A 55,543-nucleotide genomic window follows, 5' to 3' on the forward strand; every position below is an offset into this window, starting at 1 on the left:
TTTAATGGGAAATGGTTGGCATTCTTTCTTGGTAAAGGCATGGGGGGAGAGAGAGAGAGGAGAGAGAGGAGAGAGAGGAGAAAGAGAGAGAGAGACACACACACAGGCACAGAGATCAAGAGAGAGAGAGCAGCAGTAGCAAACAGCAGTGAGGAAGACAAGCACAGAGCAGAAATAAGTGATTCCTGGATAGTCGCCAGAGCCTGACCAGTATGGTTGTTCTGAATCCAGTGACTCTTGGAATTTGCCTTCAGCTTTTCTTCCGCTTCCTCTCATCTCAGCCTACTTTCATCAACAGCGTTCTTCCAATTTCTGCAGGTAACAGGCTCACTACAGCTCCCCTTTTCTTCTGTCTGTTGGGGCAGGGGGAGGAAGGAAGATTCCTTTGCCATTTGTCCCGCTTCTTCCTGGCTCTTTCCTCCTGTTCTTCTCCTGCTGGTAGGACTCTGGAAGGGCACAGGGTCCTCCTAGGAGTCCCTTCTCTTCCAGCTCCAAGCCAGAGACCCTTAGGAAAATAGGTTCTGCCTCCCCCACACTCTCTCCTATTGGGTTGTATGATTTTATTTTGGAATAAGATTTCAGGGAGCTGGGGAGAGACAGGGTGAGGGCTGAGGTTTCTATAAATATATCCCTGACCTCTTCAGAGTGTGTGAGCGTGTGTGTGTGTGTGTGTGTGTGTGTGTGTGTGTGTGTGTGTGTGTGTGTGTGTGTGTTGGAGTGTTGGAGTAAACACTCCTCTTTCCATGTTGGGACTTGAAGGGGATTAAAGTGATTTTCTGAGGTGCTAGGAATCTCCATGTCACTTCAGAACCAGCTCCCCTAGCCTATCTGCCCTTGAGCGATGCTTTCCTGGGCTGGAAAGAACCTCTCTTGTCCTCAGAGGTGGCAGATGGAAGTTCAGTAAGAAAGGAACTTTCAGGAGAGGTGGAAAAAAAGAAGTGTTCAGAATGACCACTAAGTCCGGGAGTTTGGGGTGTCTGCTGGGTATGGTCATGGGGGGAGGGGGCAGTGTAAGACAGAACTTTCAAAGTTTCCTAAGGGCACTAATCACTGTCCTTGTCCTATCTGACCTAGAGAGAGGAAGTATTGAGTTACTGACACACCCGGGGCCTGTGGAAAACTTTCTGTGGGAGGGCAGGTGTTTCCAAAAGTCTGGAGACAGGCAGCCCGTCAGTCGAAGCCCCCTTCAGCCCACCTTACCCCATTCTGGTTTGTGCCAATTAAAGCCAATTCTCAAGTGCCCTCCACTCTGGGCCTTTTGGCTCCAGTCTCTGAGGTGGTGGCATGCCCAACTCCAAGCCAGCTCTGAGCCAGCAGGTCTGAGTGTAGCCAGGCCCTTTCCATTCATAAAAACAGCTCCTGGCTCAGTTTAGGGCCCTGGGGAAAGGACCAGGGGAAGGGTGTAGAGTTATTTATAGAGAGGTGAGGAACTGAAAGAGGAGGGAACTGAGGGGGGGCTGGGAAAGATGAGAGGAAAAGATGCAACCCCCAAAGTAAAACAGAGCAGGAGGCTGCTTCAGAGAGCAAATAATCTTGGTTCGCCAAGTGAAGGGGATTTGGACATTAATTTGGTCAATCTTCTGGTGGTTCTTAACTTTTTGGTTCATAGATCTCTTTGAGAATTTGTAGTAGCTTTGGGACTAGAGAAAACTTGAACTTCTGGTCCCAGCCCTGCTCTGGCAGACTAGCATCTGGGAGACAGGCCAAAGCTACTTGCACCATAGACGCAAAGGAAGCCTCTGTCTAGACTGAGGCATCACAAAGGTCAAAGATGTGACATGTCAGATAAGGCCTGGTATACAGGAGAGGCACAAGTCTTTGGTGAGGGAATGAAGGAGTAAAATTTCTGCTCTAACTATATACTGGGGTTTGTTCTCATTGGTCCATTTGAGCAGAACTCGTTAATGTGTTAGTGTGATAAGAATCTTTGAGTTTTTTTATTTGTTTTGTTTTGGGGCCACAGTCGGTGACACTCAGGGGTTACCCTTGGCTATGCATTCAGAAATTGCTCCTGGCTTGGGGGACCATATGGGATGCCTGGGGATTGAACCGCAGTTCGTCCTAGATCAGCTTGTGAAAGACAAATGCCCTACCGCTTGCACCACTGCTCTGACCCCAAGAACCTTTGAGTTTCTTTGAACCTTTTGCCCTCTTGAGACCCTAGGCCCAGCTTAGAGGTGTGATTCTTAGGGAAGATATATGAGCAGATTGAATGACCCAGAACAGGAGCAGGGAAAATAAAAGGCAAATCAGATGGTTCCATGAAAAGAACTGGACAGAGGAGATATAGAGCTATGGTGGGATGGAGGGAGACATTAAGGATTATGAAGACTGACCATAGAAGCTGTTTCCTTCCATGTGCTTTAAAGGTTAGAGAAGGAATGGAATGAGTGTATCTTGAGGAAACACAGGGACTATTCTCAGAATAGCAGCTCTGAAAAATTTGAACATGGAGAACCTCTAAAAGGATTTAGGGATCTTCCCTGATTTCTCTCCTTCTGTTCACCTACATCTCAGCCAGGCCTCCCATTGACCCAACCTCACTGCAAACCAAAATGGGGACAACCAATGCTGCAGTGGGGTGTCCAGACTTTAGGTTATACAGCTATGAAATAATGAGTCCATACAACCATAAAGTGCTAAATCCAGATCTCCTGGTTGTTCTCCATCTGTGTGGCAATCGTATGGATAGAACAGCAGTTAGGACCATATGCCTTGCATGGCCTTGCCTCAGTTTTATACCAGGAACTACATGACTATTGAGCTTCTTGGTGTTCCAGCACCATAGGGTGTAAAATAAAAGCCACAATTTGTGAGATCACCCCACACACCGTATCTCCAGCCCCAAGCGGATAGGTTTAAAGAAGCAGGGTAGTGGCAAGACAGTCAGGAAAGGATGATCATGGCATAGGTTGCTTTTTGCTTTGTGGTCTGCTTGAGCCAAAAGCCAGAACTGCCTCTTTCTTTATTAACCCAATTTCATACATCAGGAGGGGGAAGGTTGAGTAATCCAGGTAGGCTTTTACAAATCAAAAAAGAGATTTTCAGGAAATAAGAAGAGGGAGAACACCTTTGTTTTGGGGGTAATAGCTGGGTGCCATCTTACAATTCCACCCTTTCTGTTTAAAACAAAACAAAAATTTTTTTAGAAAGGCTACACGTTACACAGTCTCTTTACAACAAAGAAACAAGATCACAAAATGAAGAAAGAAAAGTCTGTCCATCAAATGGTGCTAGAGAAAGTGGATAGTCATATGCAAAAGAACATTAGACTATGTTCTCACAGCAGGCTCAAAAGTTTAACTCAGAGCAAATAAAGACTTAGACATTAGACCCAACTCTAGGAAATCGACTGAAGGAAATAGGCATGGACTCTATTGCTGTCAGGAGTGTCCTCCCTGCTTTCATGCCATTGGCAAAGAAAATAAAAGCAGCCAACAAATGGGATGACATCAAATTAAAAGGCATCTGTACTGTGAAAGAAACTATAATTAAAGATTAAAAAAAAAGAAAGGCTACAAGTTTTGTTTTTCTGTTCTCTGCCAGAGGCTGAAACTCCAGATCAGACCTTATAAAAGTAGTTGTTATTTTGCATAGGCACATTAAAAATTGGCTGTAAACGTGTCCAAGGTCAGCTTGTGCATACATATTCTCAAAACAATTACCTTTTTCCATATCTGTGTCTTATGCACATAACAATTTTTTTCACAGACTTCTCTGAGCATAAACATTAATCATTTCTGCAGATACACTTAATTTGGAAATTCTTTTGTGTGTGTGTGTGTGTGTGTGTGTGTGTGTGTGTGTGGTTTTTGGGTCACACCCGGCAGTATTCAGGGGTTATTCCTGGCTCCAGGCTCAGAAATTGCTGCTGGCAGGCACTGGGGACCATATGGGATGCTGGGATTCTAACCGATCACCTCCTGCATGAAAGGCAAACGCCTAACCTCCATGCTATCTCTCTGGACCCTAATTTGGAAATTCTTAAACATTCTTACACTGAACACTGTAATATGAGTCTATAACATCCAAGTTTCTTTTCTATAAACTTCCCTAAACAAAATCACAAGAACATTTCTGCAGATATATATACAGTTTGAAAGTAAGTCTGCTAAAATATTTTTATAATGTAATAAATTATACTGTAATAAGAGTCTATAGTATTCAAGTTTCTTTTTATTGACTTCTGTGAACAAAGATATTAGAGCATTTTTGCACACATAATTTGAGAATAAGTGTTGTGTATGTAAACATTTCCATGGGATTATTATGTTACTGATCCTACCATGATTGGTGATTGTGCCCTACCCTAAGGTGTGACCTGGCATTCTGCTCCCACCCAGGGTGGTACCTGATTCGGATGTATAAAAGCAATGGTCTGTGGAAGGCAGGGCCTTTGGCTTCAGCCTTATCCATGGAATAAAGCTGATATCTTCAGAAGCCTGACAGCCTGTTAGCTTTATATCCACCACATTCACCTCAGAACTGCCAGCTGTACAGGGTGGCAGATGAGTGCTCTGAGCTGGAGGAGAAAGAACTCATCCTCCATCCCTCCATCAGTCAGTCCCATCAAGGGCTGACTTGTAACAGCCTTACCCTGGCTCTGTGCTCAAGGATTATTCCTGGCAGAGCTGGGAGGGATATAGGTGGTTCTGGGGATCAAACTCAGATTGGCTGCAGGAGAGGCAAGCATCCTGCTTGTTGCATTAAGCCCTTTGGATGAACTTGGATGGAGGTGGATGGTGATGGAGGCCTTTCTCCTCCAGCTCAGGACCATGTGTATCCACCTCCTGTTGAGCTGGCGGTTCTGAGGTGATCGCGGCGGGTAGAAAACTCACATGCAGGCAGGCTTCAGGAAATATCAGCTTTATTTGCCCTGGCCAACATGTGTGGCCTATAATAACCATTTACGCTGGATTCCTATTCAGTCCTGCATTGTACCTTTTCCCTCAGAGATCTCCTCCTGCTTCCTCCTCCATCCTGCATCCATGCAAATTCTCCCTTTTGCCCAAGGCCAAATCTTTTTGTTACCTACCAAAGACCCCTCCCAGAAATGGGAGGTCTTTCTTATAGGGAAGGTTACACAGAAATAAGGAGGGGTGGGGTTACACTGCCCATTGTACCATCTCTCTAGCCTTTCTTTGAATTCTTTTTCTTCTATTCTACCCTATCTTCTCCTCAGGATAACAACAACCCTAAGCGCTTAGCAAGAAGCTGAGAATTACTTTATACTAGTGAGTGCACAACTTGCCAGGGAGCAGGTACTCCTTTCTTTGGAAGGAATTTGCATTTTGGCATGGGTTAAAGAACAAAACTGAAGGATGCACTGATATAATAAACTTCAACCAGGGTATTGGGAGAGGAAGTGGAGAATCACAGACAGTAGATACAAGGCTGGGGCCATGAGAATGGCATTTCACAGACATGCTTTACGTGCTGGGAGTCAATCCACCTGTACCCAGATTCGTGACTCTCCTAAGAGACGATTACCCTGGGGAACCAGAAATACAAGGACAAATAGATGAGTGGATCCTAATCCAGATTTATAGAACAGGACCCCTTAAATATTTTCCACTATCAACCCTGATTCCCCTGAAAAATGCAACCAAGATGAGCAATACCGGAAACCTCAGATTCATGGTTTCGCTAATGTTGATTGAATATATGCCCTGGCAAATTCATAATTCTTTTACCCATGGCCAAATCCAGTTACATGCCTCCCTCTGGTAGGGATCTACAATTTCAGAAGCTGAGTTGTAGAGTAACACCAGGTGGAAGGCTGTGAATGCTGCCTGGTTGCTGGAACATTCTGCCAATTGCAGGGATAGGAAGACGTGCAGGAATTTTGAATCACATTTGGTGCCCAGCACCGTGTCCTGATAATCAGAAGCCAGATAGGTCAATGTTTGGCAACGTTTATTTGTATCTTATCTTGATCAACATTTTTAATAATTCATAACGTACTTCCCAGCCACCTTCCACATTTTCTCTTAATTCAATCAAAGAGAACTCTTAAGTGAAGAAAGCTCCCCAGATTTCTGCTTTACTCTATCATCTCTGAAGCCATCAGCTCCTCTCTAGCTCAGATACAGTAAAAGGCAGGTGTGAGAGAAGGCAGACACTCCTCCATACTCGGGGATTCAGTACGTTCACAAGTCTCAGTGTACCACCACTGATGCCATCCAAACCCAAATGTAACACCAGAATGAACTAACAACCTTCCAGCATCAGTGAGTCATCAGAAGAGCCAGAGTACTGTCTTGGTTTTGAACAAGAGTTCTCTATATACTCTATATTATTATTGAAGTTGGTTGTAGGTATGATGTCCCCCAACCATTCATTTTCACAGTTAGCCTGCGACCTGATCTTCACAGCATCCCACCATGAGTTGTCCTGGCTTAGAGCCCTGAAGTTTTGGGAAGGCCCCATGAGCGCAAGCCTCATGTTCCTCAGGGGTGAAATGATATGATCTTCAAATCCAAGGAGTGCTGTGAGAATTTGTTTACATGCAGCAAACATTTGGGTGGGGGGCAAATGGAGGTCAGTGTCCATGCCTAGGTCAGGGCATGTGTGAGGCCCTGGGTTTGATTCAGGGCACTCTAACACAAACATACAAATGAAAACTCACAGTGAGATGTTCACTCCCAAATCAGACAAATCTGGAAGCCTTCATTCCCAGCCTAGTGGAGGGATTGGGAAGCTAGACCTACATTATAGACCAAGCAAACCTTCTCCAAGCACAGTCTGGTTATGATACCTTTCCCCCTCTGCCTCATCCCACAGTAGTTTCACAATATTGCTGTTTGTGTTCACAATGTCGCCATTTGTGCCCTGATTCCTCTCCCCGGCCATCTCCCCACTACAACCCCCCTCTTGGAAACAAACATTCTGAGGCACCATCTAATTGTCAGGGTTGAATTCTAGGTGAGGACTTTCAGACCCTCAAGTCACAACTTGGGCAGAAGGGCCAAATAAGAAAGAGCAGAGGATGCCATCAGTCAGGGTTCAAATCCAGACCAGGGGGTCAGGCAAGCAATTTTCTTTTCCTGTACTCAGTGTACCCACTTCTACAAGTAGGCTTGAACTCAGAGAGCCATTGTGAGAACTAAGTGAGTTTGAAACATAGAGTGTGCCAGGAGGCAGGTGAAAATTGCTTTTCTCATCACTCCTTCTAGAACTTTCCAGTGGTCTTACATACATGGCTTTCCTAAGATCATTTGTCAGGAAGCAAAGAGCAATCCTAGCCTGAATTTCTGGTTCCTACTGCCCAATGAGGTAAAAGCAAAACAAAGTTGACCTCTGTCCCTTTTGTACCCCTTTGGCAACCACTGAAGAAGTGCCACTATGGCTGCTGGAGGTGTCAGCAGCCAAATGACTTAAAAATACTCCTGGCCCTCATCCATCTCCGGCCCCTGGAGCATTTAGCTCCATTCAAGCCTGCACGTAGGTCTCCTCAGCAACCAACAAAAGCACAAACCTGGGGCGTGTTTTGGGGAGCTGGCAACAGCTGAACGAGAGGCCTCCTGGCTGCTAAAGGCTTTGCACTGAGAACCAGCTGGGGTCCGAAAGCAGCGAGGAAGGGAGGGAAGAAGACAGCCATAACGTCACCGTCACCATTGCTCCCATCCATACCTCCATACCCTTTGCCAAGCCATCAGCCTGGCTTCTTGGACCTATTTCTGAGCGAAGCCCCAGGAAGCCCTGATGCTCTCCAGCTATACGCTGTGGTTCTTTTTTGGAACACATGACCCGGGTGGACCTAACATGATGACTTCACAGAGGCCTAGAAGGCATCAAAATGCTGCTCATCACCAGGGAAACCAACTGTTCCTGTGAGGGGCCTGAGGGGGACAGAAAAGGGGTGTTCCCATAGAAAATGTTTCTGACAGAACCAAATCACTCTCTGATATGGTTTCACAGGGGGTGGGCTAGGATCTAACTGGGGCTTCTCAAATTCTCCGTGGCCATCTAGAAACCAAATCCTCAGTAATTGAACTTCGAGCTCAGAATCTAGGGGGCTCCAAGAAAAGAGATCATGACTGCTTTCTTCCTCTAGATCTTGAGAAAGTTGGTAATGGGGCCAGCAGAGTTTCTCTCCGATGTTCTCACAGGGAACCATGTAGATTTGGGGGCCAAACACCTTTGCTCTCTTCACTTACCCACAGACAGGAGGCTCCTGAGTAACGGGCTCAGGAAATGCTTTTTCTGGAACATAGGATGTAAATGGTTTCTTTCCTTTTTCTTCAATTACTGCCTAGAGGTGAGAACTGTCTGTGTGGCAGGCTCAGAGCTGGACTGTCCATCCTGTCCAGATCTGACCAGAAGGGAAGAGGTATGGACACTAGTCCTAGCTTTGGAGAATGAAGCTTCTGAGTAACTTCTTATAGAGGTCTCATAGCTGAGACCCTGAGGTAAATTCAGGAAATCTGGGCTGTTGCTCTGAATCCACTACTAGTGTCCGGCATCTGTGGTGGGAGGTGACCCAAACAGCCACCAATTCTCTGAAAGAGACTTGTTTTCTCATCACTTCAACCAGAGGGTGACCAGATTTCAGGAATACATCATGTTATTTATTGAGACATCTGTGTGAGAACAGAACAGTTCAGACAGGGAGACAGTTGGACTGGGCTCAGGCCCTAACCTGACTGATCACTGGGCATTTGTTTGACACAGTTTATTTACTTTTCAAATGGACAAAATGTGGACAATTTTTAAGGCGATTGTTAAGAAGTGCAGCCTGCCTCAAGGTGCTCAGTACAGATTGCTAATTCCCCCCCCAAATGTTTTATTATTTCATCCCCCCTTTCCTCTTTCATTGGTGTTTTTTCAATAAAAGGAATCACACACACTTGGTTGGAGTCACACTGGGAGTCACTTCTCAGGGTCAAATGTCTCTCATTGTAGCATGTATACATACATGTATCTAATGACCCGTGGTGCTTATCACACATGTGCTGGATATGATGCTCTCACATCTAGCCTACTCCAGGTGCTTGCCCAATATCTCTGCTTTGTTTTGATCCACATCCCCAGCTGAGGGGCAACCAGAAATTGTCTCTAGAACTAGGAATATCAGACAGAAGAAATGCCAGGCACAGACACTGCTGGGATTGCAATTATCTCACTTGCTGGTACTGGGCATTAAAATAGTGGCCTTATGCTTGCAAGGCAGGCGCTTTACCTTGAGCCATTCCCCAGCTCCTACTATAGGCAACTATTGTGATGATAGATGCTTACAAGTTACATAAAGGTTGTTGGAGCAATGGTTTTGTTTTCAGTCTCAAAGCATGGTAAGGCTGATTTTGTCTGTAAAACTCTGTTGCAGGATTGGAGAGACAGTACAGCGAGAAGGATACTTGCCTTGCATGTGGCAGACTTAGGTTCGACCCCCAATATCCCAGATGATCCCCTAAGCCTCTCCAGGAGTGATCCTTGAGCGCAGAGCCAGGAGTAATGCCTGAGCTCTGCCAGGTGTGCCCCAAAATCCTTCAACAAAAAATAAAATAAAATAAAAAGCTGTTGGACACTGAGCAGCAGTTGGGAATTGAGAGCTGAGAAGATTGAGGGGATTTCCAGAAGGGTGGACACCCACAGCTATAATTCTGGAAAAGGCCTGAGGGTCAGTTTGCCAGCTCTATCAGATTGGAGAGCTAATACAGCAAATAAGGCATTTACCTTGCCTACAGACATCTTAGGTTCCTCTTGGCACCAATATAGTCCTATAAGCACCACTAGATGAGACTACTGAGCGATCCAGGAGTAAGCCCTGAACACTACAGGGTATGGCACCTCAAAAGCCCTAAACAAACCTCTTTCTATGGCTCAGCTCAAAAGGATCAGCCCAGAGCAAACTTTGTGGAATTGGGCCTGAGTCTCTCAGTGACACCAGTAGGAATGTCCATGCCAGTTGGGCAGCTGGGAACACCCAAGAACATGGCATCTCTTATCCCCTCCTGCAATGGGCCCTCACTCAATAAATACTAAAAGAGGAGGAAGAGGTGGGGACTCAAGGGAGAGGGCTCATGAGCACTGTGGGCTCGAGTCTCACATGTGGACTGAGCTAAAATGTCACTGTGGAAAACTGGAAACCAAGCCTGAAAATTCAACATCTTTCCAATTGGCCTTGCTGCTCGGCAGGTGTTGGAAATATCCCTCTGCTCAGATCCAGCATGGCCAGAAGTTTCACCCCTGACCTAGACCCAAGTCTCCCAAGTAACTAAAAACATGGCCTCTCCAGTCAGGTTGAAGCAAAACCTTTCATAGCCCTGGCTAAATTATGCAGGCTGCTGTAATTGAATTCTGAGCCAAGCGCAGCCAGCCACAGAGAAGCTTCCTGATGTTCCTGGGCCCTTAATAACATTGTCTCCTCCTTCCTCTCTATTTACCACATGCTATTTGGTCAAATTAGAACTGGAACTCTAAAAGCAGATGCCTTCCTTCAGATAAGGGCCAAAATAAATTCCTTTATGGGAGGCAAGAGCAATGGGCTGTCTCCCTGCATCTCTCTGCACCATCAGACCAGTCACTTTTGATCTATGATGCACGAGAAATTTATGATTGACCCCCCCAAAGAGACCCTTTATGCTTCTTCACAGGGGTCTCAAACTCATGGCCCACGAGCCGCAAAGAGCTCTTCATACAACATTTTGTCCCCTGCCCTAGAGGAATCTTTTTTTGCTTTGTTTTGTTTTAGTTGTTTGGGTCACACCTCCCCAATGTTCAAGGCTTACTACTGACTTTGCACTCAAGGAACACCCCAACTTTGCCTCGTGCAGCCCCCAGGTAAATTGAGTTTGAGACCCCTGTAAGGTCAGGCCCAGGGTGACCAGAGAAGAATCCACTCACATCCTGTGGGGTTCAGATAGTTATTAGCTGCTTCAGATGTGCTAATGAAAGTTGCAGCTCCTCTATGGCTAGCTGGTACCCTAATTCCATGCAGTTCCTGGGGGTCTCCAGGTATCTATCAACAAGAATGTTGGACTAAGACACCCCCTCCGACCTTATTGTTATGAAGGTATCTTCTGTGTCTCTAAGCATCATGTAACATTTAAACAATTGGATTGGCGATAGTGGGTCACACTTGGCAGTGTTCAGGGCTTTGATTTTAGGGTTCACTCCTGGAAGGTGTGGGGGATAACAAGGGATATGGGGGACTGAGCCCATGTTGGCCTCATGCAAGGTAAATGTTTACTATCTCTCCACCCTAATTTTGTTGTTGTTGTTGTTGTTGTTGTTTTGGGTCACACCTGGCAGCGCTCAGGGGCTACTCCTGCCCCCGGCTGGCTCGGGAAACCATATGGGATGCTGGGATTTGAACCACCGGTTTTCTGCAGGCAAGGCAAACAAACGCCTTACCTCCAAGCCATCTCTCCAGCCCCCTAAATTAAAATTTTTAATGATTTAAGAAAAAATACCTTCAGCATAAAAATGGAGATAATAGTCTTGGGAATATGAAAATGGCCTGGGAGGTGTGATTGAATTGTACCTCCTAAAGGGTCTGGTAAATTTCCAACCATCACCTGGCAGTGATACCTAAAGGGAGATGAGGCCTGTAGAGAGGTGGTTCAGGGTGGCCTCTCATCCAATCTGACTGGACTCCCTCTAAAAGGATGCTGTGAGGACATGTGGAATCCAGGGCCAAGGCCATATGAGGACACAGAGCAGACAGCCGTCTGAAAACCAGGGAAAGAACTTTGGAAAGAACCAAAACTCTGAGCCTACAAACTTGGCTCTTTGGCTTCCAGAGCTATGAAAAACAACTAGTTCTTGCTGAAGTCTGTGGTACCTGTTCATTTGGACTTGTTTTAGGAACACAGTCAGCAGTGTTTAGGTCTTACTCCTGGCTCTAAACTCAGGGATTACTCTTGGTGGGCTGGGAGTACCATATGGGATGCTTAAAATTGAACTCCAATCTGCCACATGCAAGTCAAATACTATATTACCTGCTCTTATATGGCTTCTGCTCTGTGGTACCTACCTGTTCTAGAAGGCCCCATGAACACAGAGACATCCCCCCTCCACACACACACATGAATTCTGTGGCATTTTCTTCACTTGCTTCCCTCTTTACCTCATACTTTTTTGTTTTGTTGTGCTTTGGTTTAGGGGTCATACCAGGGGCTCTCAGGAGCCACCCCTGTCTCTGAGCTTAGAGACCATACCTGAAGTTACTCAGGGAAACAGAGGTGGTGCTGGGATTTGAACCCAGATCATGAAGCAATCTCATGCTAGGCATGCACCCTGTATTTTGTACTTTCTCTCCAACCCTACCTTTGTTTTTGATGGACTCAAGAGGAAGTAGCAAATTTGTGGCCCTCTTTGAGGAGTCCAAGACCGACCAGCAAAGTTGGAACTCTTTGATGGAGAATGGCAAGCCCACTTGTAATATGCTGCCTGGCTTAGTCAGCAAACTAAGGCTCAGCAGAACTCCCTGATGCATCATGGGAAAGTGGACTGGAAATACTTGGGGAAGGGCTTGGGATAAGATATGGCCTCTTTACTGGCCGAGACCACGCCGCCATTTGTCTGCGTGTTGGCAACTGATCCTCTCTGACAGTGCAGAGATTGTGTGATTAAGAAAACACCCAGAAGTCTCCAGGGTCAGCCAGCTGGTATACCTTAGGTATACCCACAGATCTGACTCTGCTCTGAAAATGAGCATGATCCTCATCGATAATAAGGCAGACCTGGTAGGGGTGGAGTGAGACTCAAGAAGGATCTAGAATACTAGTGAACTCTTACCTGGGGCAGGTGCCTCTCTACCCAATCAGGGGTAATTGTACAGAGAAGACAACACACGTGGGACATGACCCATTTATTGAGGTGAGCATTTCCCCCAAAACAGGCTTGGCATCGAGTTAAAGCATTCATCATTTCAGTGGCCGACTCTGTTTTGGTCCCTGAGCACAGAGACAGGAGTAACTTCTGAGCAACATTGACTATAATCCAAACACTTTAAATAAAATAATGAACTGGATAGAATTAAAAAAATATCTTTATTTAAGCACCATGATTACAAACATGTTGTAGCTGGGTTTCAGTTATTAAAAAACAGAACAACTCCTTCACCAATGCAACCTTCCCACCACCAATGTCCCCCATCTCCTTCTTTCCCCACTAAAACCACACTCTAAGGATAGAGGCAGAAGTCAGGTCTGAATTCAAGTTGAGGGTCTTAGCAAATGTGGTCACAGTGTCTTTGTCAGAGTTGGGGAGAAGTCACACCCTCCACCCTGCTTCTCAGCCTGCCCAGGTCTGGGGATGTGGCAGAGGAGGACTGCCTTGGGCTATGCCCTGAAGCCTGCAGGTGCTCTGGGTATAGAAACTGAGTTCTGGGCCTTCCTCCTGTCTGTGTGGCAGAGGAAAGGCAGGAACAACATTCACTATAGGGGCATAGCCCTAGAGCAAGCCTGCATGGCAGCTGCAAGGACATCACCTCCTGGCACGGTGTCTGGGGAGGCACTGTTCCAGAAGTGGTCCCCTGTTCTGCTTGATAAATACCAGAGCTGCCATAAAGGCACAACCCTGTGAATCTGACACCTTTAGACAGCTGCAGGAAGGCCCTGGAAACTTGTATTATGAATTAGATTTTGTGGACAGCTCTGCTGTTGCTGAGCTGGTGCCCAAGCCAAAGAACCTGAGGGAATGGAGCATGACCAGAGGGCCTGGATTTCTGGACTGGGAGCAGGAGGTGGGAGAGAGAGAGAGAGAGAGAGAGAGAGAGAGAGAGAGAGAGAGAGAGAGAGAGAGAGAGAGAGAGAGAGAGGGAGGGAGGGAGGGAGGGAGGGAGAGAGGGAGAGGGAGAGAGAGAGAGATAGGGAGGGAGGGAGGGAGAGAGAGGGAGAGAGAGAGAGAGAGAGAGAGAGAGAGAGAGAGAGAGAGAGAGAGAGAGAGAGAGAGAGAAGCCTCTTCTAGCCCCTCTCAGGGCCCTTAAGATGGTGCATGCATGTGTCATACAAAAACCTAGTAGGAACTAGACTTGGTAAGGGCTCAGCACTCACCTAGCCTGATGTTTTCAGTTTTCATTTAGGGAAGCCCAAACTTATAGAGGGAGTTGACTGTCTCAGTCTTCACAGCAAGTCACGGACAATGCCAAGCTACATACAAGACCTGGATTCCAGGCAGGCATGCTTGACTGGATGGTGATGGTTCAAATCAGTCCAGTGGGGTGGGGATATGGTTGGAATGATGGAGCATGCACCTGGCATGTAAAAATCTCGAGTCCTATCTCAGCAGTGTCTAATCCCCTAGCTCTGTCAAGATTTTTGTTGGCGTTTGTTTTAATTATTTTGATTATAACACCATGATTTGCCAAGTTGTTAATAATAATATAGTTGTTTTAGGGATTCCAACACTAATTCTACCTACCACTGTCAGGTTTTAATGCTGCTGGCTTCCAAGCATTTGGGGGGTGGGTGACAAGCATATAAAAACAAATAAACAGCACAGTAGAGCTGGCAAGATAGTACAGGAGGTAGTTTGCTGCTAACTCCTATTTGGAACTTGGCATGATAGGATCCCCCAATGCATGACAGGAGTAAGCCCTGAGTAGAGCTGGTTGTGTACCCCCACATAACTCTCCTCCCTCCAAAAGAAACAAAAGAAGGTGAATGTATGTATAATACCTAAAGACATTCAATTGCTAGTATTTGGAGAGGCAGAGAATAAGACAGTGAAAGAATGAGATGAAGGTGAAGAAAAGAGGCACAGCAAGAGAGAAGTAGAAAGAGATGCCTAAACAGTGTCCTCAGGCTCAAAACAGAGACTCAGAGTTCTGCAGATGGGGCAGGTCATGCCAATCACACAGTCCAGCTATCCTTCATGTGCACCATCACATATTAAGGACAGCTGACTGGTTGATGTACATAAACTCTTTGGGAAATGTCTGAAGCCAAATGGTAATGATACAGATGAATTTAGTGTTAAAGGTAGCAAGAGATTTAGATTTCCCAAGAGTTTTTAAAATGGTCTCTAAGAAAGAGAGAACTATGGGAATATGACCCAGCACCAGGGGCTTAGGAAAAGATGGCCCAGACAGTATTTCTGCAACAGTCTGATATTCGGTCACACCCTTGCATTCTTTCTCAGAGAATCTGTGTTTCTGAGAAGAAAGGAAACTTTTATAGGGAAGGATCAGAGAGGACCCCTGGTTTTTCATGCCTCCCACCCATTATCAGCAAATCTCTGTATTTCAAAGCTAAACTCTATTGCTGCCTCTTTCAAGAAGCTTTTCATGATTTCTCACATATACCTGCCCCCAAGCAGTCTTGTGTTACCCTTCTGTAAATCCCTATAAATATCCCAGTCCCTAGTTGTTAACCACCTCTATTTTCTACCTGGAACAAAATATATTTATGAAAAAAGGCCCGAAAAGTTCACCATTTATCCTTGAAATCCCAAAGGCTCTGCTCCTCAAAACAAGCTGCGAAGTGGAGTCCAGCTAGTCCTCCTCACAGAGGAGAGAGCTGTGGTGCAAAGGGACAAGTTTTCTCAATGTCATATTGGCAGGAAATGACAAAACCAGGATCTCCAGCCCAAGTTTCCCTGACCCATGGGTCACTTCACATAGCTGGTATTCATTGTGTTTCTGAAAGAATGAAGTCCTGAGTGAATTAATGAGATGTCCTTTCTCCTCTCCCTCTTCCACACCCTTCCTAGTGGTTGTTGTGGAGCTCACTGGGGAAGCACAACCCTAGATGCAGTGCTCATGCCTCTTTTCACTGTAGTTGTGGTGCTCACACACCTCTAAATGTACAGCCAGAAATGGTTGGAAGCACTACAGATGGCAGTGCTGCCAGGATCATGCTTGGCGTATGTGTTGGCATCCCCATGGAACCCATGATCTTATGCTGCTCGCAAGGCAGGCACCTTGGTTACTAGTCATCTCCCAGCCTCAAAGAGTCTTTCTCTGGTGAGTTATAGAACAGGCATGAGTCAACTATTGTCCGTGTAGGGGCTCCTTTAGCTGCCTCTTATTTTTGTAACACACCATGTTCATCCCTTTGTGTAATGTCAGTGTCTACAACAATTTTCTGCTACAACAATTGGCTTACGTTGCCACACGTGGCCCATGGGGCTAAATTATTTACTGACTACTTTTCCCAAAAGCTTTTTTACTTTACCTGCAGCTATACCTCTGCATATTCTTTGAAACAAACAAAAACAGTGTTTACTACTAAGTTCTAGTCATCTTGGCTTTTGCCATCTAGAAAAATATAGTGAGTGTGTGGGCACACTCATGCCTCTACTGTGTCAAATAGATGTAAACATGGAGTCAATACCTGACACTTTTGTATGTTAGTTAATTAATTTTGCTTTTGGGTGCACATGGGATTTAAGAATAATAAAAGACAGTCTTGTAATAATACCCAGAGACAATAGAGATGAGGGCTGGAAGAACCTACTTATGATATGAAGCTTACCATATGCTGAGTGTAGTTAAAGAAATAACTACAGTAACTACAGTAACAACTATCATGACAATGGTAGGGAGAGAAGTAGAATGCCTCTCTTGAATACAGGCAAGGTGTTGGAGAGGAAGGAGATGGGGGCATTGATGGTGGGAAGGTTGCACTGGTGAAGGGGGGGGGTGTTCTTTTTTATAACCGAGACCCAACTACAAACATGTTTGTAATCATGATGCTTAAATAAATATATTCTTTAAAAAAAGAGAAAGTAAAAAAGAATTACCCCTGGCAGTCCTGTGAGATGGAGATTGGACCCAGGCCAGGCACATGCAAGGCAAACGCTGTACCTGCTCCAGCCCTACTTTCTTATTTTATAGACAGTCTGCTTCTCAAAAAGTTAGTCCCCATGAGCCCTGGGGAAATAAACATCTGTACAGTTCTCCTTCCCCCTGCCCCTCAAATTTTATTGGCACCACTGGGACAGTTGCTGGGCAAGCCAAGACCCTTAGCAACCAAAATCTTCCCTGCAGCACCGCAGGTCCTCAAGAACGCTGCGGTGGGGGTTGACTTTGAAGTTTTCCAGAACATATTGACAAGGCAATTTTGGAGCCAAATGCAAAGCAGCCTGTTGGGTGGATTACACTCTACACTCCACTTCCTCACGCCTTGCAGGGTCCCTCTTAGAAGCCTGGGGGTGGGCTGGAGCACAGAGCCTCACCTCCTTTCCTGGACTGAGAGCTGCTTCCAGCTAGCAGAGATCAGAGCAGAGCTGTCCACCGGTTCCTGCTCCCGGAGCTCAGGACTGGCCACTGGACCCTTGGCATCTGCTATTGAAGCCACACCAAAGCCAGGATTGGCCAACTCCCACCCCAGTGCCTGGCAGGCCTGGGGGCGTGACGAATCGCAGCCTGTCTCCAGCGTGTGCTCTCCGCCAGTCCGCCTTAGGCCTGGCCCACGATGACGGCCCCATCACTCAGCCTAAGTCATCTGCTCACCGTTTCTGCGCTCCTCTATTACTCAGCTTGCTGCTTGGGTGAGTTTGTGTGTGTGTGTGTGTGTGTGTGTGTGTGTGTGTGTGTGTGTGTGTGTGTGTGTGTGTGTGTAAATATATATTTACAAATATATATGCACTGTTCGGGATGAAGCAGAACGTGGATTTGGTCTCAGAGCTTTTTAGCAGTGTTTAACTCTCAAATCTCTTAGATGGTTTGAGAATTGCAGCAGCGAGTGATCTTATACTGAATTGGTGGGGCCCATGACATGCACATGTGTGCGTCTGTGTGGTGCGCATTTGCAGGTACCTGTTTCGTGCCCTTAACTTGGAGGGAGGTGGCAGATTGGCAGCTGTTATCTTTGTGGTTTTGCAGGGACTTCATGTTTTGTGATCTGGAGAAGGGGCATGTTGAGAGCTTTCCCGTTATCTCCAGGCTGGTAGGTTTGGCTTTCACTCAGGGGACTAAAAGTTTTCTTTGCAGGTGGTATTGTACTCACCTGCCACCCACTCCTGGTCTTGGTACTTCAGGAGCAGTTTGTGAGATGACCAGCTGCAGTCTAAGCTCTTTCAGAAAAGTTCAAATGCCTTCTCTGTGGAGGGTACAGCCTCGCGAAGGGTTCTGTGTGCAGGGTCCTAGGAGAGCGAAATATGGGACTTAAGCAACTCTCTGGACCAAGCGGTAGTTTTGAGAGCATCATAAATGCAGAACTATTGCTTCTGGTCAGGACACTTGATGACACACTGAACATGAGCCTGGTCCCTCTCCCCTTCTGCTCATCCATGATGTTCCAGCTCCATGGCCCATGGATGGGAAAGACCAAAGTAGGAAGGTGGAAAGAAGAAGCTATAGAGCTTTCCACCTGCAGGGGCAAGTGCAGGGTAGTTTGAGAGTGCCAAGACCTTCCCCAGGGAGCAGAGGCTGGTGTTTGTAGCACTTTCCTTGGAGACTTCCAATGTCACATTTGCTTGATGGTATGGGGAGAGACTCTGCAGGTAGTTTTGGTGGGTGCAGGACGTAATGGGCATGAAAACATGGTGCTCCTTTCTCTCTGAAGGGGCTTAGATATTGGGCCAGGCTTTTTGTGGTCAGCTGAGGAAACTGAGTTTCAGACAGAAGCATTGATTTGTCACAACATGCAAATAGACTCACACTCAGAATCCAGCCCTCTCCCTCCCCCAGTACCAAGAGGCAGCGAATCACTTTCCAAGAACTCACTGGTGGGTGTGGAGGCCCAAAGTCAAAGCAGCAGATTCCTCAAACATCCACCAAAGTCTGTGTCACAGTCATGCAAAATGCTTTTTACAGGGCCAGAGCAATAGCAGAGTGGGTAGGGTGCTTGCCTTACATGCAGTTGGCTGAGTTTGATTCCAGGCACCCACCACATAAGGTCCCCTGATCTCTACCAGGAGTGATCCCTAAAAGCAGAGTCAGGAGTAAGATCTGCCTGAGCACTTCCAGGTGTGACCCCCTAAAAAACAACCTCAAACAAAACGATTTCTGTATCCTGAAGTTTGGGGCCTGATCCTGAAGGTCTTTGAGAATCAGATTTTCTAGGCAGCTGGAAATGAAAATGTACAACCAAATGCTGCACATACAGACATACACGAACACACAGATGCATTCTCACACACATACATACATGCACATATACTCATTGCTTCCATTACAGCAGAGTTAGTTGGGACTTTGCAGGCTGCATCTCAGCTACAAGGCACCCAAGCCAGCAGAGCAGAGGCCCAAGAGGGAGACTCACAGTCCACTCTCTGATGGCACCAAAATAGACATGTGAAGTCCTGGCTTAGTTGTCTGGGAGGGAGGGGGGGGGAAAGCTGTCCCCAAACACATCCACCTGATGGAAATATTCTGAGCCGGAATGAGCCGTAAATAAACTAGACGGTGCTAAAAACAAACATCTCCGGGGAGGGGCGGGTAGAAATAGATGAACTTCACCTGCTGAAGATGAAGTAGGTCAAGGGAGAAGTGGGGAGCCGAATTGGGGAGGGGGAACCCAAGGCAGATGCTTCAGAGGGTGAGACAACAAATGAGCTTTGGCCCCTGCTGTTGCCAGGAGAAAATAAGAGAAGCAATTGCTGTAAGTGGTCCAGGATCCGTCCTCTGGGGTGACCCTCCCAGCATGGGGCAAACACTGGATCCACAGATGGTGAGGTAGAGTGAGTGGCTAGTGGGTGGTTGAGCATGGGGACTTACCAGATCATGCTCACAGGTGCTCATGGTTGGGGGCAAGTCTGGAACAGATGCAGCTATCTGCAGAGGCCAGGAGAGCTGCTCTGGGCCCCAACCAAGGGGGTCAACCCACTGAATATGCCCAAGGCTTGAGGGATGCTCAGAAGTCAGCCTGCTGTTGGCTTCCTCTGATTTTTAGAAAGAAACTTGGAGAAACTAGAAGAGACCCAGCCTTGGCATTCCTGTGCAATCATGTAGTTTTGAGACTGAGAAAGCAAAAGCTGCTTGGAAACACCAGAGAGTGTCTGCCAGAGCCACTGGGCTATGGGTAGGGGCTTGGAGCGCTGGTCAAACAATGGAGAGTTTCATGAAAGAACATGGAGCCAGCACTCCACCCCTACCATACCATGCCAGATTTAGACAGAAGACCAGCATCTTACCATGAAGATGGCCAAGTAATCCCTTCATTCCCATGAGTCTGAGGGACAGCTGAGGCTTGAGTGACCACAGGCTTCGAAAAACACATGACTTCTTTTATTTCTATTTTTTGTCTCCCTTTGTGCTCATTGGTATGACCAGGAGTGGCAAGCCTTTGGCCACAGAGTTCACCTGCTTTTGAGCAGGAGTGGTCACACACTCTGTTGAGGTGCCTGAGGGACAGCACACATCCTGAGCTGGCCTCAGGAATTGCACTCAGCACGAGTGATGCTCAGGATCCAGCTCTAGGCCTTCTGTCTTTGGGGTAGGAGTTCTAGCCTGCAGCTCCAGACCTATTGGTTCAATGTTAGTCTCACTCTGGTCTACTCTGTTAGGAAATATTCAGGCTGTCGCTCCTATTATAGCTGCCATCTTGAACAGAGCTAGACCTAGTATCCTAGTTTCTCCCAACATCAGCACACAAAATCCCCAATTCTAGAATGAATCCTTTTCCCAGGATGCTTCCAAGGCCCCTTCCTGGCATGATTTCTTCCTAACTATTCCACCTCAGTAAGCACTCCTGGGTTCAGTGCAGGCAGGTTACTGCTAGGCTTTGACAGGATTCGTGGCCTAGGTCCTTCAGGGAGTCCCAAGCTTCCTCCTTAGCCTCCACCCAAGTCTTCACACAGGCAGCCATGGGAGTTGGAGCTGGAGGGCTGAGGCCAGAGGATAGTCTGGGTTGAAGCCTGGCTCTACAGAAATTCAGATGCAAGTCTCAACCTCTTGGTTTCAATGTCTTCACCTGTAAAATGGGACTGATGATGATCACAAGACATAACTCTCAGGTCATGATAGGTGAAGGTATTTCTATTTATTTATTTAATTATTTATTTATTGGCTTTGAGGTCCCACCCAGTAGTGCTCAGAGGCTACTCCTGGCTCTGTGTTGGGATGGGTGGGTGGGGGTCATTTCTGGTGTTAGAAGACTGGGCAAACAGCATGGCTAAACATTAGCTCCTGGGAAGGAGATCAGGCCCAGAGCCTGCTGTAAAGAGCCTGTTCATGTTCTGAGTTCAGACACTGGTGTCAGGTGGTATGAACATCCCATCCTGGGACCAACACTCTTCAGTGTTAGGGAGTAAATAGCGACTGATTTGAGCATTTGGGAATATTACTGCTGTGACTCTCTAGGTAGGTAAATATGGGATTTCGGTTTTTGCCTATTTTCAACTCCTGAAGCCCTTGTCTACCAGCTTTCCAAAAAGCCAGTTGGTCCTCCCACTGCAATATCTGAGGGTCCTGGTTATTTTTGGTTCAATACTCATAACTTTCCCTTCTTTTTTTTTTTCTATGGAGGGTGTGAATGGGGTGAGCCCATAGTTAAGATGTGAGTCAAAATTTAGTCACACAGTGGAAACATAGAGACATTGCTCTCTGGCAACTACCAACCATACATACCTGTGTGGCTTCCCCCACACACTGTGTTGAGTGAAAGAAGTCAGGCCAGAGACAAGCATCCAGGTTGTGTTGGTTCCATCTTACATAACATTCAAAAAAGGACCAGTGAGTCCCCAGGGTTAGCAGTCAGGATGATGGATGAGAAGGAGTGGAAACAGGATGTGTGTGTGTGTGTGTGTGTGTGTGTGTGTGTGTGTTTTGATGTGTTTGTGTGTGTTTCTGTTTATCTGTGTTGTGACCTAAATGCTGGCTTCTAGGGTATGTTCACTCTGTGCCCTTCTTCTGGTCAAACACTTTGGGTGCTGCACAGGTAGGCAAAATAAGATGCTTTGGCGGTTACAAGGAAGTTGGGGCTTGGGTCTGTGCACCAGCTTATCAAACCCATGTACCCCAAACAGTGTAAATTTAGACCCAAATATGGGTTAGAAAGAAGGTTCTAGGTCCTGCAGAAAGCAATTTTTTCTTCACACAACCTCACTTCTGTGAACCAACATGACTTGTGGCTATGCTCCATTGCTTGGGGGCAGAACACGAATCTGCCTGAACTTTTCAAAGTGACTAGTTGGGGTCTGAAGGAGGAGACACGAGCTTTCTAGCTGTCACAGGGCAAGGTTTGTCTGCTGGTATTTTTGAATCCTCTCATTCAGTCAAGGACCTTGAGGCTTAAGTAGCCAGCAGGAGGTGAGGTCACAAGTGAGATTCTGGAGCTGGAAGTGTAGGTAGTAGCAGACTCTCCTGGGCATAGTGGGTACTAGAGGCCCTTTGCAAATGAATAAGCAGAGGATTTCTCTGAACAGCCCTTCCTGGCCAGGATCAGAAGAAGCGGAGCAGCCCCAAAGCCTGCTGCCTTCTGACGCCCCCACCACCCCCCTTGTTCCCACCACCATTCTTCAGAGAGGGCCGCAATCTGGTGAGTGTCAAGGGGGATTGTATAAAGATGAAAATAGGGGCCAGAGAGATAGCACGGAGGTAAGGCATTTGCTTTGCATGCAGAGAGTGGTTCGAATCCCGGCACCCCATGTGGTTCCCTGAGCACTGCCGGATGTGACCCAAAAACCAAAAAACCAAAAAAACAAAAAACAAAAAACAAAACAAAAAAAAAAGGAAATAGGACTCCTTGGAACTCACCTCAGAGCCCCAGTCACTTCTAGAATATTCTCAGAAGGAATCTGTCCTTTGCCTTAATGCCATAAGCTGGGACCTGGACTATGAATGCTTTGAAGGTTCTGGCCTGTCTCCTTCCTCAGGTTTGAACCAGGTTGGTGACTCAAGGGTAGGGCCCATTCCAGGCATATGAGGCCCTAGGTTTGACCCCTATAGCTATAGAAATGAAGACACACATAAATAAATAACACACTTATCTCACTCTATAGACTTAGGAAAAATTTACAGAAAAACAAGGTCACGGTTTCAATCATTTTAATCCAAGATGCCTGTTGAAGTGATCTTCTTGGAGGGTGTATTGGGTGGTAGGAAATATTTATTGACATTTTCATAGCTTTATGGATTGTGGCCACCAGCATATGGAAAGTGTAAGTGTGGCAGATGTTGGTGACTGGCCCTTGGTTGGTTTCTAAGGGACAATCCTGTTTAGGATATCAGGTCTGGAAACCCCAGCGATCAGTGTGGGTGTCATCTACTCAAGTCATGTGGAGGAGAGAGCAGGAGCTGATAACCAGCAGAATGCCTTCTTGGGGGGTATCAGGGAGCCATTGACCAAGAGAACAGGCCAGTGTCCACCAGGGTGATACTCCTCCTCTGTTCCCTAAGTCTGACTATGATTTTGTGTTGCTTTGCTTTGGAGCTTCTCTCCCCAGACCTGAAGAACCTCATCCTGAAACTTGAGAGTACACAGAGCCCATGTGTGCATGGATCGCTCAGCTCCCCTGGACCCCCTGGCCCCCAGGTGGGTGCTCTGTCCCCTCTGCTGCCTTCTCCTGGGGCAGGGAAGCCCCTTTGAACATGCTTTGAACTTCCTCCCCACCTGCTTACTTTCAGTTCAGTGCCTCAAAACATGGTTGCTCCTTTGATTGATATTCTTAATTTCCTCTTAATGCCATAGGAATAATCACGATCTTTTTGGACTGGCCTTGAGAGAGAGATGTCCACATGAGGCTACCTAGATGGATTTGATTGTTATTATAATGATCAATTTTTGTTGTTGCTGTTGTTCACACTTAATGATGCTCAAGGGTTACTTCGGCTTTGCATTCAGGAATCACTCTGGCTATGCTAGGGATCATTTGGGAAACCAAGGTGTAGAGTCTGGGTTGGACACATGCAAAGCAAATACCCTACTTGCTGTGCTATCGCTACAGTTCTATAAACATTTTTTAAACTTTGTTTATTATTTATTTATTGATTTATTGATTTGAGGCCACACCCAGCGGTGCTCAGGGGCTACTCTTAGCTCAGCATTCAGAAATCGCCCCTGGAAGGCTGAGGAACCATATGGAATATGCCAGGAATTGAATCGGGTCCCTCCTGGGTTGGCTGCATGCAAGGCCTTACTGCTGTGCTATCTCTCTGGTCCCCGTTCTATAAACTTTTGATGAGAATGGTTGACCCTTTGTGAACTCTGACCTCCGTTAGGGATGCCTTTGTTCAGGACAGAAAAATGAATATGTAGAGACTCGGGGCCCAGCTGCCCTTTCTACATCAAAGCTAAAGGGAATAGCCAAAGGTATGAGAAAGGTTCTACAGCACCCTGAGTTCACTTCAGAGCCCTGACCCTGAGATCCTCAGCAACCTGACCTTCCTGGATGAGGACTCCATCATTGGGTAGAACCTTGGTGGCAGAAAATATGCATTGTATGACTGAAACTTAATCATGAATAACTTTGTACCTGTGTATCTCATGGTGATTTAAAGAATTTATTTATTAAAAAACATTCCTTGGAGAGCTGCAGAAGCCTGGTTCCTAGAGACTGGATCCCTAAGATGATACTTTAAATGGTCTGTGATGGGCCTGGGGCTTAGGGTCTTTGTTTAGTTGATCATATCTAGCTGTGTTTAGGACTTACTCCTGACTCAGGGCTCAGGAGCATTGTGGCAAGTCTTAGCTAGACCATATGGGGTGCTAGGATCTAACTGTGTCAACAACAACAAGACAAGTGTCTTACCTTCTGTACTCCAGGCCTAGTCTTAGGGTGGGGATCCCCTGGGAAGGAGGCTGCCTGACAAGTCTCCCTAAGATCTGTCCCAGATGGACTCTAAGTGTAGGAACATAGAGGTTTAAAGGATTTTCTCCCCTCTGCTGCACAGGGAAATTCAACAAACAGGCAGCCCATGGAGCACTTCAGACGCATCAGCTGTGTGTTGGCTGTGGGTTTGGGCATTGAGCATGACCCCCTGGACTGTGGTTAGCATCCCTCCTGCGGGGCAGTACATGCAGTCTTTCTCTTCCACTTTTAAAAATTAAAAATTAAGGGCCAGAGCGATAGCACAGCGGTAGGGCATTTGCCTTGCACATGGCCAACCCAGGATGGACCCAAGTTTAATCTCCGGCATGGCATCCCATATGGTCCCCTGAGCCTGCCAGGAGTGATTCCTGAGCACAGAGCCCAAAGTCACTCTTGAGCACCGCTGAGTGTAGCCCAAAAACAAAAAATAGAAAAGGAATCAGCCCTGAGTACTGCCTGGTGTGGCCCCCAAAACCAAAATAAATAAATAAATAAATTTGAGGGTAGTAACTTTGCTTTATAGCATATGTTTCAGATGTGGGGGGTTGCAGTTCAGGCTATGTCTGCAGAACAACATAACTAAGTCTACTTTCATCGATAAATACAAACCCATTACGCATTTTTGCCAGTCCTGAGTTCCTTCCACTCTGGGAAACACTCGTCCTTTTTTTGTTACCTGCTCACACTCCTCAAGCTGTACCTGGGGACTACTCTGGGTGGTAGTTGGTCAATAGAATCATGTGGGGTCATTAATCAGGCCCAGTGATGCTGGGGATCTCCAGGACCACATCCGGTGGTGCCCAGAGGCCAGTAGTGTTGGGTGGAACTAAGGTCTTGAGCCCCCTGATTCCAGGCTATCTCCCTAGCCCCTGCATTCTTCACATTCTTAAAAAGCACATTTTGGTGCCTGTCGTGGAACTCCTAAGTGGCCAGCTGTTCCTACATCCCTTCCCATAGGCTTACCTGGGAAGCCTAGTGAGAGGAGATAAAAATTAGAACTGGTGGTGAAACAGCTGGTTCTCACAAACAGTACTTTTCCAGACTCATTAGCTGCTCCCCAAAACATTGAACATTTCAGGGAAATGAGGGTCTGTGTGTGTTAGGAAGGGATGAGCATTGGGGAACCCCTATGTACCATCAGAGTTACCTCATCTCAGAAATGCTGAGAGAGCCAAAAGAGGAAAAACTGTGAGAAGCATTTGGGGATAATGATGTGGAGTGGATGGCATTCCCAGGCCCTTAGTCTCATGGATCAATGCTGCAGGAAGGCCTAGGACAAAGCACCCCCTCCCACACCACCCCTACCTTGCAGTCCTGCCTCAGTTTGACTTCTGTGCTCTCCACTTCTTACCATGGTTGTGTAGGGTCCACCTGGCCTTCCTGGCAAGACAGGACTAAAAGGAGAAAAGGTAGGTGCCTCAACTTTCTTCAACCTCTTCTTGTTTGGGGACTTTGAGCATGTTCCTGGGGGATGCCAGGGAGTTCTCTGCACCAGGGAGGGGCAAACCCAGGTTTCCCAGATGCCTGAGCTGCAGTGCTGGGATTGCCAGCAGTGCTGCCTGGAAGTTATGGGGAAACCCCAGCCTCCCACACCCCAGGCTGCTGCCCAATTGCCGCCCCCTACTCAGCCCTCTGCTTCCAGAACATCTGTTCCTGAGCAGCCTCCGCTGACCTGTCTTCTCCACTCACAGGGGGAGCTCGGCCGGCCCGGGAGGAAGGTAGGGTACTCTCATATCTGTGTGTGGGTAAAAGTACATGAGAGTTTGGGGAAGTCCATAGATTGCCCCCAAATATAGCCTGTCTGCAGAGACCAACAGTGAGCCTCAGTCGAATGTCCCAAGCCTTAAACCTTTTCTCCTTGTCACCCCACAGAGACCAAATTCCTCAAATGCCCCAACCATGCAGCATGGGATGACACCAACCATTCCTTGAATGAAACTGCTTAAGAGCCTGAGCACCCAGAAACCAAAAGGCTTGTCTTAGGGAGCCAGCTGTAGTCAGTGGGGTTTCCATGAGGTCAAGGGCATTGAGTGTTCACAATACAGGAAATCAGGGCTCCAATGGAAATTAGGAATAGTTGCTTGCTGCAATCCTTGGAAACTAGCCTTGAACTTTTAGATCCCTGAGAGAGAAGGAGGTGCTAGGTGCTCAACTTTGGTCAAGAAAGAGGTTTAGGTCATACATAGAAATAATCCTTTTTGAACTGGAGAGATAGCATGGAGGCAGTGTGTTTGCCTTGCATGCAGAAGTACGGTGGTTCGAATCCGGCATCCCGTATGGTCCCCCGAGCCTGCTAGGAGCAATTTCTGAGCGTAGAGCCCTGAGTAACTCCTGAGCGTTGCCAGGTGTGACCCAAAAATCAAAACAACAAGAACAACAGCAAAAAAAAAAAAAAAAAAATCAAAAGAAATAATCCTTTTTTTCTGGCTAAATGTTTTTTCCAAGTGTGTTGCTCTTAACCAGAGGCTCAAGCAAAACCCTGTTGGGAACTTTAGGGTACAGATGACACCAGGAAAAAATTCTGGGCAGAGAACTAACCAGGGCTGTGGTTGATCGGTGATGTCTGCCTGGCTTGTAAGCACCAAGCCTGGCTGCCTGCACATTGGCCAGCCTATGGGATCTCTGTTGTAGAATGGGGCCTTTCTCCCTCACTAGTGAGACTTCCTATCAAGTGGGTCAGTGCATACAGAGGGCAAGATGGATTCCAAGTCCCTCTTGCTTCTGCAGGCATTGTTCTTCCAGTGTTTCTGGCTTGTGCTGGGCAGGGAGCAGAAGCAGATAGATAGTGAATAAATTAAGGTGCATCCTCTAAAGCAGTGGGGTCCTCAAAATTTTTACTGTCCCTCAGACCATTGGAAGGCTGGACTATAGTAGAAACAAAACTATGAATAAATTCCTATGCACACTGCATATATCTTATTTTGAAGTGAAGAAACAAAACGGGAACAAATACAACAGGTGGCCTTCGGATGGTAGTTTGAGGACCACTATAGAGTCTAAAGGAACCCAGGAAACCAGAGAAACTGCAGGGGCTAGGGAAGAAGCCCAGTGTGTGCAGAGGGACCAGATGACAAGACAGTCTCCCTTCATGTCTTGGGGAGTTGTAAGCACTACAGGGACCATCCCTGACATGACAGAACTTGCCAGTTGGCCCCAGGAGGGCAAAAAGTGTGTGATCTGTGGACAGAGGCCACATTTGTAGGATAGGAGTAAATACCACTAAAGGTAGCAGAAAGGAGTTGACATGTTGATCAAAGATCTGGTCTCTGCTCCTCAACCCCCTGCCTTACTCTACCTCACTGACTTAGCAAGAATCTAGAGGAGCATAGGAGACATTCAAGTGGGTGGAGGTAATAAAGACAAAGTCCAAATCCAAACTGAGATGTCTAAAATCCCTTCCTCACCACCAGCATCACTTGAATAGCGGATACATGTGCGTGGACACCCCTTAGTAATAGAGTAACATGCCAGATTTTCCTTTCCTCTCCACCCCTCACATTCTGTAGCTCAACTTCCTTCCTATGCTCTTAAGTTGGGAAAAGAAAAAGGATGAGGATCTTGGGAGCTTTCATGGAGGTGCCAGATATCCTACTAGGTCCCAGAAAAGAAGTCTTATTCTCTGCAAGGAGAGGAACACCCCCCTTGTTCTGACTTTTGTTCTTCCCTTTTGAAGGGGAGACCTGGCCTCCCGGGTGTTCCTGGTGAACGTGGGCCTGTGGGCGGGCCTGGCCCTGAAGGACCCAGGGTAAGTATGGCATGTGCTCATGGCTCATGTGAGGACATGAAACACATTTCCTAGGGACAGGGAGAAAAAAAGGAGAATGAGGATGGCCCAGGAGGACCCAAATCCTTCCCTTGCATTGCAAGACTGTGATCAGCCAACAGCTCTGCTTTGTGGGGTCAGACCACTCTTGGACCACTCTTGGTCAGAAGTCTTGGCTTTCCTTGGTCCTGAGAGTGAGCACATCACTTTGTGGTATAGAATGAACTTGTATGTGGAAGCTGTGGGTCTGTAGTTCAGATCAAGCAGGGGTTGGAGGATTGAGGAGTGCAATGACTGGAACCCTGCATTTGGGATTTGCCAAGGAAAGCCCTTTCCTAAGTCTGGTGATGAAAAACTAGTCCACCCACAACCACATCTGCTGACTGTACCATTGGGTGAGGAAATTTAACATGAACATTGCAAAGCAAGGCAGGTAAATGCTCCTGAGACTATTCCTTCATTTTTGTTCATTCTTAACATCATACATGTTTATACTGGTGCTCAGGGGCCTTCAGTGCTGCACCATGTAATCATGCAGTGCCAGGAAATGAACCAGGGTTGGCTGCATGTAAGACATGTGCCTTGGGGCTGTAATGATAGTATAACAGGTGGGACATTTGTCTTGCATGCAACAAAACTAGCTTCTAGCCTTGGTATCTCTATGGTCCTCTCTGTACCACGAGAAGTGATTCCTGAGTGTAGAGCCAGGAGTAACCACCGAACACTGAGCACTGTCAGGTGTTGTCCAAAAACAAAAAGATGTATACAAAACAAAACCACTCCTGCATTCTTTCTGTTGGTACACTTATTTCTTTCAAAAAGCTAAGTAACGGAGCTTTCCAAATGTGGCTATTAAGGGGGCTGGAGAGATAGCATGGAGGTAAGGTGTTTGCCTTTCATGCAGGAGGTCATTGGTTCAAATCCCGCCATCCCATATGGTCCCCCGTGCCTGACAGGAGCAATTTCTGAGCCTGGAGCCAGGAATAACCCCTGAGCACTGCCGGGTGTGACCCAAAAACCACAAAAAAAAAAATGTGGCTATTAAGCCATGGGATTGTGGCTGGGATAACTGAGGAATGGAATTTATGATTTTAAATAACTTAACCTTAAATTAAAAAGCCTTAATTTGTCTATCTGAAAACCATGTAAGTAAGGTTGAATAACTTTCATGTTTGAATCTGTATTTTAAAATGGTACATTTTAATGAAATTTCAATGCAGATCAAGTATTTTGGGTGAAAGTTAAACACTTAAATAAAGAAATAATATAAATGTAAAAGCCACAACAAGTTTCAGATATTTTATTATGATGTGAAAGATAGTATTAATAATGTCATAGTAATTACTTGTTGACATAATGTAGATTGTGTTAATTAAATGTAATAAAATGGGTCATTAAGATTAAATTTACCTGTTTTGTTTTCATTTTAATATGAATGCATAAGGATGGGCCAGAGAGGTAGCATAGCTGGTAAGGACATTTGCCTTGCATATTATAGACCTGGATTCCATCCTTGGCATCCTATACTGTTCTACCAGGAGTAATTCCTGAGTGCAGAACCAGAAGTAACTGAGCACTGCAGGGTATGGCCCTAGCCCAGACCTCCTCCAAAAATAAGTGAGTGCTAAAAGAATGTAAAGTTAAGCTCTTGACTGACTAGTGTAAAAAATTTCTTAGTTTTATTGGGGTTATTTTTTTGGGGGGGGAGGGGAACACCCAGTGGTGTTCAAGGATCACTCTTGGCAGGATTCTGGGGGACCATATGGGGTATCAAGGATCAAATCTGGATCGATCACATGCAAGGCAAAGCTATCTCTCTGGCCCTTAGAGTTTTATATAAATATCGAGATTTCTGGGATTTCGCACTATAAATCATTGAGAGAAGTGGCATGGCCCACCCTGAGTCTTAGCTTCTCAATAAGGACCCCAGGGCTGCAGAGCTGCTCCTCAGGGGAGAAAGAATAAATGCAAGTGCCTGAAGCTCCCTTTCCAGGTGAGGTGCAAGGCAGATGAAATTCTTTCAGGTGCTCTGAGAGCCCAGTGCCCCTGTCCTCTCCCCAATTTTCTCAGTCCTGTTTGGGAAAAGGCCAAGCATTCACTGCTCCATTGATTGTATCCAGTCACCATTTTATTTGAAGAGGTCCCTCTTTACTTCTGTAATCCCCAATGTGGGAAGTTGAGTGTAGGTGTGGTCCCTGGGAATGAATGAGGAGCATTTGAAGTCCTCAGAGTCACAAGCTGGACCCCATGCTCATCCAACCCCATCCTGGCTTGGTTTCTCTGGGCATGTCACTATGGGTCTTTCTGTGTTTCTCATCCCATAGGGTGAAAAGGGTGACCCGGGCAGGATGGGCTTGCCAGGCTCCAGAGGACCAGTGGGCTCCAAGGTCAGTGCTGGAGTCAGTGAAGTGCCCGACTTTCTGCTAAGAGTCTGGAATAGGGGCTGCTACAAAGGGAGGTAGGAGGAGATAGCCTGGGATGCTTATTCTGGGCTGGGGAATGGCACAGACTTACAACAACCCAGACTCCATTATTTGCCTTCATCTGCCCTGGGGGTGCTGGACCCGGGACAGGGCCTTGAACCAATGAACATGCGGGAATCCTTGTTCTGGTATTCAGAAGTGCATGTGCCTGGATGTGTCTGGCTCTCCATCTATTCATGCATGTGTTTCCATGTGTGTCAATCTGTGTGTCTGTGGGTTTCTCTGTCTCTATATGTGTGCTATGTTTCTGTCTTTGTATCTACATGTGTCTGTCTCTGTATCTTTGTGTATCTCTCTATGTCTATATGAATCTCTGTAAATATCTGTGTCTGTGTGTATGTATGTTTGGGTATGTCTCTGTGCGTAAGAAATCCAGTGCTCTTCAGGTCCCCCAGTGTAAATAAACATAGCCCTTATGGCTTCCTTGACATATACAGCCCATCCAACCCACTCAATAAAGTGTATAGTATAACATGACCACCAACCCCATTCAGAGGTCCTTCCATGTGGGCAGCATGCCCAGAGGTCTGTCTAAATACACATTCTTCTTTCTTCAGGGCTACCCTGGATCCAGAGGGGAAAAGGTATGTGCTGGCCAGGATATGATCTGGGGTGAGGGGTTATCAGTATTGGGATGACCACTCCAAGCTAGCCCTGGCCTTTCAGTGTGCAGAGAGAGAGAACAACAAGTGGTCTCCAGTGGAAGGGCCAGTGGGCAGGGAGAAGGGTTCCTCACATGGAATAGACAAATAAGTGACAGGGAGAGCCTCACTTGTCTGGGGGTGCTGGGCTGCATGGCCATCTGTGACTTCATATCAGTTTTACCACACAGCCTTCTGGTTCATCAGAAGACAAGAAAGAGGTCCTTAGCCAGACCTGGGCACACAATTCCTCTAGGAAGAGGAGGATCTGGCCCAGAATAACTTATGAGTTGCCCTTTATCAATGCAAGAAGTTACTGGCTTCTGGCTAGAAAACATATCTTCCCTCAGATCTAATTTTTAGCCTGTGAATGAGGATATATCTTTAAAAGGCTTCTGGTTCCAAACACCCATCTCTCCCCAGGCATTCGCTCACTAACTCTTCCCCATGGTTTCTTTCTAGGGATCCAGAGGTGAAAGGGGAGAGCCAGGTCCCAAAGGAGAAAAGGTAATGGCCATCTGTCTGGTCAACGATAAATGGGATACTTATGGGGCCATGCGACCAGATGGGTCTATTTTTTTTTGAAAGAAGTTGGGTGGCTAATGCATTTTCTCAACCACCCAAAGAATGAAAAGGAGACCAAATCTTTGGCAAACAAAAAGTCTGGGGGTAGGGCCAAAGGAAAACCACAGGTTAAGGTACCATCTTGCATGTGGCAGATGAGGGTTCAAATTTCAGCACTCATCTGCTCTGCCTAGTATCACCAGGTGTTACTTCTGCTGTAGAGTCAGGAGTAGCTCCTGAGCACCATCAAGTGCGGCCCCAAAACAACAGCAAACAAATAAAACCTGGGGAAATATGAAATGGTGCCTAAAAAAAAAGACAGAATGTTGCTTTTTTAAGTACCTGAAAGCAGGAAAGGTGCTACCACATTGGAAGTAGGTGTTGGGAAATAGAAGCTCACTGACAGACAGCGGAAGTGGGAGATGTGGGTGAAGCAGGGCTTTTAGGGACTTTCCAGCAGCTCACAGCATGGTGGTTCTCTCCACAGGGCTTCCCTGGAGCTCCTGGCATGCTGGGGCAGAAAGTAAGTACTGGGAACATGTGTGCAAGGCCTCTTGATTACCCGGTCCCAGAGCTCTGCTTTCCCTGTGCTTTCCCTCTGACCTTCCCATGAAGTGAGTGGCCCTCCCCATGATGATCAGATAGCATGAGGGTCTTCTTCCATCGTACTGAATGTGGAAGAAGGACCCCCACATCCTGGCTGGGTGGGCACAGCGCCTTCTACCTTCCTTTACCCATGCTTTTGCTCCTGCTCACATGCAGAATCGGTGGAGAAAGAGATGGCCCGGGAGCTGGGGCCCTGGCACCACAAAGATGTGGGCCACCCCCGCCCTCTCAAGAATATAGGCAAACACTGCTGTGCAGACTCATAGCCCTCCTGGTAGGTGCAGTTTTGAACATGCCTTTAGCCTCATACTGGCACTGAACATATTCTGCCTTGCCCCCAGCTGCTAGTTGCAAAGTTTCTGTTTTAGCCTGGTGACAGCATCACACAGTCATTTGTGTTTGTTTGTTTGAGTGGGTTGGGTCATAGCAGTGGTCAGAGGCTAGTTCTCAGATCTAGGTTAGGGGATCACTCACTCTCAGCTGTGCTCTGTATGTAGTGCTGGGGATTAAACACAGGGTTGGCTGCATACAAGACAAGCACCTTAACCTCATGTACTATCTCTCATTTGATTAAAATTAAATTACATTTGTCATTTGATTTAATGTAATTTTTGGGCCACACCCAGTGATGCTCAGGGTTACTCCTGGCTATGCACTCAGAAATAGCTCCTGGCTTGGGGGGACCATATGGGACGCCAGGGATTCGAACCACAGTTTGCCCTAGGTTAGTGCTTACAAGGCAGAGCCTTACCGCTAGCACCACCACTCCGGCCCCTAATGTAACTTATTGGTTGCTTGTTTTTGGGTCATACCCAGCAGTATTCAGGGGCCACTCCTGGTTATGCTTAGGGGATCATATACAGTGCCAGGATATAGTCTAGGGTCCCAGCAGCCACAGCCATATGCTAAATAAGTACCTTAACCTTTGTTACTATCTCTTTGTGGAATTTTATGAATATCTTACTTGGGCTGAATAAGATAGGAGTTAATTGAGTTAAAGAAAAGTATTTTGTAAGTAATACTAGTGTGCAAATAAGACAATTTTTTTGTTTGTTTGTTTTTGTTTTTTTTTTGGGGCCATATCCGGCGGTGCTCAGGGGTTCCTCCTGGCTGTCTGCTCAGAAATAGCTCCTGACAGGCACGGGGGACCATATGGGACACCGGGATTCGAACCAACCACCTTTGGTCCTGGATCGGCTATTGCGAGGCAAACACTGCTGTGCTATCTCTCCGGGCCCATAAGACAATTTTTGATGTGACAACAATTATTTTGAGAAACTCTTCTTTTGGGTTAGGGTGTGGGGTGGAGATGGGGGGAGAGTTAGGGGCTAGACAGAGAATAACAAATTTTTCCCCAGCTGGGTGAGACTGGTTCCTCCTGTTGTAACTATTGTTACTCAAAACTTAGCTTCAAATTATTGCTGTATTGCCTTTTATTTTTTCTGTTTGTTTTGGGACACACCTGTCTGTGCTCAGGCCTTACTTCTAGCTCTGTTCTCAGGAATAACTTCTGGTGGAATGCAGAGGACTTCACAGGGTGACAGGACCAAACCTGGGTAGGCTGTATGCAAGGCAAACGCCTTTCCTGCTGTACTCTCTCTGGTCCCTCTACAATTAAGTTCAGATTCTAATCGTTTGCAAGCAAGCATCCTTAGAATTCTGATTATTTTTCTGAAATTCACCTGAAAATATTATTTTCCAACTCTGAAAAATAATTTTTATCTGGACTTCTTCAGTCAGCAAGAGGAAGCAGTTTAAATAACTTCAGTCATCTGGCACTAATTTATTATAATTGATCACTGCCTTCAGCTGTGAAAAACGCTGCTTCTGCCAACATAAATGTGAAATTGTGTTAAAGAGAAATTGCTTAATCATAAGTAATGACTTTAACAAGTCATTAAAGCAAATACTGTAAGAGAGGAGAAGAAATCATTTTATTTATAAATATTTAGGCTAGTTTTCATTCAGTACAACAGTGAAGATCAAAGAATAATCAATTACTGTGAAATCTTGTATGACAGTTTCTCTGTTTTACTAGACTTTTCCCTATGAATTTTCTTAACCTTGTATGGCAGGATGTTTTAAGGCAGGGCTGATATGATAATCATAATTAGGTCTTAGGAGAGAGAAATTAGATCAAGAAATTACTGGCTCCTTCTAGCTGATGAAGAGAAGGGCCACGCTTTCCTTTGACAACCTTTTAAAAATGTTGTTTATCCTGCTGTCTGTTTTCAGACAAACAGGACACTCCGTGGCCCTCCTCAAAACCACTGAGAAAAATTATGCCAACATCTCCCTGGCCACAAAGAATCCCTCCTATCTGCTCACTCCCTCTCTTTCTCTCTTTAGAATGTTGAAGGACTCAACTGCTTGGGAAAGAAACCATAGGTTGAAAGACAACTGGGGAAGAAGTAAATTATCAGTGGCTTAGGCAAGCCCAAATTCCTTCCATTAGCTTAGCAGAGAACTTAAGAAACTGATCTTGAACCTCACCTTTCATTGGAATTTCCCATCATGTTCCATCATCCTCTAACCATGTGGAAACCCATCTGTGTGTTTCTGTTCTCTTTAGCCTGATGGGCAGCTCTTCACAGACCCTGCCTGGCAATGAAAATTCCTCTGGTTGCTTTAGTTAATCTAGTAGCAATCTATAAGAAAATATAAAAATCTATAAGTAAAGATATTATAGCAATCTTTAAGTAAAGAATCCTGAACCCACAGGAAGAGATAAAACTAAGCAAAAAATGGGTTTCATTAAAAGTTAGCCCTAGACTATGGGATTCTGCATTTAGTTCTGCTACTTGAAAGGGGTTTTCAGGCAGGAATCTGGTTTATAATACTTTCCAGGTCCTTTTTCATAATTATAATGAGAAATGTTTGAACATCTTTCTGGAACTTCTCTCCCCACAGTTAAATGACGAGAAATAGTCTAAAGATGCCAGTTATCAAAATGGTTCAGTTCTTTAAAAACCCATAGGTTTTATTTTGCATGAAAAGCAGAGCATAAGAACAAGGAGATAGAACAGCTGTGAAGGCACAGTCCTAGAAGCATCCAACCTGGGTTCTATTCCCAGAACCACATGGTCTCCTGAGCATCACTGGATGAGACCCTGGAGGCCTCTGAACATCACCAGGTGTGGCCCTGGAGGTCCCCAACACTGCCAGGGTAGCCCAGGTATCCCCAGCACCACAGCAGCTGAGCAGCATTATATACGCAGGTCCTTATACCAAGCCACTGACCCAATTGGCCAAGAAGCATCAATGGAGCCCTTAGAGCACTGCTTAAGAGGCTTCCTCTCCCCCTCAAAAAAGCAAAATAGACAACTTGACCCTCATAGGAACACATGTTCCTGAGATAGAATAGCTCTTCCTCTTTGGCCATGTATTGGGTTATTTGGAACACCAAGATGCAAGTCCCCATAAAGATTCTAACCCGGGTAACCATCTTTTTTCTTCTTCTCTCCTGACAAACCTACCTTCTTTCACCCAACCCTTTTCCTTCCAGAGCAATTGCTTGGTAGTGATTCAGAAGGACCAAATGCATTGTGTTCATAGCCAGTGATGGTCTTGCCCTGTGGAGATATCCTTGCTCCACAGGTCCTAATTCACCTCTCATTTCCCTTCTTTCCAGGGGGAAATGGGCCCAAAGGGGGAGTCTGGAATAGCAGGACACCGAGGGCCCACCGGAAGACCAGGAAAACGAGGCAAGCAAGTAAGGATCCTGGACTTCTCACCTGCTTGGGGCCTGTGTGGAAAGTGGACAATAGGAAATACTCCCTAAATCCAAAGTTCAATATCCAGTAGGCAGAAGCGCACCCTGCTGGTAGCTCCTAACTTCTCTTAGTAAAAAGTTAGAGGTGAGACTAGAGAGACAGTAAAATAGGTAAGGCACTTGCCTTGTAGACACCAACTCAAATTTGATCCATGGCAGCCCATATGGTGTTTGGCACTGCCATGAGTGAACCATGAGTATAGAATCAGGAGTAAGCTCTGAGTACTAACAGGTGTGGCCCAAAATTTAACAAAAAGAGAGAGCTTAAGGAGGACATAGAGGATGAACTCCTGGCTTTTCCAAGGTGAGAGTGAATGGTGGGTTCCTGAAAACAGATGTGTCCTAAACAGAATTATAGGGAATGGAAACTCGAATCTTTTGGTTCACCCAGAAATCCTGACTTCACTTCAATGCCTCAGAATCCAAAGAAGTTTAAAAACAGCTCAGCTCTCTTCCTGCTGTCAAAGGAACTTTTATGTCTCAGTGGTTTCCCCTTATGCAGATCGCCAATTTAAAAAATACTCTTCATCACACTATTAAGGGTCTAGGAAAATGGTTCTTTCTAACTCCATTGATCTTCAGGCTGACATGTCCAGAGCAGGGGCTGTGAGAGAGGGAGGATGGTGGCCTTGGTTGACATTAGAACTCTCTTGAGCACCACATCTTTCATCTCCTGGATGGGAATTTCTGAAGGATCTGATCTTTTAAATTTTTTTTAAATTTTTGAAGTAAAATATTTCAAAGATTCAACATCTCGGTTGCCATTTTGGTATATGTCTCCCATTTTAATTTCTTCTGTGAACTTTCTACTCTTTGCTTTGTTCATTCATAGTCAAGATATAGTCATTCTGTTCCAAACTGTTGACTTAAAATTAGACATTTACACTTTTTACTTGCTACTACAAATATGCATGAAGCATGATAGCATGATAGTAAAGTGACTAATAAATGTCTTGGATAAGCATAGTCCTTTGTGCTATCTCTCCAACACAATATGCTATTTATTTGGCTTGCAAACCAATAAGACATGGTTCCTACCAACAGTCATTCCACTAGCATTTAGAATTACATATAACTCCTGAGAGGTGAAATTCTTGAGACACAAAGGTATTTCCTGTTTTCTATTTCATTGTTAGTTTAGATCCAAGGTTTCAAGTTCTAGACAACTGCAGAATCCCTTGAGTATAAAGTAGATTAAGTAGGTGTCCCAGTTGCCATGGTTTAAGTCCACCTCTAAGCATTTTTATTGCCCATGCCTGGTTCCCCATAAGTCTGTTATAACTCATGTGGTATAAGATAAGAACATCTTGGTTTTGGTTTTTCTCACAACTAGTCTAGAGATTCCAATTTCCTAAAGCTACATTTAGAAAAAGAAAGCAAAAGGGCAGATAACTTAAAACAACAACAAAAAAGGGTTCCTCCAAGAACCTGTTGGCTTCTATTCTAGTTCTTTTCTTGCACAATATTTTACTTTTCCTGATCAAGTCTACAACAAAGATGACTGTTTTTCAGTGCTGCTGGGAATGTTGGCTGTTGTCATCTTAAAAACAACCCTGAGGGGGCCGGAGAGATAGCATGAAGGTAAAGCATTTGCCTTGCATGCAGGAGGTCAGTGGTTCCAATCCTGGCATCCCACATGGTCCCCCGAGCCTGCCAGGAGCGATTTCTGAGCATAGAGCCAGGAGTAACTCCTGAGTACTGCTGGGTGTGATCCAAAAACCAAAAACCAAACCAAACCAAAACAAAACAAAACAACAACAACAACAAAAAAAACCAACCCTGAGGGCTGGAGCTATAACATAATGGGTAAGGCACTTGCCTTGCCTGTGGCTAACTAGGTTGGATCCCTGGCATTCCATATGGTCCTCTGACCCACCAGGAGTTATTCCTAAGTGCAAAGCCAGGAGTAACCACTGAGCATTACTGGGTGTGAACCCAAAAATAAAAACAACTAAATAATAATAAAAAAAGAAACCCCAAATTCTGTGACTTCAAGAATGTTTGTAAATAAGTTCATCCTTTCTACAAGATGCTATGAGCTGCCCAAGTGTGCTCCAATCCCTGTCCCCAGTGCTTTTCTACTCATCATATACTGCAGTTTTGAGCTGAATTGATGCATATATAGCAATATATGTCGTGTATATATAGCAACATATTTGTTTCATACATGTGACCTAACAATTCAACACTGCCCATATTGTGGAATGTTCAGAATAATATGTTTAGGGGCCGGAGAGATAGCATGGAGGTAATGCATTTGCCTTGCATGCAGAAGGTCGGTGGTTCAAATCCCTGCATCCCATATCGTCCCCAGAGCCTGCCAGGAGCGATTTCTAAGCGTAGAGCCAGGAATAATCTCCTGAGTGCTGCTGGGTGTGACCCAAAAACCAAACCAAACTGAAACAAAACAAAAAATATCAAAACAGAATAATATGTTTAAACATTTGATTCCACGAAAAACTTTCTTTTGTATTTCAATTTTAATTTTTTTTTTTTTTTTTTTTTGTTTTTTAGGTCTCACCCGGCAGTGCTCAGGAGTTACTCCTGGCTCCATGCTCAGAAGTCGCTCCTGGCGAGCACGGGGGACCATATGGGACGCCGGGATTCGAACCGATGACCTTTTGCATGAGAGGCAAACGCCTTACCTCCATGCTATCTCTCCGGCCCCTCAATTTTAATTTTTTAACTTTGTTTATTAATCGATTGGTTCTTGGGCCACACCCAGTGATGCTCAGCGGTTACTACTGGCTCTGCACTCAGAAATTGCCCCTGGCAGGATGGGGGACCACATGGGATGCCTGAAATCGAATTGGGACCCTCCCCAGCTGGCTGCATGCAAGGCAAATGCCCTATCACTATGCTATCTCTCAGGCCCCACAAAAAACTTTCCTATGATAAAAACTTAATTCTTTATCTTTGGACCATACCTGGTAGTGCTCAAGGACTATTTCTGGCTCTTTGCTCAGGGATTACACTGGTAGGGCTCAGGGGACTATATGGAGTGTCAGGGACTGAAACCAAGTCAGCCATATGTAGAGCATGCACCCTACTCACCCTACTCACTTTTTCTTCAGTCCTGTGATAAGAACTTTAAAGATCTCAGAACTTTACCCTTTCAGAAAATTTTTATGCCCAATCTATAATATTACCTAGTTACTACACTAGACATTCTAACCCTGGGTTTTACATATCTTTTTATAATTGAGTGTTTTTATCTCTTGATTCCCTTTTACTCATTTTATCATCCCCCCAAATACCTCATGGTTCTTTTTTCTTGTCATAAAGTGATTTTCTAATGTAGAGTGTTATACAAGCATTTGAAGAGATGGGTAGATTGGTTGTTTCTGGAGGTTATTGTAAGTCAACTCCTATCCTGCAATCATAAATTCAGAAGGAATTTCAGAAGATAAGCATTTCAGAGCCAGGAGACTTTTAGTAGCCAGCTCATTCACTCACATTTAGTCACAGGGCAACGAAGGTTAGGGAAGTGAAATACCCAGTCCAGCGCCTCTGAAGAGTCAGCTTCCACATCAGAGGTATAGCCTAACACAGCATTCTTGAACTTTTATATAGCTGCCGACTAGCACCTGGCCTTCATGCCAACCTATGAACCAACAGTTATAATCATTGTGTTAAACCAGCGATTTTTAACTTTTTTTACACCACTAATCCATCAACCTTATTGGAGGAACACAGGCTTAGAGAGTTGAGACTTGCTTTCTCTTACCATTTTCTCAGCCCCTTCACACTTTAGGACTTGCCTTCTGGAAGGCCCGAGGAAAGTAATCAAGAGAATAATTGACTATTATAAGGCCTTTGGCTCCGGAGGGATAACAACTTCCTTAGAGGGATGGCAAAACTTGGTGTCAACAAAGAACAAAAAAGACTTTCCTGGAAAGTGTTCTTCAAAGTTCCTCATTCACAGAGACTTGTTCTGAGCAGATGACCCATAAGCAGAATGTTCTATGACTGTTAGTGTCACAATCAAGGAGTGACGACAGGTCCTTCATGTGGTGGCACTTCCTGTGCTCACAGCCAACTTGCATGGCTGCTAGGGAAACAAGACTTAACTGTGGCTATATTAAGATGGTGTGACTTCCTTTGCCATTCTGGGACTTACTTGCTTACACATGAAATGTCTTAGTTTGGACAAGAAGTGACTCCCTATCCCAGGAAGAAATTAGAAACAAACTATGATCTCATGGGGCCTATATTAAGAGTTTAAGAGATTCTTAAACGTTGCCAAGAAAGTCCCAAGGACCATGCTGACAAGACTTCAGGTCGCATGTCCCCATCATAACTAGAAAGGTCCCACCCAACACATCTTCATCCCAAACTTGCAGAAGATTATGATTCATCAGGTGGGCAAATCAGTCAAAGGAGAAGTATAAAAAGGGTCCAGACCTAAGAGGTTGTGAATCTATCCATATCCTGAGAAGGCTCAGGATAAGAAAGACAATTTAATTACCTAAGAATGAACCTCAAATTGCATCATCTTGTTACTCTGTCAATGTAGGGTAACATTACTTGACTTGTTACTAAGTCATTCTTTTTTTTTTTTTTTTTTTTTTTTGGTTTTTGGGCCACACCCGTTTGACGCTCAGGGGTTACTCCTGGCTATGTGCTCAGAAATCGCCCCTGGCTTGGGGGGACCATATGGGACGCCGGGGGATCGAACCGCGGTCCGTTCCTTGGCTAGCGCTTGTAAGGCAGACACCTTACCTCTAGCGCCACCTTCCCGGCCCACTAAGTCATTCTTAAGGGCAACTACAAGGGGGGTGTGACTCTTGAGACTCCCAGAGCATCAGCAAAAAGGACCCTATCATTAAGAAATCATCAGAACATGACTGAAACCCAACCACAATCATGTTTGTAATCAAGGTTTTTAAATAAAAATATTAAAAATAAAAAGAAACCATCAGAGCTGAGCCAGAGAGATAGCAAGCAGGTAAGGGGTTCAATTTCTGGCATCACCTATGGTCCCCTGAGCACGGCCAGGAGTGATTCCTGAGTGCAGAACCAAGAGTAACATCTGATACCATCGGGTATGATCCAAAAAACAAAAACAGAAAAAGAAAAATAATAATGTTTAGAGAAATAGCTCAGGGGTAAGGCAGTTGCCTTGTATATGACTGACTCTAGCTCAAATACTAGCATTCAATATGGTCCCTTGAGTAAGCCCTAAGCACAGTCAGGTGTCCCCGCCCTCCAAAAAAAGAGAAAGAGGGAAGTATGTAGTCATGTAAAAAAAAAATGAAGCCAAGTAGCCTCTATGATAGTTCACTTGACTCACAATAGCTCTTAGTTCTGTGAAAACCTTTTGATCTTTAGGGGTGAAAAATATCAGATCTTTATCAGCTTCTCAATAATTCCCCGCAGATGTATATTTATTGCCCTCATTTCAGAGTTGAGAAAACAGAGGCATAGAATGTTGACAGGAGGTGGCCAAGCTCTCAAGCCAAGGAAAAACCCAGGTCTCTTTTTCTGTTTGTTTTTTATTTTGCTCACAGAGGTTACTTCTGGATCTGAGCTAAATGGCATGAGGGAAAATCAATGACAAAGAGAACAATCTTTCACTCTCAGAGCTAAAGAATGGGAGGGAATCATGTAGGCATGTTGACTAAGTTCATTAAGTTTTGGGTCCTTCCTGGGGCTTTTTCTTTCTCATCTGCCTAAAGAGGAGAGTGTTTTGTCTTAGTCCTTTCAACTCTCATATGCTATATGTGATAAAAAGTTTGGAATCTCCACTATTTCAGATATCTCTTTCCCTGAGCTGGTGGTTAGGGTTTCTGACTCATTCTTGTGCTAATAAAGTGCAAAGTCATTCCTGCTTGAGAGATAAATGGGGGAGAAAGTTTGCTATGGGTCATTGTCTTAACAGGCCCTATCTTTCTCTTTGTTAGGGTCAGAAGGGAGACAGTGGAGTCATGGGCCCTCCAGGCAAGCCTGGACCTTCTGGTCTACCTGGACGACCAGGACCTCCAGGCTCCCCAGGCTCTCCATCGGCAGGTAAGAACCCCTGCTTCATTTCCTTCATAGTGTCATTTCCTCCACCCAATTAGTCTCTCCAGAGATGGGGAGGTGCCAGCACAGATATGTCTTGTGTTTTGAATTAGATAGAGAGATACTCACATATAGTTCTCTTTTTCCCCATTTTGGATCATTTAACTTTAACACTTAAGGACATTAAACACCATTCTGGTTTTGTTTAGACATTTGTGGGAGTGAATAGAGAAGAGGAAGTTTTAGATTGATGATGCCATTTATACTTTAATTGAAAAATAAGTGGCACACATTTTATCAGTTAACTTGTGATGTGTTCATGGAGCCAAAGCAAGTCTCATAGAAATAGTGAGGTTGCAAATGGCTCTGCTTCATCCAGTGTTCTGAGGGAGTCCTTACTGATCTGCATCAAAATCATTGTACAGAAATTCTGTGGTTCAGTCCCTCCCGCCCTCTCAAACCTGCCCTCCAACCTCTTCTCTCTCATACTCCTTCTGCCAGGCCATAGGAGCATTGCCCTTCTGAGAACAGAGGGTAGGAAGCAGGTTTGTCTACCAGGAAGAAAGCATCATACCCTTGAAAGAGGGAGAAAAAAGAGAAACTGGGAGATCCCCTTAAGTTAGTTGTCAGTAAGTCATTGCATTACCTTGTTTCTGTCCTGTGAAATGAAGGACATGAGGCCTGGGTCCCACATCCATTGCCCTGTTCCTATAAAGGTAATGAGGTAATCCAGATGGGCCCTTCCAATCATCCCTTGTCCTCCTGGGCTCTAATGAGCTGAACATTTCCCTCCAGTGCCATGACCTTGACCTGCCACCTCCGGAGACTGAATAACTTAGGTTCATCTTTGCAAAGGGCTTTCTTGGCTCTTGGGGGGTACTTATGTAGTCCTTAAACTGAGAAGTATCTAGGGAAGTTGGTGATGGCTTGGTTGACTCACTGCATCTATGGTAGGACTGTCCACATCTAACCTGAACCCCATTTCTCTCCTGCTCTGGGATAGTGAGAGTGCAGACCCTTACTCGCAGTAACCTTCTCAGGAGACAGTTTTGTTTGTGGGTGCACCTCTTCCCTTTAATATGATCAACACACTTCTTCACCCTACTCTGAGTCTTTCAATATCTCTTCATCCAGCTGATCCTCTTGCCCTCCACACCCCATTCTTTATGGGAACCAACCTCACCTCCCATCCTATGGGACTCTGTTAAGCTGCAACACATTTCTATGATCTGGCTTATCACCTGGCTTAAGGGGCATGACAGTCCCCCACAAACTCCCCTCCCTGGTACATAGTTTGTATTTGCAGGGTTTCCTTTGTGTCTGGATTCTCTATGGTGGTAGCCCTTTGCCCCCACCCCAACTTTTCTTCCAGACAGTAAGATCTTGAGACAGGAATATGGGAGACTCATACATAGACCCAGCCTCTGCAGTTGGGTTGGAAGCTAGGGTATCTTGTGGCTACAGGTGGGTTAGAGGACTAGTATCTGCAGGTGAATTGGGGGGCTGGTGTCTACAAATGGGTTGGAGGGCTAATGCCTACAGATGGGTTGGGGACCTGGTGTCTACAGGTGAGTGGGGAACTGGTATCTGCAGGTGGGTTGGGGGCTGGTGGTTGAAGGGCTAGGCCCTGAAAGTAGCACAGATGTGACTGCACAGACTCTAGATGTCCCACCTGGGTTGTCACCTGGGAGCTAGAGTGAAACCCAGGGCAGCTCTCACTGACATCTCCCTATGCCTTCCTTGGACCCACTCCCCAGAGTAAGGGTTGGAGAACATGAGGTAGACCTATTTGCTTTGGGGGAGTTAGAAGAGCTGGGCGAAGGGAGTTTAAGAGATTTACAAGTTAGCTCAACATCAAGACTTGGGAGAGACCCAGTTCGTTCCTGAGTCTGATAAAATCCCAGCCCCAAACCAAGGAAAGTCCATTATCCTACCTTGAGACCTGCCCCCCCTGCTCCCTAATATTTCTTTTTATGTTGCATTTTATTTCTTGGGCCATGCCCAGATGTGGCACCCAGGGGTTACTCCTGGCTCTGAGCTCAGACATTACTCTTGACAGGCTGGGGGTACATGTGGGATGCTGGGGATCGATCCTGAGTTGGCCGCATGCAAGACAAATGACCTATTTGCTGTGTTATCATTTTGGCCCCTCTAAATATTTCTGACCCAGCCACAGCCCCACCTACTGGTCCTCAGGTCCTGGGTCCAGCCCTTTGCTGACACATGGGCACCTCAAACTCCAAGGACTTTTTGGTCAGGATGGTGGCCATGGCAGGGTAGGAGTGAGCCTGGGACTCCTCCTAGGGAGGCTGGAAGCCTCTGTGGTGCACACCGGGAGCTGGAAAGTGACTTAAGACTGTCCTGTGATTTCTCTGCCATCTCCTAGGTTCCCCTCTCAGCAGGGGAGAGTGGTAGTGGCCATTCCCCTGGGTTAAACTGGGGATGTTGGTGTCACTGTGCCCTACAAGGAAGCTTGGCAGAAAGCAGCCTGGGAAAGATGTCCTCTGACAGCTGGGAGGAAGGAAGCAGCAGGGAAACTGCAGTGGTAGCAGGAAGCGGGCTCTGGGCCACATCCTGTGATGCCAGGGGAAAGATGGTGCAGGGTGGGGTGGGAGGAAGCAGAGAGGGCAGGAGAGTCTGATTACTCAAGTTGTAGGGCAAGAAGGCATGGGGGTGGGCAAGACCCTTGAGAATGCTGTTTGCAGTAAGCCGGGACAAGTCTGACTGCTTCCTACCTGCCTCCTTCCTGCCCCGGTAGGTATGAGCACATCAGCAGGCACTGCCAGCTTCCTGCTTACATGTGCTAAGATGATGGTCCAGGATGAGTGGCAGGTTGTAAGTCAAAGTAAACTCAGTTTTCAACCTCATCACTAGTTTTCCAGAGGGACAAACCTCAGAGGCCAGGACTCCAGAGAAGGTTCTGCAATCTCAGAATCTTCTGGATTTAATACCAGCTTTTTAATCTTCTAGCTTTAATACCAGCTCCATACCCCTGGTACAAGCCCTGGGAGATTCCCACCTGGGTGTCCAATTACCCAGAATAGTTCTGTGCTGGATGCTTCTTTGTTTCTCCAAGCTATTCACAAAACATGAGAGCTGCAGGCTGTAGCCCTTACAGAGCTGTGTTTATCCCTGTTCAAGTGAACAGACGTCTCTAAGCCATTGCAGGCTGTAGTCAAATCTCCTAGCCAGCATGCCAGTTGCATTCTCATCTGTACATGTTTACCCCATAGCCAGGAAGGCTCAGGGTTTGAGGGTCTGAGGGTTCTTTTCCCACTGGGGATCCTCCTCCAGTTACAGCTGATGCCTGGTCAGGCCTCTCTCCAGGGTTTCTTTTACTTTCTTCTGGTATCTGTGAATGGCACGTGCAGCCTGAAACCCATGACTGGTTTTCTCCATGTCTGTTTTTTTCCCCCTTCTCAGAACAAGAACAAGACTTTTATTTCTTTTCTCTGTCCCCTCATTCCTTCTCTTCCCATAGGAAAACTCTTGATCTAGCACTTTGACTTTTAGACTTTTCAGAACAAGCCTGCCTCCATCCATTCATGTGGTCCTCCTGCAAACCTGTGTCTTTTCTTGACCTTTGTCATCTCCAAGAGCATGAAAATGGGCACCAGTCCTGGCCTTGTAGAATCTATATTCTCCAGGGGTGGATGTGAGGGTCAGGAGATGGACCTCAGTCAGATTCTTTCTTGTAAATAATCTTGAATCCAAATCATCTTGTAAATTATCTTGAATTTGAGTGAGATCAGTGTAGAAGAGGCATTGGCATGATGAACTGCACCAGAGGGGTGCATGACAGGTTCAGTAATTCATAAAGCAGATTGGAGTTATAAGACTGTTGGTAGGGAGTTTGCCTTGCATTGAACTGACTTTGAATTTAATCCCGGACATCCCATATGGTCCCACAGAGCCAGGAATAATCCCTGTGTGCCCCCAAACCAATAAATAATTAACACCCCCCCAAAAAAACCCCAAATTCACAAGGCTTCTTTAGAACAATAAGGTTTAAAGCCAGATTAGTAGCTCCTTAAGGAGACACCCAGAGAGCAAAGGTGAAGGGGAGAATATTCTTGGATGGGGTTTGGAAAGAGACAATGGCATTTCCCCAGAACAGACTTCTCAGTCTTGGTGTGCACTGGAGAGTTTTTGAAAGGTTCGTTCCTCAGCAACCTTGGTAGGACTGAGCCAAGGCAGACACCACTGACCCCTAGTAGACCACCCACGTGGCAAGGATTTCATCCTCATCAAATGTTGTCAGGACATGTTTCTTGATGGTTTTAGTAGGACAAGCATTTTCTTTCTTTTTTTTTTTTTTTTTAGTTTTTTTTGGGGCCACACCCGGCAGTGCTCAGGGGTTACTCCTGGCTGTCTGCTCAGAAATAGCTCCTGGCAGGCACGGGGGACCATATGGGACACCGGGATTCGAACCAACCACCTTTGGTCCTGGATCGGCTGCTTGCAAGGCAAACGCCACTGTGCTATCTCTCCGGGCCCAGGACAAGCATTTTCAAACCTTCTATTTCCTCTAGATGAAATAAAAGAAACTCCCACATCTCCTGTGCACAGATGTACATAAAAGTAAAAGAACAAGGGAGCAGAAACTAGTTCAGTGTGCATATGTGAAACCGTGGATCTGATGCTTTAACACCACAAATTAAAATCATATTAACAGGGCCCACAGTGATAGCACAGCAGGGAGAGCAGTTGCCTTGCATACAGCTGGGCTCAAGCCTCAGTATCCCATATGAGCCAATTACTCCTGAGCCTGCCGGGAGTAATTTCTGAGCACTGCTGGATGACCAAAAAATCAAACCAAACACAAACCAAAAATAAAACCCAACATAATACAATACTTTAAAAATATAAGTATCAAAAATGATTAGTTAAAAAAACCAATTATCAGCATACCATATGTCCATCAGCAAGACCCCCCCCACCAAACAATTATTTTTTTCTTAAGTCCAGAGGGAGAGTAGTTAACTTTTTCCAAAGTAGCTAAATGTTTTCAAATTTTCCTTATGATGATTTCTTGGCTCATACTTGTGACTTGTGGTTGCAACAGGGCTTCAGCAGCACCATTCATTATATCTATCTTTGGACAGAAAAAAAGAGGAAACTCTTGTTTCCCAACAGCTGTATTTCTTCCTTATTGGTATAGAATTTCCCAGGTTCCCACTCTTCTGCCATGGCAGACCTCAAATTGGCCAACACAGTGGCCCATGGTGAGGAGAAAAAGAGTCTAAGAAATAGAATGACTGATTTTTTTTTTTTAATCTTTAGCATGTAGAGAGAGGGGGATAGGGACAGGCGGGTTAGGAAAGGTGCTGCCATACACAGGGAAATTCAAGAGCCCACAGAAAACATTAACTCTTCAACATATCAGTCAAAAGCATTTATCTGAAATTCTCCCACAGTTAGCTTGTGTCCTGAAACACTGAGGATTTCTACCTTCTCTGTTAAGATGGCACCTCCCCAAGCTAATTGCTTCTCTCTGCCCTGGCTTTATTCACAGAGTAATCTGTTATTTCCTAGGACATCTTGTCATGGGACCCAAAGGAGAAAGAGGACTTCCGGGACCTCCAGGAAGATGCCTGTGTGGGAACCCCCGGAATGTGAATAATCCCTCCCATGGGGACTCTGTGTCTGGGCCCAGCTCCCCTCAAGTTCCTGTGGTAAGACTCTTTGAGGAGAAATCTGGGGTGTCTGTCCTGCAGAACCTAGTATCTCAGTGTTTTGTAAATATCTTCTGGTAATGTTTATTCCTCCTTTCCTTGCCCCATGATACTGAGTAATAAGCTCTTGATGGGAAATTGGGAAACAGAAAATCAAAAACAGGAAAAGAAAGGATTCATTTTGGAATACTCCTTTTCTTGAGAGTGGGGGTAGCAACTCAAAGGCTATTCCCATATTTGTGCTCAAGGTTCCTTTCCGCCATTCTGAGGGGATCAGTTAGTGCTGGGATTGCATCTGGCTGCCCTTGGTCCTCTAACCCATCTCCCTGGCCTCACTTTGTCTTTTTTTTTTTTTTTAAAAAGAACAACTGTTTTAGTTTTTAAGCCACACCAGAGACACTCAGAGATTACTCCTGACTCTGTGCTCAGGAATCACTCCTAGAGATGCTCAAGGAACCGTCCTGGGCATATAGGATAGTAGGGATCAAACCTGAGTCAACTACATGCAAGGCAAAAACCCTACCCATTGTACTATATCACTCTAGCCCCAAGAACAACTTTTATATGGTTGGAATTACATAGTAAATCAGTTCTTCAGCTGAAACCCAGCTATGTTCAAACTGTTGTGAACGTGTCTCTGTTTCTTGAGATATTGTTAGGGGGCCACACATGGTGGTATTCAAGGCTTATACCTGGCACTGTTGTGAGGAATCACTCTCGGCAAGATAGGGGACATATTCCATGCCAAGGATCAAACCTAGATTGGCTTTATGTGAGGCAAGTATCCTACGCACCATACTATCTCTCCTGTCCTGTCAACCTGATTTTAACTTTTTTATCATAAAGAATATAAATGTATGCAAAAGGAGAACAGTGTAATAGACCTTCATTTTAGTTCAGTAATTATCGACTTATCAATTGGACTCACAATTTCATTTTCTCTTTACACCAAATTCACTACTGTCTACCCTTGTGTGGATTATCTCATGTAAACTCTGAATCTGAATGTATTATAGCATCATTTGGATGGATATTCTATGATTGAGCTGTATTTTGTTTAGCCAGTATCCTATGGTTGGATAATTTATAAGGTATTTCTTTTAGTACAAATAATTTAAGAATAGGGGCCGGCAAGGTGGCGCTAGAGGTAAGGTGTCTGCCTTGTAAGCGCTAGCCAAGGAAGGACCGCGGTTTGATCCTCCGGCGTCCCATATGGTTCCCCCAAGCCAGGGGCAATTTCTGAGCACTTAGCCAGGAGTAACCCCTGAGCATCAAACGGGTGTGGCCCCAAAACCAAAAAACAAACAAAAATAATAATTTTAGAATAGTTTGCAGGGAGGAGAGAGGGGGGAGAGAGAGAAAGAGAGAAAGAGAGAGAAAGAGAGAGAGAGAGAAAGAGTGTTAAGGAGCTTGCCTTCTGGGGCCAGAGTGATAACAGAGCAGTAGGGCATTTGCTTTGCATGCAGCTGACCCAGATGGACCCAGATTTCAATCCCCAGCATCCCATATGGTCCCCCTAGCCTGTCAGTAGCAATTTCTGAGTTCAGAGCCAAGAGTAACCTCTCAGAGCAACAGGGTGTGACCCAAAAACCCAACCCCCTAAAAAAAAAGATGGAGCTTGCCTTGTGCATAGCTGATCCAGTTTGGTTCCTGATACCATTATGATCACCTGTGTACCCAGGAGTGATCCTTAACACAGAAGCAAAATCCAACTGTGCAGCATAGAGCCAGAATGTATGATCCCAAAGCTCAGAAACAAACAAAAATAAGATACACATATCACATAAACAAAAAGAATCATCTTCAGAGCGAGGGGGGGGATATATATCACAGAAGCAGACAAGGCAGAGGAGGTAGGGTGGGAGGGAAACTGAGGACATTGGTTGAGGAAAATGTACACTGATGAAGGGTGTTGGACATTGTATGTCTGAAGTTTAATCATGAACAATTTGTAACTGTGTATCTCATGGCGATTCAATGAAAATATTTTTTTAAAAGAATTATTCCCAGATGTTGATATACTTAAATAGATGGTCTGCCTTTGCAATGAACTTTTTGAACATGAGGAAGTTAAAATCATTTTTAACCATGAATGTTTTTCATGTCAAACTATCAGATTGAGCAGTTGTGGGAGTCAAGTCATGCCCACACTCTCAAGATCCCCTAGAAGGGATAAGGAGTATAATAAACAGTCCCCTTGCTCCCAGTGGTACCAACCCCAAAATAAAGACTGCCTCTAGTCCCAGCTTTTCGCCCCCAATGCCTGAATCCTCATCTCTGTATTCTGGGCAGATCTTTGTGGTCAATGACCAGGAGGAGCTGGAGAGACTCAATACCCAGAATGCCATCGCCTTTCGCAGAGACCAGAGATCTCTGTACTTCAAGGACAGTTTTGGCTGGCTCCCCATCCAGGTAATCTGCATGCCTGTCCACCCCACCAGGGCCCAAAGTGCCTCATTCAAGGAAGGGAAGGCCAGGGGCTGGAGTGGTGGCGCAAGTGGTAGGGTGTTTGCCTTGCACGTGCTAACCTAGAACAGACTGCAGTTCAATCCCCCAGCATCTCATATGGTCCCCCATGCCAGGAGCGATTTCTGAGTGCATAGCCAGGAGTAACCCCTGAGGGTCACCGGGTGTGGACCCCCCCCAAAAAAGGAAGGGGAGGCCATCAGGTGGAGGCAGTGCTGTCTGCAGAAAGGGCTGAGCCCCTCTCCAGGCCCTGCACACAGCCTCTGCTCTGTGCTGGGGAACATGGCCTCTGTACAGTCACTTCCCTACCTTCCTGACATCACCTGAGCTCAGGTGACAGGAGAGGAATGATTGTCAGCCCCAGGGCTGTCCCCTGACTGGGTCCCCCAATCCAATGCCTCCCCTGCCTGTGCCTACCTGCCATGATAGCCCTGGTAACTGTGGTGTGTCTCTGTGGCCAGCTGACCCCATTCTACCCTGGGGGCTATCCTGTTGCCCGCCGCAGCACCTGTGGGGATGGGGTCATCCAGCCTGGGGAGGAATGTGATGACGGGAACGACGATGCCAATGACAGCTGCATCAGTGAGTGGGGCCTGGTTTGGGGATGCCCTGTATAGGGGTACATGGGAAAAGACAGAAGCTCTGGCTCCTGACACGCTCTCCAGACAAATGGCAGCTCTGACACCTCCAGACTGCCCAGGGGGGTTGTAATCAAGGGGGTTTTCCCTGAAAGGCCTCCTGGTCCCCAAGTGCAGCTCTAGGGAAAATTGGGTTCCTAGGCCTCATTCTGGTCAAACCCCATATTCCCACCATACTTCCTCAAAAGGGAAATGGACGCAGGATTGAGTAACCAGGAAAAATAAGGACACAGTCAGGTTTCTGCACTCAAGAGGGGCAAGGAGAAAGACAGAGTGGGGGATGGGGGCTTGAGGGGTCTGGAAACTGAGGTTTCACTTGGGGCATGGGTTTGTCTGGAACCCTTCTGACAATGGCCCATAAATCACATGACAGGAAAGAGCTTACAACAGAGGAGCCCACGTGAGAGAGGAGACCCCCCCATTAAAGATCTGTCCTCATGACACACAAGGGCCAGTGTCACTGGCCTGAAGCCCCTTATAGACAGACAGACAAGTCTCCATGGTCTATGCCCATCTCAGGGATGCCCTCATGCCTACACCCCAGCTTGTGTGAGATGAGGACATGAGACCCTGAGAGGCCAATAGATGGTTCTCAAGGGTGGTATTTGGATGTCTAAGGGGCCACCCGGGATTGTTCTTGAAGCTTCATGGAAGCCTGTTGGTGGAGTGGTGGTCACACTATCCTGACAGGGTGAGGCATGAGGCCGTCTCGCCCTCTCACTTCCTGACTCTCCTCAGGTTGTCACCGGGCCTACTGTGGAGATGGTCACCGACACAGGGGCGTGGAGGACTGTGACGGCTCTGATTTTGGCTACCTGACATGTGAGACATACCTGCCTGGGTAGGAACTATTTCCACATGCCTCCCTCCTGCTATGTTTCCCCTTCATCTCATGTTCCAGGGAGGTTCAGTGACAGAATAACAAAGTTCCTGCTTCCAAGGGGGATAGTCATTAGATGTAGTCTGTGTTCCACTAAGACATTGTCCTGGGCTGGGGCACCTCAGCTTTCGGGGTCCTGAGAGGCAGCTCCAACACCCAAATTCTGCTGGATTGTAGGGGTGAGGAAGAAACCCAGAAGGATGGGGTATTAGGGCCTCACAGGCTTTAAGCATCAGTGTTATCCACAGCTTCATTGTGAGTTGAAGCGAGATTGCAGCTGTATTTCATCTAATCTGGCTGCTTTGTGTGGCCTCAACAATAACCCCCTGGAACTTAGGGTCCCCCTTCAGGGACACTCCTTAGTTTTCCCAGAGATGGCTCAGCAGTGCATATGTGACCTATATGCATATCTGTAGTCCTGGTCTCCATAAGTTTATCTTCTAAGCCCATTGCAGGTCCCAGGAGGGGTCTACGTCTAGAACACGGCCTCCTTTTAGGGTTCAAAATAGCATCACAAACCTTACTGAACCAGAGTTGTACCCAATCCTTGGTTAAACAAAGGGAGCATTTCTCTCCTTTGTTCCACCCCCTGCTCTTCCCTTGGCCTCTGAGAGGACTGTTGGCTTCCCAGTCCTCCAGACTCTCAGGAAGCTAGCCACCAGCCTCTGCTGGTCTCTGCCATCTGGAAGGCTTGGGTCCTGTCCTGTGAGAGAACAGACTGTACTGATCCTCTCTGCTCTCCCTTCTGAGAGGGTCTCCTCAAAACTCCCTTCCCCAAACAAAGATCAAATCAGCTGGGGGAACTGCAGACTTGGGGGAACTTCAGCATTGCAAGGAGACCACTTCATCCTATGTCTTCACTACTCCAGAGAGGACATAGAGAGGAACCCAGGAACTGGGCAGGGCTGCTGCAGGCTCCACAAAAATATGATTGGAGGGCTTTTCCAATGCCCAGAAGCCCCGTGGATGCCTGTGAGTGTGTGTGTAAAGGCTCACACTGTCTCAAGATTAGCACAGATGCAGACATGATTCAAGGAGGATCAACCACAACCACATATAGTGATTGACATTCATTAGAAAAAAATTCAGTCATGTTAGATGGATTTTAAGGATGCAATAGGTCAGGGCCGGGGAGATAGCATGGAGGTAAGGCATTTGCCTTTCATGCAGAAGGTCATCGGTTTGAATCTTGGCATCCCATATAGTCCCCTGAGCCTGCCAGGAGCGATTTCTGAGCATAGAGCCAGGAGTAACCCCTGAGCGCTGCCGGGTGTGACCCAAACCTCCCCCCCCCCAAAAAAAAGAATGCAATAGGTCTAGTTGGCTAGGGCCACCTTATTGAACCCCAGAGAATTTGACTGTTGGCTTTGGCACAGAAAATTTTTTTTTTTTTGTGGTTTTTGGGTCACACCCGGCAGTGCTCAGGGGTTACTCCTGGCTCCAGGCTCAGAAATTGCTCCTGACAGGCACGGGGTACCATATGGGATGCTGGGATTCGAACCAATGACCTTCTGCATGAAAGGCAAACACCTTACCTCCATGCTATCTCTCCGGCCCCAGCACAGGATGTTTTGACACACAGCATAGGGGAATCTTTGCAGGGTTGAGAAGGGTTGGATTCTCAGGTAGGTACTATGGTAGGAGAAAGAACCATTTTCTTCTGCTTAAGACCACCCCCCCCAAATTTGGGACATTCGGGGTGTTGAGAGGTCAGGACACAACACCCACCTCAAGCCCCTCACCCCAGAAGTGGACAGTCTGTACTATACCTGGACCCCAAGTGTGGTGGTTACAGGCGCTGCTGTGGATGAGATTGGACCCCAAACCCTCGAGGTAGGTGGCGGAGAGGGGATGGGCAGGTTCTCAGATTTTTCTGTGTCTCCCCCACAGGTCCTATGGAGACTTGCAGTGCACCCCATACTGCTCCATCGACTCCACACCTTGCCGCTACTTCACGTGAGGGGCGCAGGTGGGCCACATCATTGCATGGGCAGCCATTTCCCGGCCATGTCCAGCTGGCCTCACATCACCTGGACTTCATCATCATGTGACACAAATACACAGGGAAAGGCTTGCTACTTCAACATGCTTTTAACTCAGCTCAGTGGGAAGATGCTAGGACCACCACCTCCTGACTTCCTCCAAATGCTGAACAGCCTTCCACAGACCCCACATGGGGTCTATCTGCCATTGCACTGTCCCGGCCCTAAGAGACCTATAATTTTCCTCACAAGGGAGCCACCGCTGCCAGGACTTGGCTGTACAGGGTCAAACTTAGGTCAAAACCTGCAGGGTTGTCATAGGGGTCTGGTGAATAGGCCTCTGTGTGCCCACCTCTCATGTGGGCTGGGGCCTTGGGCCTTGAACCACAAAGCCTGGACAACATAGGCCTGTTCTCTCAGAGGAGAGCTCTAGCTCCACGAAGAGGTCCCTCAAATTGTCCGTGGATGCTGAGGTGGCTCCCTCATGAAGAGACACAACTGTGAAGAAGTAGCGAGGAGGCAATCACATGGTCCTGCTCTGATGAGAGGGACCCAGTTATCTTGGACCTCAGAGCTGAGAGCTGCCATAATTTCATCCTCCAAGGTCTTCACAGATGCTGGCGCCAACTCTGGCAGCATCTTCACCAGGAGGCTCTCTGTACTTGGACATTATGTCTAGTTCTGGAGATTTGCTGGCAGTGCCACTATGGAGTTCTTAGGAAGATCCCACCTGATTTCAGAGCTGGACCCAGTGCTGAGTGACTCCCCAGTAGACACTGTCCTTCCTGATCTGTTACCACTGTCTCTGTACAACATAGCCTTGTACTCATGTCTATGTACCTGGACTCCACAAGTCTCCAGGACCCTTTTTCCTGTGTCTGAGCTTTGGTTTGCTAAGACATCCTCCACTCCAGCCTGCAGATCTCAAATGGGATTTGCTCATTGTCTGTGATCAGCTGGGGGCCCAGTCTGGGCTTTTGAATCATGTACCTGAGCCTCAGCACTCTTGAGCCCAGCAGGCTATTGGGCCAGTGATCTGGAGTTGGCGTGATGATCCACAGGTGGGACCTTAGATGGACACAGTGGTCAGCTCTGCAGTCTCAGTCTCGGCTGCAAGTTCCAGGGTGAGGTGCTTCCCCAGAATGCTATAGCCTCCATCCTGGAACCTCCAGAGGGCTCATCCAGAAATAAAGGCTGTTCCTTCCCCCTCTTCGCTTTTCTCTTCCCTGAAGCTTGTGTGTGCATCCCTCTCTCCATCCAACATGGCTGAATGGAATGAGATGTTTGCATTCAAGTCTGTTGTTCCTGCAGAGGTTCTAGAATATGGGTACAATTGTGTTTCCTTGGGATAGAGGAGGGAAACTGAGGGCCCAGGCATGGTGGAAGTGGGAGAGCTTGCTCAAGATCAAGTCTTGTTCAAGATCAGTC

General features: G+C 46.3%; 1 protein-coding gene across 3 annotated transcripts; it reads left to right on the forward strand.

Moving 5' to 3' along the window:
* Window positions 1-212: 212 nt before the first annotated feature.
* On the forward strand, window positions 213-54,093 carry COLQ (collagen like tail subunit of asymmetric acetylcholinesterase). 3 transcript variants are annotated; one of them, XM_049766142.1, is made up of 17 exons: window positions 213-318; window positions 22,258-22,370; window positions 23,265-23,366; window positions 26,007-26,051; window positions 26,334-26,360; window positions 28,316-28,387; window positions 30,730-30,792; window positions 31,446-31,472; window positions 31,992-32,036; window positions 32,581-32,616; window positions 36,331-36,411; window positions 42,375-42,480; window positions 48,010-48,149; window positions 50,442-50,561; window positions 51,077-51,197; window positions 51,992-52,094; window positions 54,024-54,093. In XM_049766142.1, the coding sequence occupies exons 1-17, from the start codon at window positions 213-215 to the stop codon at window positions 54,091-54,093; spliced, it is 1,377 nt and encodes a 458-aa protein (XP_049622099.1). The 3 variants fall into 3 exon arrangements, with proteins under 3 accessions (XP_049622099.1, XP_049622100.1, XP_049622102.1); XM_049766145.1 differs by lacking the exon at window positions 213-318 and adding an exon at window positions 17,343-17,439; XM_049766143.1 differs by lacking the exon at window positions 23,265-23,366.
* Window positions 54,094-55,543: the final 1,450 nt, after the last annotated feature.

This window comes from Suncus etruscus, chromosome 20 (assembly GCF_024139225.1).
Source record: "Suncus etruscus isolate mSunEtr1 chromosome 20, mSunEtr1.pri.cur, whole genome shotgun sequence".
Lineage (NCBI taxonomy): Eukaryota > Metazoa > Chordata > Mammalia > Eulipotyphla > Soricidae > Suncus > Suncus etruscus.

Bases quoted from the DNA above. Each gene is read 5' to 3' on its own strand.
- COLQ (XM_049766142.1), top strand. From the start codon at position 213: ATGGTTGTTCTGAATCCAGTGACTCTTGGAATTTGCCTTCAGCTTTTC. The intron at 31,473-31,991 runs GTATGTGCTGGC...GTTTCTTTCTAG, and splicing joins CTGGATCCAGAGGGGAAAAG to GGATCCAGAGGTGAAAGGGG. The intron at 52,095-54,023 runs GTAGGAACTATT...TCTCCCCCACAG, and splicing joins TGTGAGACATACCTGCCTGG to GTCCTATGGAGACTTGCAGT.